The 69,701-nt window shown below is 55.8% G+C and overlaps 1 protein-coding gene across 1 annotated transcript; it reads left to right on the plus strand.

Annotated features, from left to right (window-relative positions):
• Positions 1-5,454: 5,454 nt before the first annotated feature.
• Positions 5,455-54,763, plus strand: CD82 (CD82 molecule). The gene is made up of 9 exons (XM_032840671.1): positions 5,455-5,514; positions 31,834-31,916; positions 36,196-36,268; positions 40,516-40,640; positions 40,779-40,853; positions 49,731-49,832; positions 52,864-53,070; positions 53,501-53,584; positions 53,839-54,763. The coding sequence occupies exons 2-9, from the start codon at positions 31,854-31,856 to the stop codon at positions 53,914-53,916; spliced, it is 807 nt and encodes a 268-aa protein (XP_032696562.1). The 5' UTR covers positions 5,455-5,514; positions 31,834-31,853; the 3' UTR covers positions 53,917-54,763.
• The last annotated feature ends 14,938 nt before the right edge of the window (positions 54,764-69,701 follow it).

Consider the following 69,701-nt stretch of genomic DNA (forward strand, 5'->3'; position numbering starts at 1 on the left):
TTTTTCTTTTTTTTAAAGATTTTATTTATTTATTTGATAGAGAGAGACACCACAAGTAGACAGAGAGGCAGGCAGAGAGAGGAGGGAAGCAGGCTCCCCGCCAAGCAGAGAGCCCGACACAGGACTCCATCCCAGGACCCGGAGATCATGACCCGAGCCGAAGGCAGAGGTGCAACCCACTGAGCCACCCAGGCGCCCATGAAGGTTTTTCTTACTGGTTTCCCCTTGCAGTTCACATTGTAAGCCTACTCTGCACCCCTGTTTATGCCTCAGCTTCCCCACCATGCCCAAAGGCCCTGAGACCAGGGCTGGGTGGCTTTAACCTTCAGACCCTGAGTTGTAGCAGGGGGCCGGAGGTGGGGATCAGAGCAGGGATCTAAATGTTTTTTGTGAAATGGCTGAGCTGGGAAGGAATCTGTGGGTCAGTGTCTCCGGTGGGAAGACAGGCCCTCCCCAGCTACAAACAGCTATCAGGGGCTTGGAGTTCAGATCCTCGCAGAGTCCTTTGGAGAAGCTAGTAAAGGTCCATGGCCCTGCTGAATGCATTCAAATGAGCTCAGGTTTCAGAAACTGCTGTTGACTACTTGTAAGCACAGATATTGGAGCAAGACTTGTGTCAAGCGAGGGCTACAGCCCAGTGTTCTGGGGAGCGGGGACTGGCATCCTTTCTGCTTCTTAGGCAGGAAGCGGGGTCCCTTCAAGGCCCTAGAGGGAGTTGTTGTTGTTGTTTAACTCACTGTGAGCCTTTAGGGTTGGCCTGCGTGGCTCAGGGTTGGGTGCTCAGAATCTGGGTATCTGGGTTCTGCCCAACTTGGGCTTCTCCCCAGGGCTCAGTGTCTGCAACAGCAAACTGGGTTGGTGACAAACTGTCATTTCTCTCTCCTCCATCACTGACTAGCTGTATGACCTTGGGCAAGTTACTTGCCTTCTGAGGGTCTCTATTTCCACATCTTGGAAATGGGCATCCGATCTCTGAAAAGATTGTGGAAGCCATTGTTAAGAGGATCAGATGAATGGTGTTTAAAGAGTGTAGATGGTGAGGAGTCTTAACTCTCTTCTGAGGACTCTCGGAAGAAGGAAGATCCTAAGTAACCCAAGTGCACCAGACTCATCGTCCACCAGCCTTCTTATCCATCTGTGCAAGAGACCTCATATACCTTTCTCTTTAAATCGGCTTAATTCAGACACTCAGTTCCCACGAGAGGAGCTTCTCCACTTATTCTGAGGACCCACTTGGTGCAGACCGTGTTTTCCAAAGATGGCTGTGACAACCTCTTCTCTTCTGCAATCTCTTCTAGAACTTTGCCACCCTGTCCTCAAGAGAGGGAGACTATGTCTCCTCCCCTTGAACCCTGGGGGGTTACCTGCATGAATAGAATACAAAGGAAGTGATGCCACATGGCTTCGGACTGAGGTCCCAAGATACCATGTGCTTCTACCTTGTTCTCTGGTTGCTCTTAAAACCCAGCTGTCTGGCACTGAGGAAGCCCCAGCAGCCTGCAGAGAGTCCTCGTGTAGAGGAAGTGAGGTCTTGGTCCGCAGCTCTCTCTGAGTTCCCAGCTAGCATCTAGCACCTCCCAGCTAGCATCCAGCACCAACTGGCTAGCCATGTGAGTGCACCATCTTATGAAGGATCCTGGACCTCCAACGGAACAGCAGATGTTGCATAGAACAGAGATAAGTCTTCCCTGATGAACCCACCCCAAATTGCAGATTTAAAAGCTACATAAATGATTGGGTGGTTTGCTACATAGCAATAGGAAACATACACCACTCTCCCTCCCTCCCTCCTCCCAGAGTTGTGTCAAAGTCTTAGGGTCTTACCTAGGCCTAGGTACCTAGGTACCAACAAGACTCTGACACCTATGTTTTTGACCATAAGGACCTTCAGGTCTCCTGCTCTGCAGCTCCTGTGCCCCTTTGAGGTGGGGGATTCATCTGAGAGACTGGGAACCCCATAGCCATACCATACCCCCCTTTTTTTAAAAGAGAGAGCACAAGAGGGGGAGAGATGGAGGGCAGGGGGAGAGGGAGAGAGAGAATCTCAAACAGGTTCCATGCTCAGCATGGAGGCTGATGTGGGGCTCGATGTCATGATCAGAGATCATGACCTGGGATAAAATTAAAAGTTGGACACTTGACTGAGCCATGCAGGCGCCCTTAGCCTTTTAAAGTCTTGCCACACCACCATCTCCCCTACTTCCAAGCTTTCCATCTGGCATCTTCTCTCAAGTCTTTCTAGAGTAGTTCTTCCTGTTCCTTTCCCCAGCTCCCAAAATCCAGGCTTCACTTCTGGAATGGCCTGAAGAGTTTCCCGAAAGAAGGAAGTCATCTCTCTCACTAGACGCTGCCCGGCAAAATGCCCAGGGTAAATCATGACAAAACCTGACTTTAGCTGGAAGAGAGTAAACACTGGGGGGAGCCAAGCCAATCTGATATTTTAGTAATACTTCAGACACACATCTCCTCAATGACTTAAGCTTCCGATATGTAGCAGGCAGTGTGCTAGGTGCTGGGAAGACAGGGACAAATATCGGGGCCACTCACAGACCCAGGCAAGAGGGCCACCTGTGTCCACTCAGAACCTACACCTCACTGCCTTTCAGTCATGCTTCAGATAGCCAAAACCCTATACACCTCTGCCTAAATGGTCCACATAAGCAAATTCCCCAGGTCCATCCTTCCGAGGGTACAGGGGCACTCCTAGAGGGGTGAGTGAGGGACAGCTGTAGATAAGAAGTGTGGACAGAGTTTGGGCACATGGGCTAGGGTGTGTATGTGCCCAAGCCCTAGGCCACTTGTGTGCACAGGACAGACAGGGGGCTGGGAAGAGAATCTGAGCAGATGGGCTGAGGTTTGAGAGGTCAGGGCTAACCCACTCCACACTGCGATGTTCCTACAGAGAATTCTAAAGAGTCCAAGAATTCTAAATTCAATCATGACCCTCTTGGTCATGATAAAGAATATTTCTTAAACATTTTATTTGTATGGGCCTCAATTTTCATATGAACATGTTAGGGGAGTTCTGTGGCATAGGATCCATAGACTCTGAGCTCCTCTAGAAGGACCCTTTTCTAGTGGGCTCTAGAGGGTGGTAGGGGAGTACGGCAGAGATTCTAGAATCTGCCTGCGACTGGCCCCTCCGTGTTGCCACAGCTGTCACTATCTCTAATCTGGAGTGACAGACCAGAAGGGGTAGCAGATGGGACTCATGTGACTGAAAGTCTGCCTGGTGGGGAAGGAGGGACTGATGGGATCCAGCTGTTTTGCTAACTGCCAATCGCCATCACACACCCCCAGGCTGAAGGGAGGGGAATGGAACTGGGTAGAAGAGGAGGGTATTTTTATGCCCATTTTGCATGGGTTGGCTAGGAAGTCGGTCCAAGATGGAATAGCACAGTGGTTCTGAAAGTGGCCATGGGACCACCGGCGTCAACATCATCTGAGAGATTACGCTGCTGGCTTCTTGCAGGAAAGATGGCATCCCTCTGTGGGAAGGACAACAGAGTGGACCCTGCTGGGGTTAAAGACCCCCCAGCCCCACTACCCCTACCCCAGCCCCACTCTCCCGACTTGGTGTGGAGATTCTATAAAGGGGACTTTTTACTGGAAAAAGAACATTTACTGAGCGTGCACAGTGTGCAAGAGCGGGCGAACATTTCATGAACATTATCGCACTTAATTCTCAACAGCCACCCTTGAGATTGGTGGTATAATTATTCCCCTTGTATGGGTTTCTCCCAGAGAAGTTCAGTACCTTGCCTTGCCTTGCCTTGGGTCACAAGGCTCCCGGGATGCTCCCTGTTTTCCTGATTCTCAGACCACCCCACCTTCTTTGCCATTATGTCTGACGGTGGTTCTCAGACTTGCTTGTGATTCAGAATCACCTAGAGACCTGGTTAAAACAAATCGCTAGGCTTCTACCCCAGAGTTTCTCATTCAGTCGGTCGGGGATGGGGCTCCAAAACACACTTTCCTAACACGTTCCCAGATGCTGCTGAGGCCGCTGCTGTTCCAAGGCACCACGCTTTGGGAACCATGGTGCTGGGCTGGGATCCAGCTCCCCGCCCTACTCCACCCAGGCACAACGGGCATAATCATACCCTCCCCACAATGGCGTCCTTGTGAGATGCCAATGAGATAATGGGAGTTAGAGAGCTTTGTCAGCTGCAAGGTGAATGGTCCTGGTCAGAGCGAGGAAACCTGCCTGGGGCTGATCCCTGGGCCTGGGAGTGCGTAGGGCTGGGACACAGGTTCAGGCACCACGGTTGTCTGGAGATCTTTGCAGTCCATCTGAGTCACTTCTTAAGGGAGAAAACCAGCTTCTGGGGCTTAGGCCAGCAGCCCCTCCTGCTACCTGCCTCCTCAGCCCTCGCCTCCTCCCTCACCCCTGGCAACCTGCTGAGCACAGCCCCAACAATTGGCTGGCCTGGGTCACTTTTCAGGAGCCAGTCCAGGCAAGCCCGGGTAGCACTGAGCTTATGATTCAGGGCTTGGGGCCGGATCCGGCTCCTCTCCAGCGTGAGACTCAGAGGCCACGACTACCCTTCTCCCAGCCTCAGGCCGTTCACACGTGAAATGGGCGCAACAAGAGTACCATCGCATAGAGTTGTGTGAATTTAAGGGCCAGTCCTTTTAACATGGCTTGGCGTTGAGCTCGGCTCCTGGCAAGGGTCCAATCAGTGGTTGTTAGCATTTTCAAAAAGCGCCTGGGCCCAGGGCGCCTGCTGATAAGGGCTCCAACTTGGAACGCAAACCGCTCCCACGCCGTCCCCGGCCGCACCCGGATACACCCGCTCTGGAATGCCAGCTTGGGGGCCGAGGTCGGCCCGCCCCCGGTTGGGGCTGGCGGGGCAGAACAGGATTAGGGAGGCACTGAGGCAGGGAAGGGCGAGCCTGGGGCTGGGGTTAGCCCGAGGCGGCTGGGCCAGGGGGAAAGGAGAACGTGACCCGGAAGGGGTGGCGGGAGAGTCTGGGGGGAGTCTGGGACCGACAAAGAGGGCTCAGAAGGGGCGGGGCCGCTAGGCAGAGCAGTGAGTAGGGCTTCCCCCCCACCAGCAGGGCTCGAGCGCGACCCGGGTAGGGATAGGAGCCAGGATCCAACCTTGAGGCGCCGGGTGGCGGGAACCGCGCAGAGTACAGATCTGAGGAGGCGTGGCGAGGAGGCGGGCACGGGGGCGGGGCTGGCGGGTGAATTAGGGAGGCCATAACGAGCGGGGCGGGGCAAGAGGAGCCCCTCCCACCCCCAGGCCGGGGGCGGGGCTTACGGGTATCTCCTAGGGAGGCCTGGTGGGCGGAGCCGGGTCCGGCTCGGAGGCAGCAACATTCCCGCAGGGAAGGGGGCGTGTCCAGGGCGTGTCCTCCGGGGGCGGGGCCTGCTTCAGCCCCTGCGTTCCCCGACGGTCGCCGGGAGAACTGCAGAGTGACTGAGACCAGAGCTGTGCAGTCGGACACCGGCGGGCGCGAGCGGGCGACGCCGGGCTTGCAGCGCCGAGGAGAAAGCAAAGCCAGAAGGTGAGAGGGGTGGGGGGAGGCCGGCCGGACCAACAGCAGCAGAGTTAGTTTTCGTCTCCACTTCCAGAGCCCGCCTGGGCAGCTTTCTCGGAGCAAGTGACAGCAGCAGCTGGTGGGTGAAAAGGAGCCTAAGTCCCCGAGTCCTGACCCCCAGTTTTCCGGCTGTGTCGTCTACCAGCTGTGTGGCCCTGGGCCCGACTCCCCCACCCTGCTCTGGGCTTCTTGGGTTCCGTAAACGGAATAGGTTGAACCAGGTGAACTCCATCCTCCGGTTGCTCTTTCTCACGAAAGCCCTGGAAGGCGAGGGCTGGCAGGTGAGAGCGGACTGCAGTTCAGCCGCCGGTGTTCACAGCGCGCTGGCTGGCTCTCCCTGCCCGGTGGCGCTGGGCCAAGGGAACGTTCCCCTAGAGTTAAGCGAAGTACTTTAAAGTTCACACTAGTTTCTCCGATAGGGCTTGAACCCACAAGCCCCGGGGAAGCAGCGTAAAGCAAGGAAATGTCTGTCTCGCCTTCCCCCTAACACTGAGATCCCAGTAATACTTCAGACCACATCCTCAGCAGGGGCTTTTGTCCCCTTCCTGGGGCATTTCCAGGTGACCTGGCCTGGGAGGCCGTGGTTGGAAACCAGGGGACAGGTTCTTGGTGGGGCGGGGAGAGGAGGGGAAAACCCCGACAAACTTTGGGTCCAGAGTCAAGCCTGGGGCCCGGGGCTCTTGCTGCATGCTCAGGGTTAGTTCATTGGCCTGGAGGTTTCTGTTCCTGGTGCCAGTGGGTGCTCTGTGCCAGGGCCATAGCAGCTGGGCGGCCTCATTCAGTGGGCACGATCTGAAGCTCTGGGACCAAACTGATTAGGATTGCACTTCCCTCCAAGCTTCAGTTTCCGCATCTGTAAAATGGGAGTCCTGGCAGAATCCAAGGGCAGTGGCGAGGACTAAACAGAGTAATTCATATACAGTGTTTAGCAAGGCATCAGGCACCCAGTGAGCCCTCGCTATATGACAGCTGCTCTGAGGCAGGCAGGCAGGTGATGGACTGGCTTCCTGCCTGGGAATGAGCCTGTTTTTTGGAGAGCAGGCTGCAACCATTCTTGACCCTGTGAGTGCCAGAAATTGCCACCTGCCACCTGCATTATTTTGTCCATTTCACGTTTGGGGAGTGTGTCATCTGGACCAAAAAGTGGCTGAGTTTTCTGTCATAGCGCTTGGGGCTGATGGTTGTCCAGTTACAATGTTTACTGAGCACCTACTATATATGAAATGGAGCTAGGGGATACAGAGACGACCTAGACAGACCTGGGCTCTGCCCTCATTTGGGGCTGCTGACAGTAAGGCTCCCCCACTCCCACCATGCCCCTGCTGGGGAAGATAACACACACCCAGGGCCTGGAGCCAGATGAGATTTCATGGGTCTGTACTGCTCTGGTGTCTGGAGCCCAGCTATTCCACTGAACACTCGGCTTAGGGTGAAGGTGAGAGTCAGTGTGGGCACTTGTTAACCTGTTCAGTCAAGGCTGGGCACCGAAGGAGACCAGGGGTGCTGCGTGTTGGTTCCCTGAATGTCCAGGGGAGATGAACCCTGGAACTCTCTGGAACCAGCTAAAAAGTAGTATGGGACAGAGTGAAGCCTGCTCTATAGGGAGGAGACAGTGTGTGTGCCTTTCAGAGGGGAGGGTGCTTAGAAGCAGTGAGATCCTAGAGAAACCAGGGCAGAGGGTGAGGGGTTCCTGGGCTCCCAGGAGCCAGTCCCGATTGGGCTTGAATCAGCTTGGGGCCTCAGTCTCCCCTGTCCAAGCATGTGAACAGCCCAAGATTAGAGTATGGTGTTGTGGGGGAGGAAGAGGGTCACTAAGTGGGGCCCATGTTGGGGTTGGGGGGGTAGGGGGTTGGGGAAGAAGATGTTCATTTCAAAGAGTACTTAGGAAGCAAATACTGGAAGTCTTCCCCGCCACCCCTCCAGCCCACATGATGCATGACAAAGGATGACACACTGCCCCCATCCTCAGTTGCTTACTGTCTGGGAAGGGATACCAGTGACCCTGACAGGAGATCAATGAAAAAAGTATTACAGGGAACTTTCATGGAAGAGGTGGAATTTGGGGTGGGTCTTCAGAATTGGGAAGGTTTCCCCTGCTGCAGTGAGAGTTTTGGGCAGAGGAAAATACCTAGGCAAAAGCAGGAGGTTACCGTGTTCAGGGACTTTCTAAGAAACTGCTAGTTTAATCAGTCTGGCCAAAGAACTGGGACTCAGCAGGGCTGTGAAGGGGGGAATGGTAAGTTGGATCAACTCATGGAGGGCCTTCAATGCCAAGATGAGATGTTTGGATCTGATTTGCAGAAAGTGAGAGCCACTGAATGTTGTTGAGCCGGGGAGTGGCGTATGCAGAGGGGCGCTTTAGGCAACCCATTTGCCAGATGTGCTGGGGTGAGGGACTCAGTGGTCAAGGGAGAAGGATCCCAGGGCTGTGATGGTGGGGAAGGAGGAATCTGCGGGCCTTTGGGGTGTCTGCTGCTGGGAATGAAGGAAGAGGTGCCATCAGAGGGGTGGGAGGAGAGCCAGGTGACTTGGGGAGAAGAGGAAGGATCCCCATGTGTGCCCTGTTTTTCTTCGTATTCCCCCACCCAGCCTTGACCCTGGTGCCTAGCAGGGGCTCAGAGGTGCTGGGGAGGGTGAGGCGTGCTGTGGAGTGATAAGGAGGAAGCCGACCAGTAGGCCCAGTATGTTGCCTGTGAGGAGGCCTACCACAGGCTCAGGGCCTCTGTCACAGGCCCTGTGGGGCGAGGGGTTGTGGGGGGGACATCTGGGCAAGTGGTGGGAGCTTGCACCAGCCAGCGGTGGGTTTGAGAGCAGGGTGGATGGGGAGAAGTGCCTGGGGCTCTCCCCTTCCTGGCTACAGTCCAGGGAGGGCTGGGGTGAAAGGTTAGGTGGTGGGGACACAAATTTCCCACGTGTGGGGGTGTGGATTTTGGTTGGCTCTTCTCAAGTTTCTGCAATGTGGGGCAGTCCCGTCTCTCTCTCTTCCCTTCTCTCTCTCTCTCTCTCTCTCTCTCAGCCTCAGACTTTTGAGCCACTGCCTAGCTCTCCCCCCCCCCCATACCTCCCCAGCCTGAGGACCCAACTCTGTTCCACCTGAAGACCAGACAGCCCCCTCCTGGCCTGAGGCTGAGCAGACCCAAGCCTCGAACATTCCCGTGGATTTGGAGCATCTGGGGCCAGCTGGCACCCCCTGGTTTTGGCTTGGCCCTGACCCTTTACTCCAGACCGTTATAACCACTTCTTCCACCCCAGGGGAAGCTGAGAGGGGGCGGTTAGGGTTTAATCAAGAGCATCAAACAGTCAGGAGTTGGCTCATGGAGAGGTGGGAGGGAGGCAAGAGCCTGGGCCCCTCTGTGGGACAGGATGGGGCCAGGGCTGGGGGGCCTGTTTCATCTCAGCAGGAGCTGCCCTGCCCACCAGCTTACCCTCCTCTAAGCCTGGATCCAAGGAGCCAGGAGGGAAGGCCAGAGGTAAACACAATGAGCGCTGTGGTATGTGTTGCTTCCCTCCTCCCCTCACCCCATCCCGATGCTGCCTGTGAGGAGCCCAACCACAGGCTCAGGGCCTCTGTCACAGGCCCAGTTGGTGTCTGGGGGCTGGCTGGTTCCTGACTCACCCCTGGGGTTCCCCCTACACGTTGGTTTTCCTGTCAGCAGCTGATTCACTCTGTGCTGACACAGAGAAGCAGCTGAGAGGGAGAGAAGAGGCCTTGGGTTCTGGTTCTTGGAATTAGTTCTGGCTCCTTTGTTTATAGGTTGTGTGACCTCGGGTAAGTTCCTTCTCCTCTCTGGGCTTCCCTTCTCTGTGGTGCTTCGTTCCTTTCCTTGGCTTTTAGGAAGTTCTGCGGCCTGGAATCTGTTGTTTGTAAAGTAGAGCCCATGTGAGCACACACGTGCACACACACACACACACACACACATCAGGTGAACTGCATGATTCCTCTCACACAGGCAAGAATTGGGAACACCTCCTTACCTTACCCTTGCTTACTCCACCTGAAGCCGCCTTACCTATCTTCTGCCTATCTGCCAGATCAGGGAGATGGTAGAGCATGGCGAGAGCTGGACTCTGGAGCTAGAATCTTGGCTCTGTCCTTCCCAGCTTTGTGACCCTCTCTGAGTCTCAGTTTCTGAATCTGTAAATTGGGTAACGGGAGCAGCCTCATAGGATGACATGAGCATAGAACAAAAAGTGCATTCCCCGGGGCATGTGCCTCCCCAGTGCAACCCCAGGCTTTCTGAGGGCCAGGAGGTCTGAACATGGATGGCAGCTTTTCTCTAAACCCTTCCTTTCCCTCCCCCTTCCTCTGTGCTTGTCTGCACTGAGTACTTTACTCTCCCGCTGCTCTTTGGTGGCATATGGAGTGACTCCATGAACCCTCGCAGGCAGGGATTGCCCTGTCCATCTCTATATCCTTGATTCCTGGCACAAGACCTGGCACACAGCAGGCTCTCAGGAAATGATGGTTGAATGAATAAGTAAGTGTTTCTCCTCAGGTTGTCCCAGCAGGACCCAGCTCGGTGCCAGATCCTTGGCGACTCCTTGGCAAAGGTGGAGCTGGGAAGCCGGGTCTGGATGCCCATGCCTTGCCCTTCGGGCCTGCCCATCCTGCTCCTGGAACCTGGGACCAGGGAGGCGAGAATGGTTTGGCTGGCCTGGGACTGCTTCGGTCAGGGCTTCAGCTTCCCTTGTGAGGCCTGGCCTTTCCCCTCCTGAGAGGGGAACAGCTCAACTTCCTCTGGCTCCAGCCTGGTGAAGGGTCCCTAGCTTGGTTTGTGTTATTTGTGGAAGGTGCTGCTGTCCTGTGAGGGCACAGGTTCCAGGCTGGGGGCATGGGAAAGTGCCCTCTGGGAGGCCCATCCCTGACAGTCTCTTTGCAGGCCACTAGGTAGGTCACTCTGGGAGGCCCCTCACTGTCCCTTCTGCCTTCTTTCCCCACAGTGGGGGCTTCTGACTCTTCTTCGGGCCCTGTGCCTGACTTCCTTTGTTGTGCTGACGGGGGATCCGGGAAAGAAGTGGTTGTTTCTAAACCTAGGCTTCTAGAACCAATGTAGGAAAGTGGATGAAGCACTGGAAGTCTGGGTTCACATCCTGGATCTGATGGGAAGTTGCAGGGTGACTTTGTCTAGGGAGGTGAGCCTCTAGGTTGGTTTTCTTCTTCAGGCAGTCGGTGCTCCAGAAGCCGGCCTGGGGACCAGCTGGGGTTGGCCCAAGTTGGGAAGGAACCACAAGTGATGTCCCAAACCTAACTGCCTAAAAGTGATTCTTGCCTCTGCTACTTGCCTGCTGGGTGAGACCTTGGGCAAGTGTCTTAGCCCGTCTGTTCATCCATTTCAGCATCTACAATGGGGATCATAATAGTATTTACCTCAGAAGGCTATTGAGAATGATGTGATTTTTTTTTAAGATTTTATTTATTTATTTGACAGAGAGAGACCCAGTGAGCGAGGGAACACAAGCAGGGAGAGTGGGAAAGGGACAGGGAGCCCGATGCGGGGCTCGATTCCAGGACCCTGGGATCGTGATCAGAGCTGAAGTCAGACACTTAACGACTGAGTCACCCAGGCGCCCCAAGAATGATGGGAATTAATATATATGAAGCACTTATGACACGTGCTTGGCATGTGGTGAGGGCTACATACATAACGTATTTCAGCTGGTTTTGGCAGTGCTGCTATTATTAAGAGGAAGCAGGATTTCAGTCCTTGGGGGATGAGTCTTTGGGGAAAAGCTTGGTGAGTAGCCCGAGAGTGGGGATCAGGAGACCCTAGCCTGTCCCTTACTTGCCTTGTGACCTTGGACAAGTCACAGCCTTTCTTGGGCTGCAGAACTAGAAACTGTTATCCTGCATTTGCTGCAATTGACTTTTGTAAATGAGGCACCCGTGACGTCCCAGCTGGCAGTCTCAGGGATTTATTCATAGAGGACTCTGGGTGCCCAGTCCATTCTCCTGCACCGAGACAGACAGCCACTGTAGGTGGGCAGATCCTGGTTCCCCCATGGGGGCTCTGTAGACACAGAATAGCAGAGCTCCCCCCACCCCACAACTGTACTCCAGGCTGAAAAGTAGATGAATAAGTACATTTAAATACACAATAATGGGATTATACAGATCAGATTGCAGACCTTTAGTTTTTCCCCTCCTTCCTCAATTTTCTGCATCTCCTGCAATGATTCCATAATCTTATGCTCACGAAAGAAGGAATGGACTTACACAGTAAAGCTGTGGAGAAACTTACTATACATATTTAAACAGAAAGATATTATTTGAACTTGGGATCACAGTCTGGTTTTTATTGTTGATCAATCATATTTGTTCCCAAAGGGATTGGGTGTTGGTTTGATGTTTCAATTGCCAAGCATTTTATCAAAAGACAGAGGGAGTGACTGTGGAAGCAGTGGCTATGTCCACTGGCCTCAGAGCCTGGGAGACAAGAGTCAGATATAGTTGGGAATGTCATCCCAACCCCGGGGAATACACCCTGAGCGCTGCCTGCCTAGAAAGCTTTCAACAGTCCTTGACACCAGAGGGCTTAATTTCCTCTTGTATAGACTAGAGATGATAATAATCTCTAATTCGGGACCGCGCTATAAGGATTGAAGGATCTTAACATATGTTGAGGTTTTAGAGAGACCCCCTCTTCTGAATTTGGAACCAAATGGAAACAGATGACAGAGATGGGGCTCGGACAGGAAGCATCAACACTGAGAAAGCTGGCCGGAGAACACGGCTTTAGATCCGGGGCCCAGAGGGCTCTCCAACCGTCTGCCGTCGAACTGGCAGAGTTACCTGTTCGGTCACAAGCAGCGCTGGACAGGGGCCAGCCTCCCTGCAGGAGCAGGTGGTAGGAGCGGAGGGCAGCCTGGATGGAAGGCTGCATTCCCCACCGAGCATGCCCAGTGTGTCTTCTAGACGAGCCAATCACAGAAGCCTCTGTTGGGGTCCAGGAAGTAAGGGAGGAGGCGGAGCGAGACTAGAGGTGTTCTCCTGGTAGAGGTCCCTCATTAGGGAAACAAGTGGAGAGGGCAATATGCGTTCCACTGATAAGTAGAAGGCACTTTGAATGATGTCAGGTAAGCAGTAAGCACTCAATGTTGATTTGTCATTGCTAATAATAATGGTAACAATGAATAATTCTACTACGGTTGGAAAATCACTTTCACAGTCACTGGTTTAGGAGATGGTTTATTGGAATGTTGTTGCTGTGGGACCCGATGAGATGCTGTGGTGTGTAGAGGAAATAAAAAGTCAGTGGGGCTGCGGGAGGATTGGTTTGTCTGAGGTCCTGCGTGAGTGAGTGGGCGGCTTGTCCTTGGGTCCCTGTGGGTCACGTCGACAGCTCACCTCCCCGACCTTTCCTGACCACACAGCAGGGGAGTAACGGAGGCAGGCAGGATGTGTGAGTCTACTTGCCCTGAACATTTAGAGGCTCTGGGCAAGGCCCCCTGATCCCCTTCCTCTCTGCCCAAGCCCTCTCCTGGCGGGGTGAGCGGCAGGCTCCTCTTCTGCCGTGACACTGTAGAGCGTGCTTTTCAAACCCTGCGGGTCAGAAGTCCCCTGGGGGCAAGTAGGGGACCTAGGTGTGGGCCAGCTCTTCCTCCCAGCATCTGCTCACCTTTGGGCAAGTTTCTCAACCGCCCAGAACCTTGGTTTCCTTATCCGTGAACTGGGGAATGATAGCGGTACCTCTCCCGTGGCTTGCGGGCGGGGGTGTTACATGAGGTAATGGGTATGGGTGAACCGCTTAGCGGCGGCGCAGCACAGGAAGCCCCCTCAGTAAAAGCCAGAGAATGGTACATGAAGGCTGCGCCTGCCACTGCTATGGAGAAATAAAGAGTCCTTCTCCCCTGCACAGATCTGACTTTTTTTTTGTTTTTTTTTTTAAGATTTTACCTATTTATTTGAGAGAGAAAGAAAGCATGAGAAGGGTGGGGGGAGAGTCAGAGGGAGAAGCAGATTCCCTGCTGAGCAGGGAGCCTGATGCGGGACTCGATCCTAGAACTCCAGGATCATGACCTGAGCCAAAGGTAGTCGCTCAACCAACTGAGCCACCCTTTGGGTGCAAGGGACTCCAGGTGCCCCAAATCTGACTCTTAAAAAATATATATGCTATAGAATTTAAGCAAACCTATCCTCCCTCAGCTTCCACTTACGGTCCTGATTATGTGCACTGGGATGATGTCCACATGGAATGTGGACATTCCCTGGGAGAGGCCATGTCCCCCTTGTAGCAGAGGCCACCCAGACCAGTGGTTCTGAGGTAGGAAGGCTATCTCTCTCAACTGTTTAGAAACATCTTCTCCATCCGAACCAAATGGGCGGGCGCGCACACACACACACACACACACGCACAAACTTTATAATTACGAAATTTTTTTTTGTGGAAAACCTTAGAGGTTAAGGGATAGATGTAAAGGAGGCAAGAACCACTCAGAAATAAGTACTGGGAACAGTTTGGTGTACACACAGACACACACACACACACACACACACACACACACACACACACGGTTGGGATTATACCACACGAACCACTTCCTCTGCCACCGCGGTGGGTTAACATAGTAAAGGGAGGATTGTTCCATGTTATTCAATATTCTTCCTCAGCACATTTCCCAGCCCTGTAGTATCACACTGTGTGGATCTACCATGACCCAGTTTCGCATTCTCCTACTGTTGCACGTTTTGGCCATTTTGAATTTTTCATTAGCTCCCACGTCGCTAGAGTGACTGCCTTGTCCATACATATATCTTGTGCTCACATCTAATACTCTCCACGGAGTAGATTCCTAGAAGTGGCTTTCTAGCCAGCTGGTTTTTAAACTTGTGGTCCGAGGGACCAGTTCTCAGGGAAAAATCCTCTCCCCCATACCCACCAGAATGTATCCCCAAACTTAGCTCTAGCCCCACTAGGGAGAGAGGGCACTGTGTCCCTAGGAGCTAGGTAGCGAGCACATAGAAGGAAAGGGGCCAGTGCTTGGGGTCTGTGTTGGGGGTGGTGGCGGGTAAGAGACAGAAGGAAAAAGACAGATACGGGGAGCTGTTCCTCTTCAACTAGAGTCTGAATCTGACTTTTGACCCTTCTCCTGTCTCCCTTCCAGGAGCCTGTGGTGTCATTAACTAATTATGAGATCTCTTTAGTATTTAATGACCTTTCTCCATGGTGACTCCTTCCTTCTCAGCAGCCCTCTGGGAGCCAGGGAATGAGAAGATGAGTCTGTGGGAAGAAGTTTGTCTGGAGTAGGAGGTGGGTCATGGAGGGGGGCGGTAGTTCCCAAACTCTGATATATGGCAGAGTCTCCTGGAGGGTTTGTTAACGCATGGTTCATGCCCCTAAGTCTTCTGATTCCATTGGTCAGAAGGACCAATGGAGTCGTAGGGGGCAGCCCAGGAAAGTGGATGGCTAATAGGTTTCTAGGAGATGCTGTTGCTGCTGGTCTGGGAACTACAATTGGAGAACCAATGGAGTCGTAGAATGGGCCACTGGAGACTGTGTGGTGAATCTTAGCTCCCAGTAGGAACCCTTTGGTCCCATCTGGTAAAGGCTTGCATGAGGCCGAAACTCACCTTTCCCCTGCCTCTACCTCATCAGCTTTTCCAGGATGTGCAATTATATATTTATGTGCAAGAGGATAAGATGCTTATCACCATCCCCATTTTGTAGGAAGGAGAACCGAGGCTCTGACAGGGAACCTAATATGTCCAAGTTAGCCCTGAAAGCCATCAGGAGCACTACAGAAACCCCAGCCTTGATACCTTTCCATACCCCCCTTCAACAACACCCCCTACCCCGAACTATATCGCATACTCTGGGCTTCCGTCATATTGGTCCGGTGCGGGGGCAGAGGTGCATTCTGTGAACCCTGAGGGGGACCCAGAGGACCCCAGGTGAGGGGGCTGGGGAGGCAGGGTCCCCCACCCTATCTCTGAACCAGGGTCTTGCTCTGCTTTTTATCTACCCCCCCCGCCCGCCTACTAGCCATTCAGTAACATGCCCTTCTTCTAAGATCTAATGTTTCCAGCCCATTTATATTCCCAGTTGTTGTTCGGGGCATTTTTCTGGGACTCCGTGGAAACATGTTCCTAAGCCTGGCTGTGGTCAGGCAGTCACAGCAGAGGAAGAGGAGAGAGCCCTCCTCTGTTGGGCAGCCAAGATGTGCCAGGCCCCACCCTGGGCACTTTGCAGCCATGGTGTCCGTGACCGAGTGGCCCCCATTTTACAGATGAGGATGTGGAGGGTCCCAGGGCTGTAGCAACGTGCCCAAAGCCACAGCTGCAGGGCTCAGAGCTGGGCTTCTGTTCCCAGATTCCATGGTCTAGAGTGGCAGCAGGTCCTGGACCAAAGGAGCTAGGGTTGGTGGGGGTGGGCTGCACCCATCAAAGAGGGTCCGCCGGAGGGGTATGGCTACTCTGGGACTCATAGTCTGGCTGGGGGAGGGCCCTGGCCTACCCATCTGGAGACCCAGGTCACACAGTGCTGTGCTGCCACCTGGCTGTGTGACTTTGGGGAAGTCACTCCCCTCCTCGGGGTGTTGGAGTTCTTATTTCTGCTAATGATACCTTACACTTTATAGCTTTTAGCCGTGGACATTTTCTCACGTACTTCTTCCCCACAGGCCTCCCCACACCTTGTGAAGTAGGCAGCAAGGGTGTTATTTCTGAGCCCATTTTACAGATAATGACAGGCTATGGGTGACATGCCTGTGATCTGACAGCTAAGGAGGTGCTGGAGCCAGGACTGGAACCCCTCTTACCTTTTCCCCCTGTCCTGAGCCTAGCCCATCGCTGCCATGCTGCCTCCTTAGAGAGGAAGGGGACCTCTAGCCTCCTCTCTATTCTCAGCCTCTGCTTTGGAGTTCCCAGGGCCTGGTGGATTTTGGGTGCAAGGGACTCGAGAAAAGGACTACACCGGGATCCTTGCTCTGGGCCAGGAACCTGTGGAGGGAAGATAGGGTGTTTCAGGCCATCCCTGTTACGAGCTCCTGCCTGGGCATTTGGGGCCCCTGGTGGTGATGGGCCCCAAATGCCCAGGTAGTGGGGGTCAGGCCCAGCTATGCCTCCTCCCTAGCCCCTGGTCTTCCCCTCTGGATTGTGTCTGCCCTCCTGTACTCCTGAAGAGTACAGAATTTTCCAGACTCCCAGACCGATGTGCCTGGGCCCCGAAGCTCCGTCTGAATGCCCTCACCTCCTCCCCTGTCCCCTGACTTGAGTCTTCCTCATTCTCTGAGGCCCGGCTCTGGCCACCGTCTTCCCTGAGGCCAGCTGTGGCACATTGGCCAAGCCGACTCAGCTGTCTCGGGGTCTGTCCATTGGGTGAGCTAGTTAACTAGCCCCCAGAGCAGAGGCTGTGGCTGCTGTGGGTCTGAGCCCCCCAAGGGTCCGCCAGGCTGGTAGGGCTCCGGGTGCTGGGTCTGTGTGGGCTGGGGGCGCCTGACCCCCTCGGGGTCAGCCTCAGACCTGTGGCTTTCACACTTTGTGACCTCGAGCAAGTCCCCTCTCTTCTCTGTCCTCTGGCTTCCATCTCCTAAAAATAAGAACACAACTTCCCTCACTGACCACTTGCAAGCCTTGCATGAGATAAAGCGTGCAAAACACCAACCCCTAACGTCTGGTGGGTTCGAGGCACTCAGGAAATGCCTGTCCCTCCCTCCCCTGCAATCAGCTCAGGCTTCACTCTGCCTCCACCCACCTGACACCCTAGAGCAGGTGTCTGGCTGGGCTTTGGTCTAAGGCTTGCGTTATATCTGCTCTAGCCTGGGTGGTGGTCTAGACTGATAAAAGGGGACAGACTGGGCAGAAGGACAGAATCAGCTGCAAACAAATGTGTTTAAACAGGCTCTGCTGGTTCCAAGTTGTGACCGCAGGCATAGTACCTCCCTGAGCCTCAGTTTCCCAATCTGTAGAAGGGGGATACCCCTACCTTCTCTGTTCTTGGGATCCCAGTAGAGGTGGAGTAGGGGTGGGAATCCCAGTGGCCTGAAGCCCCAAGGGCTGCCTCCCAGGAGCCTTGAGTCCAGCCTGCCGTGGCTGATTTATTTGTCTGCTTTCCTACTGCATCACAAACAGGCCTTTCTCTCTCTGGCCACCTGGAGGCTCACCAGGCCATTAAGCCCTTGGCTCTGGTGCTGGTGTGCTGGTCGCCTGGGGGAAGCAGCATTCCTTGGGGGGGGGGGCAGGCCTGAGGCCCTGCCTGACTGCCTGAGACCAAGGTGGTGTCACTGCAGGTCCTTATGCTGAGAACTCTTGGAATGCCAGGGGCCCCTAGGGCCCACTGGGGACACCCTCTCCTGTAGTGCCAAGCACCTTTCCTTTCCATGTCTGTCTATCTGTACTGAGATACCCCTCCTCCCAGTTCCCTGTGGCTCGGAACCTTCTCACGGTGATAATAATCACATGCTTCCCTTCATTGTGCTAGAGCATTTTGATTCCTCAACCCTCCTACCTCCCTGTAAGGTAGGAATGAACTGTTGTTAGCCCAGAGAGGGAAGGGGGCTTGCCAAGGCCCACGACTGGGACTCGTGACCTTTCCACCCACGCCCATTCCCCACCTCTTGGCCGTGCTCACATTCTTGGCTAAATTTTGCCTTGCAGCGGCATGCCCCAGCATGGGAGTGGGAAGCAGGTTGAGAGGAGGTGGAAATGGCAGAGCCCTAGGTCTCCAGGGTGAACGGTCCTAGATTCCGGCCCCAGGAGCTCTGGAAGCTGGCATAGGGCCTGTCCCGTTGCACAGATAGGGAAACTAAGGTTTAGGAAAGGGCAGTGATTACGGAATAGAGCAAGCTGGGCTCTGTTGCTCTCTTCTTCTGCCTCCCAAGGGCCCTGGGGACTCAAGTTAGGGGACCCCATGGGGCTGTTTGGGACCTGGGTGCTCATTTGGGCTGAGCTGCTGCTGGCTGAGGTCAAGTCCTCTGCCTCTGTCGGCAATCTGAGGGGTCCATGAGTGGCTGCAGTGCTCCTTTGGGTGATTCAGACCCAGCCTGCTCAGAAGGGGTTATCAGAGGGGGCAGTTTCCACCCAGGGCTCTGCCTGGTGCTCCCAGAATCTGGGGGAGGCCAAGGCTGTGGTGAATGTGCTGGGGAGGGGATGGGCCATTGTTGATGACTGGTGGGAGGACAGTGTGGGTAAGAATGGGAGGGTGCCAGTCTCTCAGGGAGAGCACAGGGAAGGAAGGCTCTCCTGGCCACGGAAGAAGGCGAGGGGTGAGCAAGGGGGAGGTGGAGCTCCCAGGACCAGATCCTGCCTTGGTGAGCAGGGCCTGCATTCCTGGGTGGCTTTTGCCTTAGGCTCCCCTGGGGGCTTCCTGTGCAGACCTGAGAGGGCCAGAGGCCCGTGGGTTGGAGTTGGGGATGCATAGGAGGCTCCCTTCAACCTGGGATCTCTCTCTGTGTTGCCCACCCCTGTCATTCTGTCTCTCTTTCCTTATGTCTGGGTCACTGCCCTTTCCTGCCACTCTTTTTACTCCCCGCCCAACAACAGCCTCCCACCAGTCAACCTTTGCCTTCGCTCCAAGTACCTCTGAAGCCAGAATGTCTCCAGAAGTGCCGAAACCCAAGGGCACCCTGGCTGAGGCTGTCCAGGCCCTGCTCCTGGGCAATCCCAGAGGACCTGATAGACCTGGAACCCTTTTTCCCTGGGGATAGAAACCCATCAGGCTGTGCCCCAGCTGTCAGGTATCTGGGCTGCTTCAGTGTCCCCTACCCTGCCTGAGAATCTAGGCCTTGGATGCCCACAGCCAGCTGTGGGAATGGATTTCTCCAGGCCACTCCTCCCTGGAGCTGGGTGCCGGCCCTGGGGAAGGCTGGCTAGGCTGGAGCCGGGAGCCTGTGTGCTGGCCAGTTGCCGTGGGACATCCTGGATGTCAGAAGCTCTCAGGATGCAAGAGGAGGAGACTTGAGAGCTGGTCTTGGACACAGGGAGGAAGCCACTGGCAGAGACAGGGACGTATACAAAGGGGAAGACACAGGTGGGGGGGAAGGACTGAAGGAGAGAGTATGAGACCCTAGAGAGCCCTGACTCAGAAAAGTCAAGTAACAGGGGCAGACAGAGCCAGATTTTGACCCCACGTTTCTGATGCCCACCCTGTCTGATGCCCACCCTAACTACCCATGCCAAGAGAATTAGGGCCACCAGACAGTGCTCTGAGAGAGTCTGTGCAGAAGAGTCTTCTGGGAAGGCTGCTTGGAGGAGGTGGCCTCTCAGCTGCTCATTCTCTTTCTTCTTGAACCCAGTGCCTCGGAAGAGGATGCTGTGACTGAAGGGCCTGCCTGATGCCATGTGGGGGTCCCTGATTAGAGCCCCCTTCTTCATCCCCAGTTGCCTCCCCGGGGTCCACATTTAGCACCCACCCTCAGTCTTGGAAACCCCAGCCCTGGCCCAGACGTTAACCCTTTATTAACCACCCGCTGCCAGGCTCTGCGATGGGTGTGCAGGCTGGCCGCTGGTGCCCCGTGTGGTTCCAGAGGTCTTCAGTGGGCTGGGCTTAGAGACTGGGCTGTAGAACCCAATAAACACAGGCTGGGCCTTGGTGAAGCTATTTTAGTACCTGACCATTTGTAAACTGGTTTCTGCGGGCCACGTCGCCTGACAGCAGAGGGTCGGACTGTGGGGTTCAGCTCCTAGCTTTACGATCTGTGTGACCTTGGGCAAGTCCCTTTCCCACCCTGACCCTCACTTTCTTCACTCATTCACCCATAAACTGGAGATCAAAGCAGTCGTCCCCTCGTTGGCTCATTGCAAGGATGAACCAAGCCACGTGAAGCACGTACGCGATCTGGCCAGTAGTCATGGCAAAGCGCTGGCTATTGTTCCTGTCCAGTACCGGGGACTGTGTTCTCAAGTGACTGTCTCGTCCCGGAAGGAGGGCGGGAGGCTGGGTGCTACTTGAACATGATGTTGGTGTGTAATTGCTCCCTTGCAGGGCTCTGTCCCTCCAGACGGGGCACTCCCTGAGGGCAGGGACGGGGTGCACTCATCTGTTTCCATGTCCAGCTCAGGGCCCGCCTGGAGTGGGGATTCCACGCACTGCAGTGGGCTTGGCTTGGGGCGGAATCCCTGAATAGGAGTGACCACTTGGGAGCCCCGGGAGGGCAGCCCCTCAGGCTGTCTGAGGTCGCCTGTGCTGATCAGGCCCGAGTCCATGTCCTGGTGTTTCAGCCCGGCCCTGCAGGCTAGCGTGGGGTCTGGGTTCTGAAACACTTGTGCGTGAAACCTGTAGGTGCCTGGCCCCACCCTGGTGGCTCTGATTCCATGAGTTCAGGAGCCAGGAACTGCTGCTCTCACGCCAGGCTTCAGTGACCCCATGTGAGGAGGCTTGGCAGTGGGGAGCAGGGTCACAAAGTAGGTGGGACACTGGGCTCCAGAGTCAGAGGGTCTTGGGGGACACAAGTTGGGCCCCCATCTGCCATGCGACAAGGGCAAGTGCTGCTCTGTTCCTGAGCCCCGGAGATCCTGCTTATAAAACAGGGACGTTGAAGCCCCACTCTCTACCTCACAGAATGGTGTGGGGCTCAATGAGGCCAGATTCGTGAAGCCGTGCTAGTATGGGGATGCTTCCATAAATTTACATAAACTTCCATGAATGCTCCCATTCATCAGTCCTCCCTCTGCCCAACGTCAGTTTCAAGTTCTTGGGGACAGCAACCTTCCAGGGACAGTTTGTAGGTACCTGTGTGTGTCCTGCATCTTAAGGGACCTCCCGTCCTGTGAGTGGGGTCATCGTTTTGCCCAACTCCTCCCCCCACAGTCTCGTGTCTCTGTATGCCTGCCCCCAAGGGCATGGCAAGCTGATTCCACCTTCTTCCTGGCCAAGCCTCCGTATCCCCATTTGATGCTGAGGCTCGGAGTGGGTAGGCAACTTGACAAAAGTCACACAGCTCTGTGAAATGGGATTGGCATTTAGGTCTCTCTCAATCCAAAGGCTGCACAATGACCCAGTTCATCATTGTTTCCCCTGCTGTGGGGCTGGGGAGGGGACTGGGGAAGGGGGCTAAATTCTGAGGGCCCACCTGGGAATCAGGGTCTTCCTGCTAAAGCCCGGGGAATCTGGGGCTCCTGGACAGCCTCTTAGCCAGTTCTAAATATTCCTCTAACTTAGGGCTTCCCAACTGAGATGCTGAATGTGCCCAACACGTTAGGATGGTTGGTTATCTTCTCAGCCCCTGGGGACAGAGAGAGCCCTGGGCTGGTCACTGTAGACCAGGTGGGATTCTGTCTGTCCACCTCCGTACCAAACAAACAGATAGGCTTCTCTACATGTATCTCGAGGTGAAACACGGATGGCTTTAACCAGTCCCCTCCCTGCCCCCACCATACATACTTAGCACATACCTTCCCCAAAAGGGTGGGGCCTCAGTCCCTTCAAAGGAGAAATGGGGATGAAGTCAGTGATGTCAAAAGCATCCTTTTGGTGCTGTGGAGTTTGTAAGCCCTAGAACCGGCGTTGGGAGGGAGTAGGGTCTGCAAGGGGCCATGGAGAGGGAGATGTCTGAGGCTATGGCTCAGCCTTAGTTTGAGTCTTTGGCTGGAAAGCTCAAGGTACCGGCTCTTCCCGACACTGCACCCTCTGTAGGAGTGGCCCCTTCTTCGTGCCGACGGCCTCCCAGGCCTGTTGCTTGGTTTTGGAGCAGAGCCTCCTAGGAAGGGCCCCATGGAAGAACATACTGGCCCGGATTGGTGAGGTTCATCTTTTCTTTCCTGACGTGAAGCCAAGAGTCAGCCTCAGAGCTAGGGCAGGATGAGGAGCAGGCAGGCAGGCAAAAGTGCAGAAGGGTGGGCTGAGCTGTCTCTGCCATCTCCCTCCTTCACTTAGACGGTAGGTGAGGGTGGGGGGAGCTCTGGTCTCAGGTCCCAGCTGAATTTTAATCAGGGCTTAGCCACTTACCTGTGTGACCTTAGGCAAGTCACTGAACCTCTGAGTCTCAGTTTCTTTATCTGTTAAATAGGGATAACGGTATCTTGGGGGGTTGTTAGAGAGATTAGATAAGAGACAGTGGAAATGGTGTGCTCCAAACTATAAAGTCTTGTTATTCCTCTGCCACAGTCAGGCCAGGAGGGGGTCGGCTGCTGCCTATGTTCCTGGGTACCCCTGGCCATCTTCCCTCAAATGCCAGATGTCAGTCCCAACTTCAGGTAGTAGGTAAGGTCTGCAGGAGAACCAGAGTCTCTCACCCTGGCTCGTGGGATCGTGTGGCAGGAGTGTTTCTTACTGGGCCTCGGGTTCTGCATTTGTAAGACAAACAGCAGGACTTGGGGCTTCAAAATCCTACGATTCCTCGGAGAGTCTGATCTGGGTGAATGTTTACTGACCCAGGTTGTCAGAGGTGGTGCCCCTGTGTAAGAGATGAGATTTGGGGGCTCAAAGAGATTCAGTAACTCCCTTGTTCAAGGTCACACAGCTAGTAGGAAGTGGAGCCGGGATTCAAACCTAGGTGTTGAAGAAAACTTGAGCCTAAGCCCATTCTATGGCCTCGTGATCTTCCCGTCACCCAGAGAAACTGCCTTTTACTTTTTCTTTTCTGTTTTAAACAACAGCAGCAAAAGGTAAGAGACGAGAATGGGAAATAAGATCATGATGAGGTCAAAAAGCCAGCCCCCAGAGCTAGCTGAAGGTTCAGGAAACATATCACCTGTCACACGTGAAAACAAACACAGCCACCTGTGACCAGCCTCTTTTTATGGATGACTGGGACAAAGTCCAGAGACCTGGAGAGCTGAGCAGCTAAGAAGGAGCTTGCCCATGCAGAGCCCCCAGATAGGCAGGCTTCCAGAGCAGAACATTTGGGCCAGACTTTCTCATTCTACTTTCTGCCCGAGCAGGCAGACTGAGCCCACGTGGTGAGATCAGTTGTCAACTCACCAAACCGGCTTGATCTCCAGGCCTCAGGCAGGCCCCTGGGGCACAGCCAGAGGCCCAGAGACAGAGGCTCTGCCCATGTGCAGGGCAGAGGCCCTGTTCCTTAGGCCGCCCAGGCCTCGCCCTGCTTAATCCTTACTCTCTGGCCCATCCCTGCCCTGCTTAACCCCTACCCTCTTGCCAGGGAGTGGCAGTCATCACTGTCTGGCATGGAGGCCTCCAGGCCTGGCATTTGTTAGGAGACTAAATTAACACCCCCTGTCCCCGAGGGCTTTAGACTGTTGGTCAGGCAGTCAACAACTTCTGGATAGTAATTGTTGTTCTTATGATTGGAAGCTTATATTTGACACTTCCTGGGTGCCAGGCACTTTGCATAGACAAGCTCATGTGCATGTTGCCGTAATCCATTAGTAAGTCCATTTTACAGGTAGGGAAGCTGAGGCACGGTAAGGAAGTGATTGCTCAAGGCCACACAGCTGGTAAAGATGGGGCAGATTTGGCATCTTCGGGCAGGGAGAGTGGGAGGAGTGGCAAAGGGGCCCAGCGTGGATTGAGCCCTACTCCGCACTATCCTGATCGTGGTTCCTCTTTATACCTGTGCGGGCTGGTTGGGGGTGGGGTGGTTAGTTCCCTCATCTGCTGAGAAAGGCAGCTCCACAGTGTCTCCCCGGGTTATGGGGCAGCTCTGCGGGTGGGAATGAAAGGTTGCTGTGTGATTCTTTTGTATGTCTCTGTGCAGAAGAAAGGCCCGGGGAGCCAGGGCAGGGCAGCAGGTGCACCGGGGATGGCCAAGTCTTCCGCTGTGTGTTCCGCCCTGATCGTACTGTGTGACTTGCAGACTCTTGCTCTCGCCACCCCCTCTGAGAAATGCAGTGATCTCGAAGGTCTTCGGAGTAGATATTGCTCCTGGAGTAAAGAACCCTGGAGGGCATGAGCCTCTGGGAAGCTGAGATTGGAGCAGAGGTGCTGGGAGCTGCATGTGAGATTCTCTCCAGCCGGGCCCGGGGACCCCAAACCCTCCTGCCTTCCCCTTGGAACAGAGGGGCCAGGCCGTGCTGACGACCAGGCCTAAGGCAGTGGGTCTCAACACATTAGAATCCGCTGGAAAACTTTAAAAAGATCCCAATGCTTAGACTGTGCCCCAGACCAACTTACTCAGGATCTCTGGGAGGGGGACCTGGGCATGAGCAGTTGTATAACTCCCAGGGTAATTCTGACATCGCTGAGATTGGGGACCACTACTTGAAGGCAGTTGGGGTGGGAAAAGTAGGGACGTCTTGGCATTCTAGGGTTAGTGATTCCCCTGCAACCCAATGGAGGCATGTGCCTGCCCGTCTGCATCTAGGGAGAGGGCCCACAGCTCCCACCAGCTTTTCTGACACAGAGGAGAACAAAATCCATTCTTGGGAGTAAGCAGCCACCCCTTCCTGTAAACCAGCAAGGTCATTTTAAGGACCAGAAACCCCTAGTTGCGGGATCAAAGTTGGTTTGTTCCATCTCCTCTAAGAATTCCTTCCTGATCTCCCCAGACACCTCCTTCCCAGTCCTTCTTTCTGCAAATACACACCATGTGCTGAGCATGTGCTCGGCACTGCTCTGGGCTCTGGGATCTAGGGTGAATGAGACACAGACAGCCCTTGCCCGATGGAGTCAAGTTCAACCCGGGCTCTAGAGGCACTCATGAACCAGTGAGCTAACTGCAGTGAGTGGACCATGTGGCAGGTACGCCTCCCTGACCCCCACCGCCCCCCATCAAGGGTGCTGTTCTGACAGTCAACAGGGGAACCTCCCCACTACCCCCGAGATTCTGATGGATGACTTGGTCGGGGCAGGGATGGGAGCTGGGTGTTGGTAGGCTTTGATTCTACTGTGCAGCTGGAGGCTGGGCCTGCTGTGTAGATCAGGTATTCGGGGAAGGTCCCTGGGAGGAGAGAACTTGGCCCATGGGCAGGGGACGAGCCAGTGGATGGGTCTGAGGGGACCGCCAGGGCAGAGGCACTGAGCCGGGTCAAGGGCCTGGGATACTGGCACGACACAGAAGTGTGGCCTCGGGAATGAGTGTGCGTACGGGAAGCAGGGGGTGTGCCAGGGACAGAGGAGGGGCAGGGCAATGCAGGCAGGGCTGCATCAGCTCCAGAAGAGCCTGGATTTTGTAGGGACTTGTGTGGCTATATCATGGTTACAGGATTGTATGTAGGGGAGTGACAAGGTCTGGCTTACAGCTTTCAAACCTCTTCCTGCGGTGTGGATAAGGGCTTGGGGAGGATGGAAGGGGAACCCGTGACCAGCAGGGAGCTGTACTGGGCCAGGAAGGAGGTGAGATTTGGGCCGGGTGAGGTGCCGGACTGGAGGAGACACTTTTGGGCTGTGGGATGAGAGGGAGGAAGGAGAGGGGACGTGGGTGAGCAGGTTCTCCTAGATGTCTGGTCTGGGCCAGCCCGGGGGGCAGGAGGGGGAGGGGAAAGACCATCCCCCACCTGTCCCTGTCCCCCGCTGGAAACCCTGCGGCACTGAGACTCCTTAGTACTGGCCCCCAGGTACCCTTGAGAGCCTCTGGTTGGGCTTTTCCTAAGAGGTGCTCCGTGCAGTGCTGAGGGCTGTTAAGGGAACAGTGGCTTCAGCTCGGCCATGCTTGCTGCCCGGCATCTTGGAGAGGTCAATGGCCTGATGTGCAGGTGGCTCTTGGGGAGAAGTGGCCCTCCACAGGGCAGGTGACCGCAAACCCTCCTGTCCTCAACAGCGCGTCTTCTAGGACTTCTGTTCTGAGGAACCACTCCTGAAAACACTGCTCTGGCCCCAGCCCGTCCTTGGCCCGGGGAGGGTGGTCACTGGGCTGGGTCTCATCCCTTGTGTTCTGCCGGAGCAGGGGACTGAGCCTGCATCTCCCTACTCTGGGCCCGCACATTCCAGGCCTTCACGTAGCTCCCTTACCCCAGGCTCAGGGTTAACCCATGCGCGGGTTCTAGGATCAGGCCGGAGGGCTCCTACCCCATTCTCAGGGGAGGGACAGACCAACCCTCCTACCCTGCAGGTGAGAATTCACAGGCACCCGCTGCAGACAAGGGGTTTTCTTGAAGGTCCCAGCTCTTCCCCAGACCCACGTCCTGTACTCAGGCTTCGGGAAAGGTGAAGGAGCCTTGGCAGCGGGTCTGGGCACTTAGAGCTGGCTCGGGGTGCTCACGCCCCAGAACGCCCCTCGCCCCCACCCCTTGGATGAGGACAGAAGAGGCCTGAAAGGGCTCAGTTGTGAGTGTCAGACCCGTTTCAGGTGGCTCGAGCATATGACAGTCCTGGTATTTTATGTGGAAGTCTCTCCTCCCTTCATCCCTCCATCTCTCTGTTCTCCTGTCCATCCATCCCTCCTTCCAGCCTCCCTCCACCCCTCCATTCCTCTATCTCTTCATTCCTCTGCTCATTCCTCCATCTATCTGTCCATCACCCCTCCCTCCCTCCCTCCATCCATCCAGTTATCCCCCCCCCCCCCCCCCCCACCCATTGCTTCATCCAGCCAACCATCCCATCTTTCACTAGGCAACGTTGCTGGGAGCCTTCTTTGTTCTCATAAATAATACATAGTCTTTCCTCTCGAAGTATCACGGTTCACAGGGAAGATGGGACAATTTAAGTAGAGAATTACTGTACAGCATCAGGGACGAGGATAGTAACCTCCATTTATTGAAAGCCTACTACATGCCAGGCATTTTATCCATATTATCTAATTTAATCTCCAGACAGGTCTTCCAAATAGGTTTTCTTTTCCTCCTTTCACAGATAAGTAAGGTGAAGCTCAGAGAGGGTAAGTCATTTGTCCAAGATCACACAGCTAGGAGGTGAGAGAATTACATTCATACCCAGGCAGCCCAAGGCCCTAGCCTGTTCTGAGAACTGATCCAGTATCCAAAGCTACTGTAAGGAAGCAGAGAGGGAGTGTGGCTAACCAGCATGCCTGTGGGCAGGGCCAGGGTGATGGGGATGAGGCTGGCTGGAAAAGGAGGCTTCCTGGAGGTGATCTCTGAAGTCAGTCCCAAGGGATGAGTAGGAGTTAGTAAAATACCAGCGCAGAAATTTCATTGTACGAATTGATTTGGCGTTAAATTATATATTTGGTCAATTTAAATTGTAGCTGCTTAGAAATTATCAATTTCCCTACTGTAAAGTATAACATAAAATCAGGACCTCCTTCCTACTGCTTAGACGGCTGCCAGTGGCTGCTCTGGAATTTTCCACTCAGATATGCATGCGTGTCATTCCCTTGTGTTGTTGGCGGTCTATATAGCTTGCTGGAAAGTACGGGCTGACCCTCTGGTGTTTACAGAAAGTGTATACCCAGAAGCATAACGTTGGGAGACTTTCCTTTTGTTTAATTTCGTCTGCGGATGAAACCCTCAGCCCTTACTGGTTCCACAAGTGCTGAGAAGGGTCTGCCCCGCCCCCTGCCTACTGCACCCTGACTGTACCAGCTACTGACCTTACTCTGTTCATAGCAGCGGGTTCGGTTAGGACCGTCACTCTACAGGTGAGGGGATCAAAGACCTTCAGGGCCCTTTCCTGTCATGTGCTGGCAGAGCCAGCGTTTGGACCCTTATCCGGGGGTCCTTTGTCTTCTCTCTCCCTACTGCAATTCCTTACATTCACTTCTTGCCACTAGATCACTCACCCCCCAAGATCTCAAGCTAACGGTGGTCCTAACCCTTGCTGCCTCTTACAGACGTGCAGGTGTACGTCATTGGATCCCCTGCACTGCAGGCTGGCAGACTTATTCCAGAACGGGCCAGGGAGTAAATGTTCCAGGCTTTGTGGGTCCAGTGGCCTCTATCATGATGTCCACTCTGCCACCTCAATGCCAGAGCAGCCAGGGACAAGACCTAAGCTGGGGGGAGCATGGCTGTGCAACTTCAATTAGGGCCATTAAAATGTGAATTTCTTGTGCTAAAAAATATTTTTTTTCCAACTGTTTAAAAATGTAAAATCTGTTTTTAGCTCACAAGTTGTACAAAAAGTAGGTGGCAGGTTGGATTTGATTTAAAGACCCCGTTGGCCAACCCCTGCCCTACACCAGCCCTTATTGCCACCTCATGGATGAGAAGACAGGCTCAGATCCCCCAGGCCATCTGAATCCAACTTTGGACGGGGGTAGGGTCCCTGAAGTTGACACCACACCCCATCGTGATGCCACCCAGGCATGTTCTCAGCCTGAGCTGACCCCCCAGCCTTCTTGGAACTGCCCATCGTCTTCTCCTTGTTGCTTTGAGGGGGAAACATCTGTACTTGGAGGGAAGAGAGACTGTAAATCCTTGGATGTTGGCCAACATGCCCAGGAGCTGCCACCCCAGGCTCTGGTTCTCAGCACCTTCTCCCCCTGTGGGTGGTTCCCAGGTGGCCTCTGGGCCTGCCCGGATTGGCTGGACTGTCTGCCAGGCATGGGGCTGCCTCGACTCCCGTTCTGGCATTGGAGCTCACCCAGATGCCTCCTGGAGAGGCTCGGGGAGCCCGAGCAGCTAGGCAGCCTGGGTTCTGTCCTCGCTGGTCCATGTACTTACTGGTGACCTGGGGCGAGCTCCTTCAGCCCTCGGTGCCTCAGTTTGCTCGTAGGACACTGAAGGGCTTTGCCCGACGTCTAGGACAGTTTGTGTGAGTGCCCGAGACCAGAGAGGTTGCTCAGAGTCTTGGAGCATCAAGGAATAACCTCTCAGCAGCCTCTGCCTCTTCTTTCCCACTAGGGAATCCCAGCCATCCCCGAAGATCCCTTTATATGGTCAAGATCACTCTCTGGCAGGAGGCATTTCCCAGTGAACAGTCCTTGGGCTCTGGAGCCCACCCCTGCTTGCGAGCTGTGTGGCTTGGATGAGTTATTTCACCTCCTGGGCCTGGGGGGATTGAAGGGGATGACAGACAGATTTTGGTGGCTGCCTGGGGTCCCTCCCGTTCACCAGCAGCTACTCCTCCCTCAGGGGCCCCAACCGAATCTACTTTCGTCCACAAACTGCCCATTTCTGAGCCCCCCCCCCCCCCCGCAACCCTGCAAGGCGGCCCTGGCTGGCCAGCCTGAGCAGAGGATGTGGGAGCGGAACCTGTAGAAACTCCTTCCCGTACTTTCTAGAAGCAGGCAATGGTTGCCAAAGACCGCTTGCGTATTTTTCCAGTTGCACAAGAACCCAGCTCACGCCATCAGGGCCTTGGATGCCCCTAGAGTATAGTCAGTGAGGTTCTTCCCAGTAAAGGGGTGACCTTTGTGTAGACTGGGGTGCAGCCTGGGTCACCCCCTTGGGGCCTCCTGTGTCACTTACTGGGAGGAGACCCAGCGAGGAAAGCCGGTCCAGGTAGGCATGAGAAACGTGCCCCCTCGGTGAGAGGATCTCTCCTCTGCTGCTGTTCTGCTCTGTGCAAGTGTACACAGAGCCTGTGGTCTGTCCAGAGCTGTGTTGGGGGAGACCAGAAACACTCCTTTTTATGCGGACCATTTGCTGCAGGGCTCCCTCAGGCCAGCCTGGGTTCGGGATCTCCTGACACAGCATTGCCCTTGTTTGCCCCACCCTGGGTCTGGGGTCAGCCCCAGGTGGACTTACCGAGGGCAGACTTCCCTGGCTCCCAGAGTCCCTGGTGTCCCTCCGTTTCTTGGACCCAAGCCTTGGACCCTGGTAGACTGGAAGAGCCATTCAGTCTAACGTCCCCAGGTAGCACTTGAATCCCGAAAGTGTTAACTCACACTTTGCTTCCATGCCGCTCGTGACAGGGTGCTCACTACCATCCCAGACAGCCTTTTCCTTCTTTGGACAGCGTTGCTTCATGTTGTGCCCCAGTCTGGCGCCCAGCAAGGCAGCTAGAGAAAATTCTCCCGACTTGAGATGTCAGAACCCCGAAATGGACCCCCTGGGAGTTAGTGAGCCCTCCCCCCTTCAGCCCTCTCTCCTCTCCCTGGAGGTATAGGGAGTCAAAGCTGAGCTCCTCCTGGCAAGGATAATAGAAGGTGGTTACTTTCAGAAAAAGGCAGAGGGGACTTCCTTATGGAGTGGGGAGATTCACAAGGCTTAGGCCTGCCTTCTACCCTTGCAGGAGGAAGAAGGGGTAAAACCAACCCATTAGCTCTCCTTCCCTCTGCTTTGTGCCCTGCCCTCCCCCTCCCCCTGACATAGGGCCTGTGGGAACAGGACTGGGCCCGATGCCTACTTCCCTGCCCCCAAGCCCCGCTCTGCCTGAGCAGCTGTCCCATGCAGCTGTCCCGTCCCCAGCTGCCCCGCACTGGCTCCTGTCACCCCACAGGGCCCGAGAGCTGGCTGCTGTCATTCCAGGATTGTGTGGCTTCGGGGAAGGGATGAGGGCAGCCAGCTTCCCTCTTCCTCCCTGAGTCCTGCCCTGGCCTGGGGTCCGTCAGTGTGGAGAGACACACCAGCGTGCTCCAGCCAGATCTGCGCCGTTTCAAAAGCACGAGTATGTCACCCAGGAGGACAGTGAAAAATGGGCAACAGCCGTGTGTCTAATGTAGAGTACTGACTACATGCTTTGGGACAAATCTGTGTCTGGGACTTGAACCCTGGGATCCTTGGGGGCTCCTGAATGGGCTTAATGGGGCTTCTGAACCCTCAGACATTATATGTAAAATGTGCCCATACCTGAATTTTCTGGAGGAAGCTGACTCTCCAAAATGTGAAATGATCAACAGGATGGAATCCTGCGCAGCAGGTGAAGGGACATTGTGGGGCATTGTACCAGCACACGCAGAGTGTATTGTCGAATGAAAAAAGCAGGTTACGGATCCCTCCATACGCTAAGAGCCCAGTTTTGTTTAAAACCATCTGTGAAACACACATGCTGCAAGTAGAGCTACTAAAATGAGGACAGTTTTTATTTCTGGGGTGAGAGAAAAATTTTTTTTTAAATTTGTGTTAACTCTGTTGAATGTTCTGTTCATTGGATGTTCGACAATGCTCACTTGTGCCCTTTGTGAAGAGATGGTGGAGGGAGCTCTCGGTCCCTTTTCTGAAAGGCTGGAATGCTCATCCTCCCCCAGCAGGTCCCCTGGCCCCAGAGAGGGCTACGGATCTGTGCCACAAGCCACTGTCTCCCCTATGGGTCTCCAGCAGTCACCCGCTAACTTCCTGGCCTCCTGGCTTTGACCAGCATCCATCTGGGTATTTCCAGAGCCCGAGAAGGTCTTATGTCATTTCCCTCCAGGCCCTGCTCAGTCGAGGGGCCTGTCCAGACTCCCAGATGTCAAACATCAAGCAACCGAGATGACCTGTAGGCCTATACTGCCTGGCTGTGTGGCTTTGGGCCAGTCATCTAACCTCTCTGGGACTCAGGGTGCTGTAAAATGGGACCTCATGTTAGTCCCTCCCTCTGGGATGATCTGCGGTCGGCGGGTCCCGGGTGCCTGTCATCTTTGTTCCCCTTCCCTCCTGGCCTTAACCCACCTGCCTTCTCTTCTTCCTGCCAGGGAGCTCCAGGACCATCAGGATGGGGTCAGCCTGTATCAAAGTCACCAAATACTTTCTCTTCCTCTTCAACTTGCTCTTCTTCGTAAGTATGACCTGCACCAGCCCACCGCCTCCCACAGAGACTCTCCCCTGGGGCTGCCCAGGCTCAGACCCCCCAGAGACTCCAGGCCGCAGGGTGGTGGTCAGGGGTGGTGGGTGGGAGCTGAGGACAGACCACAGTGAATGGAACTGGGAGGTGCCAGCCAGGAGATGGCCTGCATTCCAGCTGGTTCTGTGGCAGAATGCTGGATGCCCATCCCCGCTGTCCCCTCTTCTGGGGCGCTGAGGGCTGGGCTGGTCCGGGTTGGAGGTAGGCATGGGTGGGAAAGAGCCCCCCAGGTGTCCCCTAACTCATCAGCAGAGACTTCTCTGTGCCGGCCCCCAACCCTCCTGCACCCCCTCTGAAGATCTTGCTGTTACAGCTGCCACCCCTCCCCCACCCTCATGCGCACTGTGGGGGATGTACCCACACCCCCCAGAGGGTGTGCAAGAGACCCGCAGCCTTGGGGCCAGAGTGGGGACACATACCCCGCCCCCAGACCCACCCTGGCAGGCCCCTCCTTAGGTCCCTGAGCATAGGGCTGCCCAGATGTGTAAGGCCGGTGCACATCAGAAATTGGTTTTCCTGGGACCTCAATTTTCCTCTCAGGCCTGACACTGACTCCTCTTGCTTGGAGTGTGTGTGTGTGTGTGTGTGTGTGTATGTGGGGTTGTGTATGTGAGTGAGTGTATGTGTATGAGTGTGTGCATGATGGGGCAGGGGAAGGGTGTGATGCGTGTGTCAGTGCACGTGTGAAAGTATGTGTGTGCATAAGCGTGTGTACGTGTTGGGGGAGGGGGGAGAATGTGATGTGTGTGCAAGTGTGCATGCGTGTGAATGTGTGTGTGTGATGGGGCAAGGGGAGAGTGGTGCATGTGTGAGTGTGCACATGTGTGAATATGTGTGCATGAGTGTATGTGTGATGGGGCAGGGGGAGTGTGTGATGCATGTGTGAGTGTGCACATGTGTCAATGTATCTGTGGGTGCTTGAGTGTGTGATGGGGCAGGGGGAGCGTGTGATGCATGTGTGAGTGTGCACATGTGTCAATGTATCTGTGGGTGCTTGAGTGTGTGATGGGGCAGGGGGAGTGTGTGATGCATGTATGAGTATGCATGTGCGTGAATGTATGTGTGTGCGTGTGTGATGGGGCAGGGTGTGTGTGCACATGTGTGAATGTGTATGTGCATGAATGTGTGCGTGATGGGGCTGGAGAGCGTGTGATACATGTGTGAGTCTGCATATGTGTGTGTGTGTGTGCATGAGTGTGTGTGTGTATGTGTGAGAGAGACGGGGCGGGGGGAGAGTCCTGAGAGGCCTTCCTGGGTGCAGGGTGCTGCTGGGGGCTATCTCCTCTGGGTGGCCGGTTTACCCCCTACTGTTAGAAAATCAGGCTGAGAAATAGGATGTTTATTATGATTCAGATTTACTCTTAAAAAGTGCACACATCCATGGATATTTTTGAGAGAATAAAGTGCCTCTGAATGTTCATTTTGGGATTCCTGAGAATTTGGATTTTATTCTTTATGCTTTCCTGCCCCTTTTCCAAACTTTCTACAGTGGACATGGATTCCTGGGGAAAAGCTGTTCTACGTTGCAAGTTACATAGGGTCGTAGACAGTTTGGGAAATAATCATTCTCAATTCCCCCTTCTAACTCTGCCCCAACACACAGACATGAGTGTGTTCCCGGCACTCCTATGGACCGCTGAGGTGCCCCTGCCCTGCCGCTGTCCAACTCTGGCTCTAGCCCTGGTACCCTCCTTGAGGACCATGCCAAGGCCTTGCTGCTGCTCTCGTCCTCTGTGGACTGCAGCCGGGTCTGGAAGCTCTGCTGGGGGCAGGGCACCTGGACTTCGCCAGCCAGATAGTCAGGTCCCTCCTGGCTGGACCAGGGCTCTAGAAAACAGTGGCCATACAGCCAGAGCCAAGCCTTTCTTGGCAAGTGCTTGGCTCCTGGGCCTCCACCCGGCTTCCAGGGCCAGCTGGCCAGGACTGGGGAACAGGAGGGTCACAGTGCCGTGCTTCTGTTCCCAGGGACCCTGGGATTGGAGAGAGGTGGCTTTGCAGTCCAGAGGCCCAGACAGCCAGCTCACCGCATGCAGCGGGAGGGAGGGGTGGAGACTTTGTGGAGAAAGGAAACAGGGTTGATGGTTTTGGCCCAGGGGGTCCCTTCTCCTCCGTGGAGCCAGAGATTGGAAAAGCTGGTCCCTGGCCAGAGCTTTGGGGGCTGGCTAGAGTCCGGTGTTAACTCCCTGTGTGCTGGGGCTGGAGATGGCCCACCAGAAAATGGGGAGGGGTGGGCAGGGCGAGGGGGAGCTCTAATCACAGGAGGGTGCAGGGATAGGGGAGCAGGGACAGTGTACCTTGGTTGGTTTGTCTCCTTGTTCACTCACCACCCATCCACCAAGTGGGTATTTGACCACTCTGTGCATGCAGACCCCGGTTGCCGGTGCCAGGCGGATACTCACCAACAGGGGAGTCGTGCTTTCTGCTCTGGGGGCTCTGTGCGGGGCAGGGGATGGGTTCCGGCAGCTGTGCACGGTGCTGGGCATGAAGGTTACGGCCCCCAGGAGAGCGGGTTATAAGGCAGCTGACCTTGTTGGGATGGTCTGCAGAAGCTCCCTGGGGTTAGAGGCAATGGCAGTGGGGGGAGTTCCAGCAGAAGCGTCGAAGTCCAGTGTGGGGGAGTGGGGTGGAGTGTGGGGCTCTGGGGTGCCTGCAGCGCCAGCCTTCCAGGAAGAATCCTGCTCTCTGTTCTACTGCACATCGGGAAGCAGTTACGTGATCAGACTTGTGGTTTGGAAAGTTTGCTCTGGCGGCCGTGTGTGCTGGCGTATGCTCACATGTACACGTGTACATCCTTGCCTGCAAACTCCTGGCCCCAGACGCCCCAGAAAATTACCTCATCAGTTTTTCTGAGGTTCACAGAAATCCAGGAGCTACTGAGGCTCTGCTATGCCAGGGGAAGGGCGCCGGTGCGAGGGTCCCGGCTCCTGGCAGAGCCCTGTCCAGAGATTCCGGGGGAGCTCCGGGGCGGTTTGTGGGCAGTGCGGGGGGGGGCAAGGTGGTGCCCCATAGTTCCAGTCTGGGTTCACAGAGAAAGAGGGGGCCATGTGCCTCCCCAGTTCTGGCTTGCCGCCTGACTGGGCCTCTTCCTGGCTGGCCCATCATGTCCCGGCTGGTCCAGCCACTCCAGATGGCAGTCTCTGGTTGGGAAAACTGCAGAGGTCCCCTGGGTTCTTGCTGGGGACTTCCTTCGTGGGTGCTTGGAGATGAGCTGAGGAGGTTAGCTGGGCAGTCCTGGATTTCGATCTCCTTGGGGTTGTGCTTGTCCAGAGGGAATTTTCTGTCCTGCCCTTGCAGGAGGTGAGCAGGTCAGGCGCTCTGCTGCAGGGCTCTAGGGTCACAGAGCAGACTGTGGGCCCAATGCCTGGCCACTGGCCAGCTGTGCCGTGAGGTGCAGGCTGGGGGTGGGCAGGGCCTCAGGAATCTGGGAACCAAACTCCCCTGTTCTATGAAGTCCCCCTTCATCCCGGCAAGCTGCGTCATCTGAGACACGCCCACCCAAGGGTAGACCCTTCCCCTCAATGGCTCCTGGGTAGCCTCCCTGTCCCCAGAGACTGGCTTTCCAGGTGACGTCCCAGGACGGGTCCAAGTATCCTGCAGCTAGTGTGAGCCACTGTCTGGCCTGGGGTAGTAGTCAGACCCGGCTGCAAGCCCCAGAAGGACGGAATGGGTGACCCTTGGCAAGGTCGGGGCCTCTGTGTCCCCATCTGTAACGTGAGGACGATAATAGGGCCCACCTGGCAAGGAGGGAGGAGGGGACAGGTGGCCTGCTGGGAGACACTAGGGAAGAATGTAGGGTCATCAGCAGCCGCTGTTGTCTTTAAGGGGGTCCGACTAGGGTAGGGTAGGGTGAGTGAGGTCCTCGCTTGGGGATGAGGAACAGCATTGCAATGTGCCTATTAGGGCTTGGCTCCTGGAGTGGAGCGGGTGAGCACAGGACAGGGCCAGGAGGTAAAGTTGTGGGGTACCCCTGGGAGGAGTCTGCCCCGCTCAAAGCTAATAAGTTTGGTCTATGTATGGGGGTGGGGTAGGTGAGATGGGAGGCACAAAGGACTTCCTACACACGGCTTTGCTGTCTGGATGGCTGGGTCTTGGGGTGTGGGGCCTGAGGATGGAGGTGGTGCATCCCCCCACCCTCAGGTCCTCCTGGCCTGGTGCAGGGGCAGCTGGGCAGGGGCCCCCACAGGCCCCCACTGACTGCACCTTCTCTTTCCAGATCCTGGGTGCGGTGATCCTGGGTTTCGGGGTGTGGATCCTGGCTGACAAGAGCAGTTTCATCTCTGTGCTACGTAAGGATCCCTCCCCTGATCCCCCTGCCTGGCTGGCCCTGGAGCAGTGCGCCAGGGCGGCCCTCAGGGCTGCTCACAAGAACTTGAACCTGAAAGCAGGTCGCTTTTCTAGTCGTCCTTGGGGCCTCGCCCAGGTCCTGTGCTGACTTCTCTGCCCCCGGGGCTCCCCCTCTGCAGGGGTTTTTGGGAGGAATTTTCTTTCCCTCCCCACACAAATCTGCTGTTGTCTGGAGAACACTGGGGGTTGAGGGAGGCTTGCTGTCCCAGCCCGGACCCCTTCCCTCAGCCCTGACCTTGAGAAAGCCTCTTAGAGTCTCTGTCCCTCCATTTGCCAGCTCAGCGAGATGTGGGCCACACTCCATCCCCGGTCAGTTTAGAGAAATGTAGGAAAGGCTGGGAAAGACAAATTGTCAGAAGTCCAAGCTGTGTCTGCTCTGTGCCTGGCACCGGCTAGGTTCTTTAGGCCTCTGGACTGAGGAAGAAGACGCCGGACATAGCACCCACAGTCTGGGTTCATTATGGGGCTGGCAAGGGGCCAAGCATTTTGCCCATGAAAATTGCCTTGATCCCTCGGCCGCCCTGTGAGGTAGGAACTGTTCCTGTCCTGCCTGACAAATGAAGAGACGGGGCTCAGAGAAGTGATGTCCCTGGCTCATGTTCCCAGAGCTTCCAGTGATAGTTATGAGACTTAAACCCCCAGACCTTTGGTCCTAAATGCTGCCCTTGGTAAGGGAACCACAGCATGGAAGCCCCTTCTCTCACTCTTGAAGAAGGAGGAAAGAAGCCCAGGGCACTCCTGCACAGATGGTAAGAGCCCTTCCCTATCTACCCCCTGCCTCCCCCAGGAAGCCTGCCAGGCTTGCTGCACTGACCTCATGGATGCCCTGAGGTGGACGGGAGGCACAGCTGAGGGCCCCAAGGAGCACAGTGATGCCACTGCCCTCACTGAGTGTGTCCTTGGCTCAGTTCCCTCCCAGCTGCCGCTGAGGCAGCAGGTTTGGACTCAGGCCCATGACAGCTGCTTGATTTGAATAAAGCGGAATCAGGCTGGGATGGGTGATGGAGAGGCCACACCTGTCACTGTGGCCCCAGGGGGCTAGGCCTCCCCTCGGACCTGAAAGGAAGCAAGGATGAGCCACCCTCCAGCCACATCCGATGCAGCCTGGGGCTCTTGGCCCTGCCTCCTGCTGGGGGTTGGGGGGCTGCAGACTGTTCCCCTGTTCTGGGGTGAGGCTCTGCATTTCCCACCCCAGTGGGATGCCCATGCTCCCCACGCCTTCCCAGCCTGGGATGCACCCTCCTCTGCCCTGATTAGGCCCTGGCTCCCCACTTCCTGTCCTGGGCCACACCCAGCAGGCACTGCGCCAGGGGGCAAAGTCTCGATTCCCAGCTCACCCTCTGCATATCTGTCCCCTGCACCTTGCCTCAGGCTCCAGGAACCTCTTCCTGCTCCTCCTGCCTCCTCCCTGTTCAGTTGGAAGACTATCCAGCTGCCAGAAAGCAGAGGTCCCCTAGATACACTGGTACATGCACCCAGAATGTTTTCATAAATACAAGAGTCCCGGGCCCACCCCAGGGGATCAGACTCCATTGGCGTGCGGGCGGGGGGCCTGGAGCATTGTGGTTTTTAAAAAGCTCCCCGGGTGATTTCCTCAGGCAGCCAGGGTTCTGAAGCACTGATCCAGCAAGAGAGAAGACTTGCTAAGAATCACACAGGGCTGGAACCCAGGGCTCTGACTTACTACGGACGTTCCAGGCCCACATGACACAGCTCTCCCCTCAACCTAACTGGTGAGGACTCCCTAACTGGGAGTCCATGGGGTGAAGTGTGTCTGTCCCCATTTCACAGTGGAGGAAATGGAAGCACAGGAAGGGAAGTTAACTTGTCCCAGGACACTCAGCCAGGAGTGGGAGCTGGGATGTGAACAGGGGCATGGCTCCTGAGCCCCCATACCCCGAGCCCCAATATACTGCAGGGTTTTCACACTCACTACACAGTCCTGCCTTAATCAGATCTTGCTCTGTGGTCAGGAGCACAGACTCTGGAGCCAGGCTGCCGCGGTTCAAATCCTGGCCCTGCTACCTCCTAGCTGAGTGGTCGTGGGCAAGTTACTTCACCTCTCTGGGCCTCTTCATCTGGAAAATGGGGATAATCATCAAATCTATGTTATAAGGTGGTTGTGAGAAATGAAAAGTGTTTTGAACAGCTTCTAGTAACTAGTCAACCCTACGGAAGTGATGGAGTTGGTAAGAACATCTTGAAGATGTAGGATTTAGTTCCATTTCACAGAGAAAGATACAGAAGCCAAAGGATGGGCTGCCCAGGCTCAGATCCTGTTCACAGGAGAGCTGGGATGGGAACCCCTTTCTTGTTGCTTCCGGTCCCTTTCATTTGGGGCCACTTCTGCCTCTCTGGCACCTGCCAGGCCCGGCAAGACCCAGACGTTTCTGCCGTGCACAGTGGAGGGCCTCTCCAGAATGTCCACTTGGCCCCTTCCTAAGTCAGGGTACTCAGATCGGGGCCAGCCTGAGATCCTGGGTGTGGTCAGGGACTGGTGTCCGCTGGATGTTCTGAGAAGCTGAGACCCTGCAGCTGGGCTGGCCTCCTGCGGGAGAAGCTGAGTTGGGGAGGTCTCAGCCCTGGGTCTTGCCTGCTGGGCTTCTGGGTGGCCTCTTAGCCTGGCTGGGCGTCAGGGCCCTTAGGGACAAATCAGGATGTAAATCCACCCTCATGGGCCTGGCGTGGACATGAAGCGATGTGGAAATGAAGGGATGGTCTGGATAGAGAGCCTTGTTCTAGCAGGCACGTAGTGGATTCCAGACTCTGCCAAATTTCTTTTCTCTGGGAGTCATCCCTGGGAGGAACCCAAACCCAGGAAGCTTAGAAAAAGTGGCGTTGGATGGCCTCCTCCTGACTATGCCAGTTGCTGAGAGCAGGGCGCTGAGGACCTAGAATGAAAATGGGAGCTCAGTGCCAGGAGCCCCCCACGCTCACCCCAGCAGGGGCACTGCTTCCCCACTCCCCTCCCTACCCCACCTGCCTGGGGGCTCCTGTGTGGAGCTGGGGGGTAGGCAGCCCTACCCTGCACCCTGAGAGCGGGGTGGGCTGGCCAGGGCTCCTCCCGAGCTCCAGAACATTTCTGTTTGTGACCAGAAAGTGGGGCTGAATCCGGCCCTCCTGTCCATCCACACTTGAGCTTTGTAATGATTGCTTAAGGGTGCTCAGGGCCCTCGGTGGCTGGGGTGGGGATCTCAGCTTCTCTCAGGCCCCCCCAGGGAGCTGGCCCATGTCCTCCCTGCTGACAGCCACTGTGCCAGCTCTGGCCATACCTTGCCTGGCACATTAAAATTGCAGGTCCCTGGTGGCCTCCCAAGAAAGTCTGTCTAGTTGTGATGGACCGAGGAATCTACTTCCCTAACAGGTTCCCCTGATCCAGTAATGCACTCCAGGCTGCTCGCCAGCCTTCTGGAAACATCTTGCCCCCGCCACCTCCCGGAGAGTACAGGGGCTTTTGTCAGGGGAGTCTGCCGCCCCCTGCCAGGGGGAGGCCCATCTGCCCTGGCTCTTCTGCATCTGACAGCCTCTGGGTACAGGGCAACTGGAGGTGGGCGTGAGTTGCGCCCTGTTCTGGCAGGCGATGTGCTGGGCTTCTTGGGAACTGCTGGTCCAGTGCTCTGACGGAACCCAGACCTTTGCCCACAGGGGCGGCCCCAGAGAGGGTCTCTTGTCATCAGGCATCTCTCTATGTCTCAGGCATATCACAGGTCAGACTCACACGGGCTCACTCTGTCTCGCCTTCTTTAAGTACATCCTAGCTCCTTCCTCCTTGCTATTTCCCCCTCCCTGCCCCTCCCTACCCTCCTCCACCCACCTGCAATGCCTTCCCCTCTCAGAGCTTCACTAGGCTGCTTCTAGGTTCTCTGCTCAGACCAGCCTTTCCCAGCCACCCAGTCCACTCCCTGGCCCATGGTTGTCTACTGGAGCTAGCCTCTGTGTCCCTGTGGCTCTCCCCACAACTGGGGGATCTGTGCTGTGTATTGTCCCTACATCCCGCCCCACTGGGTGGCAGCTCCTGGCCTTGGGGACCTCAGTATTCTGACTCCTGTCTCCCCAGCAGCTAACACAGCGTCTGGTGGGGGCTGAGCCCAAGGGGAGCAGTGCTCGACCTTTGACCTTCCCCCTGATGGTGTGCTTAACGAGGGTGAGACAGCTGGGCCCGACTGAATGTCCTTCTCTCCATCCCCAGAGACCTCCTCCAGCTCACTCAAAGTGGGGGCCTGTGTCTTTATCGGCGTGGGGGCCGTCACCATGTTCATGGGCTTCCTGGGCTGCATTGGTGCCATCAAGGAGGTCCGCTGCCTGCTGGGGCTGGTGAGTGCTGCTGGCCAGCTGAGGGGCACCTGCGTGTGCCCTGGTTCCAACTGCAGGAGTGCCTGCAGGGGTGAGCAGGGTGGGTGCACCCCAGGGGACTGGGCGTGCGGCTGACTCCTTGCTCCTCTGTGTCCCCAGTACTTTGCCTTCCTCCTCCTGATCCTTATCGTCCAGGTGGCTGCAGGAGCCCTTTTCTATTTCAACATGGGCAAGGTAAGCACTCCCCTGGCCCCTGACTGGGCTGGGCTGGACTGGGCCTGCAGGGGGATTGGTCCCAGGGGGTAGGGGAGAGACCAGGGGCTCCTCAGCTGTCTCAGACAAACCCAGAAGGTCCGGTCCCTTCGATCTCCTAGTGAGATGCGAGGGGGCAGCATTCTGGGCAGGGTCGCCATGGGCCTAAACGCAGCTCTACCCCAGCACCTTGTAGCTGGGGTACTGTAGGAAAGCCGCTTGCCTCTCAGGGCCTGTCTTCCCTTCTGCTGGTTCTGGTGAGGATTCAGGGGGATTATCTTAGTAAAAACAAAGCACAGTGCTTGGCATGGTCAACGCCCAATAGATGTTGTTCATCTTGTTTTTATTTAAGCAGCTCAGCAAGTACTAAATCCATGCCACTCATCCATAGATGGGGCACAGGGAGGAGACTGTCAATAAAAAAAAAATTAGTTTTGTGCCACAGGGAAGGCACTCAGCTTTAAGGAAGAGAAAGGCTATCAGGCTGACATTCACTATTGACTTAATCAGAAGTCGGGCTGGAATCAGAGACAATGCTTCTGGCTGTCTGTTCAGCATCCTCCCCATGCCACTCACTAGATCACTCCACTCACCTCATGGTTCCAAAATGGCTGCCAGAGCACCATCAGTGCTGCTGTAGCCAGAACAGAGGGAAATGGGCAGTGCCAGCCCTGGGCCATCCCTTTGATCAGAAAAGCAAGTCCTCCAACAGTCTTCTCCAAATTGGGTCACAAAGGTACCCTGGCTTCAAGGGGACTCTAGAGACACAGGCACAAGGGAGAAGGGAAGCCAGGAATAGCTGTTGGGTGAGCCAGTTGATTGTGACTATCAAAGTTAGCACTTATGGAGCACCTACTGTGTGCACACAGTATCTTCTAGAAGCTTTACACACATTGTCTTATCCTTCCGGCAGCTGGGCGCTGGGTTTCATTGACAGACAGGGGAGACAGGTGTTCAGAGAGGTGTCGAACAATACTGTCAGTAATACAGGGACTAGAACCCCCAGCATCCCTGCGGTTGGTTCAGTGCACACCATGTACTACTGTATGATGCTGGCCACTTTGCTTTCATTCTTTCACATGCTCCGCATGCCTTCCCACTCAGGGTAGCATGAGAATCCCCATCCGACAGGTGAGGGGCTGGGGCACCCAGTCAGCCAGTGGCTGGGTCACGTGAGGGCCCAGAGCTCACCCCAGACGCACTGCACATGGCCGTGCCCCGGATGCCCCTGGGGGCCACCGCTTTCCTCCAGTGCTACAGTTTTTACCTAGCGATCGGGGAGGCGGAGCTGGTGGCTTGTGGGCTCCTAATTTTACCACTCGAAGGTCCGGTTGCTTCAGATCACTTCTTAGAAGGGAGGCAAGCAAACATTACACCAAGATCAACAACTAACACTTTGTGAAGCCTAGAATAAGGCTGCCACCCCCTGTGGTGGGCAGACTGTGCTCCCTCAGTTTTTCCCCCCAGCGTCCTGTGTGGTCATGGGCATGACACCCTCATTTTCAGATGTGGAAGTAGAACACAGAAATGAGGCCCCTTGATCAAAGGTCACACGGCGAGTAAGCAGCAGGGCCAGGCTTTGAACCCAGGCGGCTCCTGGTTCATACTGGTGTGATTTTCATTGCAGTGGCTCCTACCTGAGTCTGTTTTCCTCTTTTATAATCCACTCCTAGCCTCTTTCCCAGAAGTAGAGTTGAGTTCCAACACAGGCGCCGGGTAACTAAAGTCAAAACGAGAGGGACTGGAATGCACACTGGAAGAGGAGAAGCAGTGGCCCTGACGCCAGGACACTAGACACAGTAGCTGAGGGCTAACTTGAATACTGAGCTTCCTATAAGCCAAGGCAAAAGGGGAAATAGTGGTTTCAGCAGATGAAAGGGAGCTCACTTGGCTACCAGATGGGGAGGCAGCATTTAAAGGAGGGCAACTCTTTTCTCAGTAAAAGGATTGTAGGATCTGGTCTTTATTTCTGCCCTGTGCCACCTGGGGCTTCTCTGGGACCCAGTTGGTAGGTCATAATCAGGGTGGATAAGAACTGGGCCCTGGTGAGTTGGGTTCCATGACTCAGAAGGTGGTCGGCTCTGTAGGGGTCTCGGGCAGTCTGGCTTCTCACCATCTGATTTCCCCATCTCATAGTAATAATGATGGCCCCCATCTCTGGCCCCTGTTGAATGCCAACCACATGCCAGGAGCTGAGCTAGTAACTTGATACACACTTCAGTTTTACAAGCATTTTCTAGTTTTAAGAAACTGAGGCAGAGAGCAGCAAAATGACTTGGCCACAGCCACGCATAGCTCAGATGCTTCAGAGTGGAGAATTCTACCCCCATCCCTCTGACCCAAGGCCCATGCCTCCCTTTCCAGCACCCTGCCTCCCTGTGGGCTGGTTTGATCTCCGCTTGGCTGACAGCCAGCAGCTACGCCTCAGTGGCGTCCCACGGCCCCAGAGCAAGGCTTGTTTGGAGAATTAGGACTCCTGACTCCAGTCCAAACTGTCCGTCCTACCCCGTGATTCCCTCCCCTGCCTCCCGCTCCTCCTCCCCACCAGGCTCCATACCCCATGCCCCCTGGTCCCAGCCTACCTCGCCTTGGCCCACCTCTCCTGCAAGGCAGAGAGGGACATTTCCTGGCTCTGCTGGGGATGTTCTGGCAGTGCTCTCTCACTCAAGTTAGAATGATTTATTTTTTCTTTCCCAGCACATTGTAAATCCCGGTGGAAGACTAAACATGTCCTTAATGATGTTTATTCCTGCCGATGAGGTCCAGCTGGGGAGGTGGGCCTTGTTGAGCCTAGAGGAAGAGAACTTCTAGAGGCAATGGGCTGTCCTTTCTCTCACTCTCCAGGCCTCCTGGGCAGGTGGAAGGGACCAAGCCACTGGGGTTCCGCCCTGCCCCTGCCCGAAGTGGTCTTTGGGGATGCCGTTTGTCCCTCCTGTCCTGAGTTCCCAGCAGCCACGGTTCCCGGGGCAGCAACGGGAGGCTGGGGGCCTGGGGCAAGGCACATGGCCTCTTGAGCCCAGGCTTCTGTGTCTCTAAATTGAAGGGAAAAGCGGCTGGGGCCCCACTCCCACCCAGAGTTGAAGAGAGCACAGACCGCAACACTTGTATAAGATAGGGAAGGGGCCAAGGCCTCAACTCCAGGACCCAACCGCCCGTGTTGGAATCGCTGCTCTGAGGCCCTCGGCAAGTTACTCAACCTCTTTGTGCTCCACGCATGTCACTGGTCAGACGGAGGTAACAATACAGGTCCGCTCCCCTTAGGCGCAGTTCTGAAATCCGAGAACCACTCGGAAAAGCAAAAATGCCCTTTGCAGCTCGTTCAGTGGCAGAATCAAACCTGAAGAGAAGCCAGGCTATTTGTGGCCTCTGTGTACCCCATTCAGGGGGCCCTCAGGAATTATGAATGGGAACGAGTGTGGGGTGTGACCCAGACCCCAATCCCTTTCTAAAATTGGAACACTGCTCAGTGCCAAAGCACCCGGGCCCCAAGGCCCGTCTCCCCAGGGCCATCTCCTAGCTCTTTGCTGCGGATTTGAGAGCCCCGCCAATGGGAGGGGCCTGAGTAGCGCCTGGCCCGGGGCAGAAACCTCCTGGACAACTTGGGAGGGCTCACCGGTGGTCACCATCACTAACTTCATTAACGCTCAGTAAGGGCTCAGTAAACAGCAGCTGTTCCTGTTGTCTTTGGTGTTAGTCTTAGCGAGAGCTGTGGGCCAGGATTTGGGAGTGGGGATTCCTTTAGCTCTTTCCTCATCTGACCACGTATATCCAGCCCGAGTTCGGTGGGCCCGGCCCAAGTCTGGGCTTCCAGGGCCCTGTGTTCTAGGCTGGGGTCTGCCTCTGGCTGCCCCAGGGGCTTGGACAACTTGCCCAGCCTCTCGGAGTGCCAGCCGACATCTCGGGGGCCTTTCCCAGCTTTTACGCTCTGGGATTCTGGCTTGTCCTCTCCAGGTAGAGGAGAGTGGGAGAGGGTCACGAGGAGGAAAGGGAGCACTCTCTGCTGGGACGTGCCAGGCACTGGCCTTGGCACACTCATGCAGGCCCTGCTGCTCCCCTGCCCAATGGCCCACAGGGGTGAGGCCGCTGAGGCTACAGTGGATAATGTCAGGGGGCTGAGCAGAACAGCGTGGGGCTGAGGGCTTGGAGGGGAAGGAGCTCAAGTGGGGCTGGGTGGGTGCTGGGGATTGGGGTTGGGGGTAGTGACCCAGCCACACTGCTGTGCCTTTCCTCACCCTGGGGGAGGTCAGGAGCGCGGTGATGCCCTCCCCCCTCTTTCCCTTTCCTACTGGAGAAGCTCAGAGGAGCCAGTGTGCATGCGTCCCAGCGCCCTAACCTATAGGTGGTAAGACGGGTTCCCCGAGGACAATGCTGTTCTGTGAGATGCCTGCTCCCTGTGATGGAAACCTCCTGATCCCCTGGCCGGGGTTGCTACCAGCCTTGGGGTGGACAGCTGGAGCTAGGACAGAGACATGTGACCTCTGTCTTCCCTTTGGGGAAGGGGAAGAAGGCCTCCAGGCGTTCCTTCTGGAAGGGGATCATGGAGAGCAGTGGGATGGAGATTCTTTTTTTTTTTTTTTTTTTTAAATATTTTATTTGACAGAGTGAGAGAGGATAAGAGGGGGAGCGGCAGAGGGTGAGGAAGAAGCAGGCTTCTGGCTGAGCAGGGAGCCCGATTTGGGTCTCCATCCCCGGACCCCCAGATTATGACCTGAGCTGAAGGCAGTTGCTTAACCGACTGAGCCACCCAGGTGCCCTGGGATGAAAATTCTTAAGGTGCTGGGTGCCTGTGTGGCTCCTTGGCTCCGTGGCAGTGGAAGGTGGAACCTGACTCAGACCCCGCCCTCAAGGAGCTAACTGGAGCCTGGGGAGTTCTGGGTTGCTGGTTATGTACTTTGCTGCCCGCTTTCAGGAAAGACTCAGGTGCGGTGACTAGGAATAAACACACCACCCCCTCTGCATCCACCACTACCAACAAGGGCCCTCATTTCTTACTGGGATCCCAGGCTGAAGCCTCAGACCCGCTGTGTCTGCATTCTGGCAAAGCACCTGGCAACATGTCCTGTGGGACCCCCGGGAGAGGACAGGAAGATGTGGGTCTGTTTCATTGCTTGGGCACCTCGTTCTCGAGGGCAATTTGATACCCCGAATAAAGAGCATGGAGAGTGGTCAGGACACCATCCCAAGGAGTGGTTGGAGGAGCCAGAGAGGAGAGGGGGTGGAGGGAGACCCAGTCTGGTCTTGAATATCCGAATGGTTTCTCCAAGGAGAGAGTGATCTGATTTGTTTCAACTGGTCCCCTCTGGAACTTAAAACGAATTGCTTGTATCAGGAGCCTCCCAACCCCTGCAATGTGCCATTCTGTGGGGTCCTGAGTTCCCCATACGGGGAGAATTTAAGCAGAGCCCAGGAAGGTATGGGAAGGGCTCTTACTGAGGTCTCTTTTAATCCTGCCTCTTTGTGAAACAGCTGGCTGCAAGGTGGAGTGAGAGCCCAGCCCAGTGGTAGTGGGGAGCCGCCCCAGAGGGGACAGTGGGATCTGGGCGGGGGGGTGGAAACAGTGGGGGTCGGCTGCGGTTAAGATTGCAGGCTTCTGGGACCTCCCGATCAGGGTTAAAGTCCCGTCTCTGCTGCTCGCTAGCTGTGTGATCTTGGCAAGTCATGCCTCTGGATCTCTTCTCTATTCTGGGAAATGGGGAGGAGGGACCAGGCAGCTTTCCAGGACTGGCCTCCTAGGCGTGTGACCTGAGTGGTTACACAGGGCCCTCCGCTTCAAAGGGTCCATGCTTGGTTTACACTCTGATGCTGCTGTGTTGAAATTCGTAATCCTTTTTAAGCAAGGGACCCTGCATTTTCATTTTGCTCCGGGCTGTAATTAATGTTGCTGGTCCTGGGAAGGACTGGTTGTTTTGTTTGTTTGTTTGTTTTAAATCCTGGGCACAACTCTTCATTGCATAGATAGTAACACGAGGGGCCAGAGCTGGCTGGAGGCTCTGTGGGATCTAGATTTCTGAAGGCTGCCTGTGGGACTCTGTCCCTCTCCGTCCCTTGATCTGGCTCCGGCTCTTCTCTGTCAGCTCCCTTCTCAGGCAGGCAGTCCCCGCAGGCCCTCATGTTGCCCAATAAGCAGAAAGAGAAGGTCACCTTGGGTGACATGCCCATCCTTGAAGCACTCCCTGTGCCCAGTGTTGGGGAGGTGGCCAATGGCAGCCTGGGACTTGCCCATGGCAATGAGAGGGGCAGGGCTTCCGGGCTCATGAAGGGATTGGAGGGGTTACCCCTAAGGAAAGGAAGTGCTGTTTCTAGAAGGGAGAATTGGGTACAGCGCAGGGAGAAACCCCGGAGGCGGCCCCTACAGGGACGAAGGAAGAGAGTGGGCATCTTACCCCTTCCCCTCCCTGCTTGCTCTTGTCTCGGGCATGACCTGGTTGCCAGGGTGACCGCCCCTGAGCTCCCGACTTGGCCTCCTGGGCATGGGGATCCCAAGGCATCTGCTGAGAGCTGAACCAGTCCCTGTGGCGGCCGTTGTCCCTGTGGCCTTGCTGGGTCTCTCAGCTCCCTTCTGGGCTGCAGGATGAGGTGGTGTTTCCATGGAAACCACCCAGCCTCAGTGGAAACCACTGGGCTTCCATCACTTTTCTCATGTCAGGGGACCCGAAATAGGGAAGTATGGGCTGGGGTATAAATAAAGACAAGGTCGGTGGTGGGGGGCGGGGAGGGCAGGTAGGACAGCTGTGGGAGAAGCAGCTGTCCATGCAAATGCCCCTGGGGACAGCCCCCTTCTTTCCGGATCATCCACCCCGCCCCCCGGGGAGAGGAAGCGGAGCAGAGAGGCTCAGGGCAGAAAGACCCAAGCCTGCAGGAGCCAGCCCCAGCTGTAGGACGGGGAGCTAGCCGCTTAGCTTCTCCAGGCCACTCCTTCACACGCTCTGACCTCCTTCAAGCTGTGGCCAAGTGGTTTCAGTGCTGATAGAGCTTTACGGGTCAAAACTCGGGCTCCAGGTCCAAATCCCAGCTCTTCACATGTTGGCCATGTGACCCATGTTGCTGTGTAATCACTCTCTCTGAGCCTTATTTCCTGCATCTCTAAAATGAGGGAACGAGGTAAATCTCTAGGTCCGCTCTGAGGATAAAAATGAATTAATGCACAAAAAGTACTTAGCATGGCTGGTTTCTAACAAGTGTTTGATAAAACTTAGCCGCTGTGATTCGTTGCTGGTAGGAAGGCTTTGTAAATTGTAAAGCTCAGTGTGAGTGAAACGAAGAGTACCACACTGGGTGTTCTGTCAAGAGGGAGAGGGGCAGAGAGCGGGCTTGGGGAGTGGGGCTGGTTTCCCAGGGCCGTGAAGGGAGGGGGCGAGGAGCCAGGGCTGCGGGTCCCTCCAGAGGATGTGGGTTTTCTGAGCTGCCTGCGGAGAGCTGAGGCAGCCCACTCACCGCGTTGTGAGCCGGGCTCTGAAAACCCCTGCCAGGAAGTGTCTGTCCTATATCCTAATTCCCCTTTCTCGGGAACCCAGGGACAGGTTTGTGGCCGTCCCCTCGGTACCCTGGCCTCTCACCCTGGGCTTCTGTGGTGATAGCAGGTGGCTGTGACTCGCTTATTTGTGCTGGCGTGCCAAGGGAGGCCCCTGGACAAGGTCCACAGGAGAGGCCAGGCGGGGCCAGGCTTGGTCTGGCTCTCTGGGTGGAGGGGAACGGGGGGCGGGGTGCCTTGTTCCTACCTGGGGCGCGGGGCCCTGTTCTCAGTTCTCAAGGTTGGTTTCGGGTTTGCCTCCCTTTGCACGGCTGACTTGTTCCTGAAAAGCTGCCTGGGTGCGATCCTCTGTTGAGAGCCGCCCCTGGGGGGCCTTTGGGGTTGAGTCCTTTTGTTCCTGGTGCCCCTCATCTGCCTTCTTTGTAAATCATTGTTTCCTTGGTGGCGTTGAGAAAAGCAGATGCTTCTCTCCCTCACCAACGGACCCTGAACTCCCCCACATAGGATTTGGAGTTCTCAGGGCTGCGGGGCAGGCATGAGGACTAATGGGGAGAGTGTGTGAGTACTGCCCTGGGGCGCGGCATTAGGCGGTGAACGTAAAGCCGTCCGTTATTCAAGTACAGCTTACGTCTGACCTGGCCAGGCTTCACCAGGTATGATCCTTGCTCCCATGACTCTGACATTCTAGTAGAGGGGAGACACTGTACACCCTGAAAAGGAATGAGCTCGTAATGACAATGCAATGAAACAGCAGGCCCAGCCTTCCAGGTTGAGGAGGGCCTGGGAGGGGATGCTGGAGGGGACAGGGAAGGGATATATTCTGTAGGATGGTCCAGGAGGGCCTTTCTGAGGAGGTGACCTTTAAACAGAGCCCTGGAGGAAGTGGACTGGTGAGCAATGTTAATATGTGGGGGAAGAGGATGACAAGTGGAAGAGGAAGTACAAAGGCCCTGAGGCACGAGCATGCCTAGCAGAAAGACCGCAAAGGAGATCTGGGTAATTGAAGCAGAAGGTGGTAAAAAACAGACAATGGTTTGAGAAGAGCGGGGGCCAAACAAGGCTGGGCCTTGTGGGCCACTGACAGGATGGCGGCTTTCTTCCTGAGAGGGATGACAGGCCACCGGAGGGCTCTGAGTGCCAAACAGACTACAGCACAGCTGTGGTAGGCCCCGACTGCCCCGGGCTTCCTGTGATGGCCAGCAGGGGCCTGGCACCCTAGAAGCTCTAGAAAAACAGCTTAGCATGAACAGTAGGATGCTTTTGAGTGTGAGCATGTCCCCAGGGCTGGGGTGGGTGAGGAGAGAGGCCGTTTAAGTAGATGTGACCAAAGGTGGGGAATGGGTTTCAGGAAATCTGACCTTGACCCTTATTCTCCCCTCTGTCTGCAGCTAAAGCAGGAGATGGGCAACATCGTGACCGACCTCATTCAGAACTACAAGGACAGTCACGAGGACAGACTGCAGGAGGCCTGGGACTACGTGCAGGCCCAGGTAAGGCGACGGTGGCAGGGGTCGGGGTGGCGTGAGGGTCCTGGCCCAGTGTGTCTGAGTCTGGGTGTCGTCTGCCTGACTGGATATTCCAGAGAGTTTGTATATGAGTGTGTATCTGTTGCGGGCAAGGTCCGTCTGAGTCGTACCCCTGCCTAGCACCCCAGCTACCACCACAGTCTCTCAGGGGGCCCAGGGTCTTGGAGGCTGCCCGGGGCTCCCGGTGCCCCCAGTCTATGGTCAGAGCGGAAGGGCCCTCCTCTCAAGCCAGGCTGGGGAGTATCAGGAGTCCCTCCGAGGGGTTAAGGAACTGGGTGCCAAAGCTGACGTGCTGACACGAGTCTGAGTGGAGGCTACCTCTGGGCGGGTATTGGCATGGGATGTGCCCGTGGGAACCTTCTGGAGTGAAAGGAATGTTCTATCCCAATCCCGATCCAACTGGCAGTCATGTCAGTCTATGTGTAAAATTTCGTCAAGCTGTGCGTGTGCGTGTGTGTGTGTGTGTGTGTGTGTTCCACCTCAGGTAAGTGAGAGAGGCAGACTGACTGAATGAAGGAATAAGAGAATGACTGATGACAGATTCTGTGACTGACAGGCTGAATGAATGAATGCATGAATGAATGATGGACTGGCGACAAAATGACTGGCTGACTGACTGAACGAACGATGGACTGACTGGCAGACAGAATGACTGACTGTATGAATGAATGAATGACAGAATGAATGAATGAATGACTGGCGGGCCGGCTGACTGACTGACAGAATAACTGACTGGCCCACTGAGTTCCCAGCATGCCCTGATGGCGAGCCAGTCACCACACACATGAACGGACCTCGGGGATCAGGTCCCAGAGGCTGTATGCCCTTGGTGGGGACCCAGCATCTCTGGGCTGCCGCAGCGGCCTCCTGTCTCCCAAGGAGGCACTGGCCATAGCAGTCACTCAGGGCCTGCCTGCAGCTCTGACTGCTGCCTGGCAGGGGGCTGTGGGGTGTGAGGGGCAGGGGTGGGGGCAGCGGGAGTAGGCCGGACTCCACAGCACCAGGAGAGCAGGGTGTCTGGAGACGGGACTCTGTCCAAACCACATGGGTGCATCCCTTTTCTGGGCCGTGAAGAGGGGAGGGTAGCGTTTCCTGCCTCACAGTGTTTGGTGAGGAGGACCAGATAGAGCCGGGACGGGAGGCCTGTGTCCGCTGTGGGGCTCAGTGCCTGTGGGAAGATGTTTTCCTCACACGTTCAGTTTGACCCACAGTTGCTGAGGTTGGGGGGACCCTCATGTCCCAGGATGAACACGTCCCTCCTTCGAGGAGCCTGGGGGAGAGGTGGGTCTCTTGAGAGATGGTGCCCACCCTGCCGTGGGAAGCACTTGACTGGTTGGGGGATTTCAGCAGCCGGTGAGGCCTCTAGATCATTCTGATGTCTGTCAGATGCCGCTTGGCACGGTGGTTAAGAAAGCTGACTGAGTCAGGCCCCTGAGGCTGGGACTACCAGCTCTGCTGCTTGCGGAGCCTGGGTCCCCTCTGGCAAACAGGGCCTTGGACCCGTGCTCGTGTGAGAGGAGTGTGTGAAGCCCGTGGCGCTTACACAGCGCTTTGGTGACCTGTTGGTGATGAGGGTTTATTGGTCCCGCGCAACCCCTAGGACGCAGGGCACGTGGTGGCCGGGGACAGATCTCGGCAAGAGGCAGGGTCGGGGACTCTGCCTGGTGTGGTGGCCAAGGAGTGCTGTCGCCTTCTGATGAGGGTATGAGGGCCTGGGTGCGTCCCTCAGCGGTGCTGGCCTCTGGCCCAGGCTGGAAGCTGCCAAGCATCTGTATGAGAGGACAGAAGGAAGGAAGCTGTCCCAGCCACTGCCTGAGCTTGGCTCGCCCCCTGCTGGTCACTGGGCTGCTGGTCAGGGACCCACCACCCTGAGCTGGGAGGGAAGCAGGGGGGACCACCCACGCACCCAGCGGGGGGACATGAAACTTACCCTGCGAGTCCACTTAATCCTCCCAGGGACCCTGGCAGAGTGGCTCTCGCTAACCCTTTTCCACGAGGAAGCTGGGGCTGGCAGCTGGCCCAGGCCCTCCCCGACTCGGTTCCACCTTCCCATGGGCCTTTCTAGCACAGGCCTAGCTCCTCACATCCCAGCCCTGTCAGGAATTCAAGTCCAGATGTGATCCACAGCCCCTCAGGGTCCCTTCGCGAGCCCCACGGAGGCCCCTTCTGGCCCAGGGAGCCTCAAAAGGCCTTCTTCCCCTCTGGAGCTAGAACATTTTCTCTTCCAAAACACAGAATTGGCCATATCTCCTTTTTCACCTTGACAACCAGGAAGCTCACAGCCAGATCTCAATTCTAACATGTACACAGCAGCTAAAAGTGGAGCTGGCCTTTCCCGAGCCGTCCAGATCAGAGCTGGACCCTTGGCCTGCCTCGTCCTGGGGAGTCCTCCCAGCAGCCCTTTGACTTAGGAACTTAGAACTTAGAACTTAGAACCATTTCTCAGATGAGGAGACTGAGGAAAGCACTTTAACCAAAGTTAAGCTGCTGGTACATGGCAAAGCTGGGATTTGGACTCTAGACCCCACGCTCTTTTTAAAAAAATTATTTATTTCAAGTAGGCTCCATACACAATGTGGGGCTCGAACTCATGACCCAGAGATCAAGAGTTGCGTGCTGTATGGACTGAGCCTGCCAAGCTCCCCGAGAGCCCCCACTCTTAACTGTGTGTTGTTTGCCCTGCTCTGTCCCACTTATCTGTGTCCTGTCTTTCAACTTGAATGTCCCTCCTGTGCTGCTTTGTATTTCTACTGCCCCTGACTTTTTGTCTCTTGCTGTTTTAATGTTTATGATGTATGTTTCCTGGAAGCCCCTTTAAATTCCCTGCGGCTCCCAGAAGCCAGAGTGAAACCTAAACTCTGATCCTGGTGGTTTGCCAGGCCCAGGGTGGGGCCTGAAAGTGGTTGATCTGAGCCTCCGTCCTGGGAGATGCCCCCTCCCCCTGGAGGGCCGCCTGCCTGAGAGCTGTGGGCGTGAGCAGCCGGTCTCCCCGCAGGTGAAGTGCTGCGGCTGGGTCAGCTTCTACAACTGGACAGAAAACGCGGAGCTCATGAACCGCACCAACATCACCTACCCCTGCTCCTGCGAGGCCAGGAGGGAGGAGGAGGACAACTTCGTGGTGAGGAAGGGCTTCTGTGAGGCTTTCGACAGCAACAGGACTGAGAGCAGGAACAGCCCCGAGTACTGGCCCGTGTACCATGAGGTGTGTGGACGGCTGTGGGGCCCGGGTTGGACTTGGGGCACCCTGGGGTCTGGGTACTCAGGCCACTCAGGCTTGCCTGGGCTGCTCCTTAGCTCCCATTTCTTTCCAGCCTCCCTCACTCCCTTCCTTCCCTCTTCCCTTCCTTCCTTCCCTCCCTCCTCCTTCCCTCCTTCTTTCTTTCCCTCCCTCCTCCTCCCTCCCTCCTTCCCTCTCCCCTCCCTTCCTTCACTTAGCTGTTCCCGCCTTTGATTCACCTGTTTTCTTGTCATTTGTACCTGCATCAACATATTTGTTAATTTACGCAGTCAGGGAACACACAGGCCCCGCTCTGCCAGCCCTCTGGGCCAGCAAGCGGGGGGCCTCCCAGCCATTGTGCATGGCGGGGTGAGGCTGCGTGGTGGGTTGACATGGTCGTGTTTTCCCCTCGTAGGGCTGCATGAAGAAGGTACAGGCCTGGCTGCAGGAGAATGTGGGCATCATCCTAGGCATCTGTGTGGGCGTCGCTGTCATCGAGGTCTGAATCCCTTCCCCTCCAGCACCCCCGCCCCACCCCCAGCCCTACCATCCGCGCTGATGGCCTCAGGGAGGCCAGGCCAGCCTGACCGCTGTCCCCTCCCTGGGCGCCTCTGCCGCTGGAGCCACAGGCTGGTCCTGAGGCTTTAGTTGTGGGTCCGGTCCATCCTGCTCAAGCCCCGGGACCCTCGCCGGCCTGCACAGTGAGATGTTGCCCTGGGTCCTCCCTCTGACTCCTGCCCTCTGCCCCCACAGCTCCTGGGGATGCTCCTGTCCATCTGCTTGTGCCGGCACGTCCACTCTGAAGACTACAGCAAGGTCCCCAAGTACTGAGGCGGCTGCTGTCCCCCACCTCCCTGCCAGTCCCCCAGCCTCCTGGCTCCTCAGGGTCTCCAGGCTCTGCTCTAGGCTCACCGCCCACCTCACTCCCTGTGCCCGTCCTGTGCTGGCTGGAGAGGGGAGGCTTTCTGGGGCCTGGACCCGTCTCCCTACCTTTCTGCCTCCAGACTTGAGCCCCAGTGGCTCCGTGGCTGCTTCGCTTCTTGCCTGCCAGGATCCGCGTAGGTCCCCGGAGAGAACGCTCCTGTGGTGTCCCTGCACAGGGGCACGGGGTCTCTGCCCATCTTGGGAGCTGTGTACATGGTGTGGAGAAAGGTGTATTCAACATTGGGGATGGGGGTGGGATTTGGAGAAGGCACCGGGGCTGCCCACTGCGTGGGTAAACTTTTTTTTTCCACTATAAGTCTTCTATCTTTGGTTTTCACATTTTCATCGAAGGTAGTGGGAGAAGGTGGGCTTTACCTCACATTCTTAGGAGCAGCAGCCCATCCTCAGACCAGCTCAGATCAACGGAGGATGAGGCTCTGAGCTGGGCCAAAGAAGGGGCCCCCTGGGCCGGGGAATCTGGACTGGTTCTGGGCTGCTTAGGGAATCAGGGGGATGAATCCCGGGGGCCTGACACAGAGCTGGTCCTGCATTTGCCAGGATCCTGAGTTGTCCAGGGAAGGGTGGGGGGAGGACGCTTTCCCCGGAGAAGCTAGGCAGGCCTGTCCTTTGTCCCCGAGGGAATGGGTGGGTGAGACTGTGCCTTGTAAGGGAGTAGGAAGGGGCTCTGTGCACAGTTCTATAAAACACGTCCAAGATTTGACAAGTAACATTAAAGAGGATTTGTAACGATCCAGCTTGCCGCCTGGAGATGCTGCTTTTGGAGTCCGGAGGACAAACTAGTAAGAGGGGGTCTACCCTCAAGTGGGGCTGGGAGGGGCACTGGTTGGGAGGTGTTTCCGCAGGGCCCACCAGGTGGCGCTGCTGCCCAGCCTTGGAGCCTGGCAGAGCCCAAAGTCACTGGCTTCTCCAGGCTCCTCACCAGCCCCAGCCCTGAGGGTCTCTCACTCCAATGGGAGCGCTGGTGAAAATGCAGGTTCCGGGCCCCGGGGGATTCTGATACAGCAGATCTGGGCTGGGGACAAAGAATCTGCATTTTCAGCAGCTCCCCCAAGTGACTCCTGAATTGTGTTGCTTTTACATTCTCTGGTCCCACTAAGTTGTAGCTACAGAGGCTCCCCCAAGAGAGATGGGCAGGGCAGAGGAGGGGCACGCAAGCCAGACAGCCTTGACTTCACTGAGGAGGTGCATCTTAGGGACAGTGCAACTGTTGATTTGAACCTAATTAATTTCTTGCAAGAGACTTTCTGTGGCTGATACTCTGGCCTGTGGAGGACACGGGGTCAGCCCCAGGGGGCTGAAGAACCCTTAAGCTCCACAGAGCCTGGTCTCTGCTGCAATCAGAGGCTCTCCCCGGGGCTCTCAGCCTGCACAGAGGGCTGAGGGCTCGGAGGGAAGCCATCCCAGCTTATTTCCTTTATAACCTGCCTCATTCTGTAGGCAAGTACATGTAATAAAACATGAACTGTAACAGGGAAAATATGAGCTTATGAGGAAGTGCAGACACGGGTGAAATGAGGCCAGCCGACTTGGCCAACCTGGTGATGGCGAATCCACGCTGTGCACATCCTGTGTTCTTCACTGTTGTAGTCGCAGCAGACATCACTAGTTGATCACCGTTCTCATTTCGTTAGCCCAGAGGCACCCTGGCCATGCTCCAAGTAGCCTCGGGATCCTTACCAGTTCAGTACTGTCCATCAATCCAGTTGGCCTGGGACATGAAAGCAGTTGCCATCTTTGAGCTCTAGTTGTTCAGTTGAATCGAAGTAATTTTCTCTCTGAACTTCCTGGAGGCCAAAGCAAAAAGGGAAACTTTGTCAGTTCTATAGCTCTCATTTCCCAGTGCTTCCATAGCTTAGCTACTAGGAAGATTGTGGCTGGCTGGAATCTAGCATTCAAGCCCACCCTCAAACACACAAACTTTGATAATCCCTTCATGACTGGAGCAGAAAGCATAAACAAGCCCCCTGTGCCTGACCTTGTGCTGGTTAAGGGCAGTGAGGACAGAAGCTATGCATCTGCCAATGAGGAAGCAGGAAGACCCAGCAAATGCCTGCAAAGTGATTGGATGACAATTGTACATAGTAATTGGGGCCTGAATAGCATTTGCTCAGTTCTAGTGCCCTTGACTGTCAACTGACCGACTCCCTATAATCCTGGGATAATATAATATAATATAATCCCCAATTTAACAGATGAGGACAATGAAGAACACATGGTTAAGTAATTTCCTCCACATTCTGCTGCTGCCTGGGGAGTTGGGAGCCGTCCCACGTTTACTGTCTGCCTCCTCTTGCACAGGGAAGGGACCCACACGCCACCCTTGCACCAGTGATGGCCTTCCAGAGGGAGAAAGGCTGAATTAAGAGACAAGCCTTGGTCCCTGGCTGTAGGCCAGGGTCCCCAGTCAGATAAGGAGACTCTGGGGCTTCAGCTAGATAAGGACCTGCGTAGGGTGGGGACACAGTCCAGTTCAGCTTGGAGGTCCCTCGGTGCCCACGTAACCATTCCCCATTAGCAGGTCTCGGGGAGGGCTTCCCTGAGAAGGGCTTGGGCCGTGATGGGGCAGGAGAGTGTAGGCTACCAGATGGTGGGGTTTTCCTGTTGCTCCGTGATGCCTGCTGTGGGGAGCTCCAGGCATGAGACCTGGGGAGAAGCAGGCACCAGGGGGCTTGTGTGTTCCAAACGGTGGTCTCCAGCAGGCCCCTGGTGTTGGGGACAGTACCCAGGGTGGGGCTAGCAATCATGAACACAGAAAAACTGGGGGCCCCTTCCCCCATGTGTGTCTCCCCTCCTTACTCCCTCTAGGCCGGTGTGGGGGGAAGAAGGGGCTTCTGGGATGGCCCAGAAAGCTGAGAGCTGCACCCAAAGAGCAGGGGCGGGTGGGTGTCGGCTGGCCAAGATGCCCAGGGGTTTGGGGCTGAGGCTGGGAGTCTCAAGGATGGGTGTGGGGCAGCAGGCAGGAGGCAAGGGGGGACCATTGTCCCAGGCTACCTGCTGGCCCCCAAGTTAAATGGGACCAGCTGTGGGTGTCAGCGGCAGATCCCCTCTGTGGCCTTGGGTTGCCTCCCTCCAGGTGGGCAGGTGGGAGAGAAGGTAGAAGGTTCTACCCAGCCTTTGGTTGAGGTTCCTGCCATCTTAGTGGTGGCCTCGCATCTCCACCCTTGGGGAGGGTCCATGTTGCTTCTCAGGTTGGATCTTCAGAAGAGCAGGGAGTCCAGGGACCTGGGTCGGATCTAGCTCTTCCTCAGTCTTCCCGTGTGACCCTGGGCCACAGAGCAGGGGTGAGCTCAAATCTGTGTTTGCAAACTACTTTAAAGAAGGCTGAGAAAATGTCAGAAGTTATTAAGAAGATGGGCTAAACCCCCAGCCAGCTTCCTCCTGAGGCTTCTCCACTGTGCCTTGCAGCTGGAAAGTACCAGAGCCTGCCCTGGGACTCCATGGACATGACTTTAGACTTCCTCCTGCCTCCACCGCCTCCCAGGCTTCCTGGGACCACCCCCAGGCTGGGCTGTGTTGTCAGACCCAGACCGCGGCATGACTTCAGTGACATCTGGTCATTGGGAGCACTGAGTCTGCCGGGACCCTCACTCCTACCTCCCGGGCGGGGGGGTGGGCAGTTTCCACCACCTTCCTTTCCACCACCCCCTACTCCACCACTCCTTTCCACCACCCCCTACCATTGCCCCCAGGCCTGTGAGATTCTGTAGGGAAGGAGCAGAGTCCGGCTTCCCAATTCCCAAGTTGGCTCCTCCATCCTGACCCCACCTGGGGCTTCCATCCTTCTTGCCTCCCTCCATGGGCTGCTGGACCAGCTGAGAGGCTGTGAGGCCTTCTGTGGGGGTGGGGGGCACCCCCAGGCTGTCATCTCTGCCATGAATGTCCTAGCCAAGAGACATGTGGCTCAGATGATGGCCACAGGGGCCCCATGATGGCCTGGTTGCTGGGACAGAGGGCGGGAAGGTGCGAGGGTGCCCCTAGGTAGAGCCCACCCATGGCTCCCTGGGACCAGGCAGGAAGCATGGGGGCAGGGTACTGCTTGCTCTCTGGGTCCTTTGGGAAGTCAATGGCAGTGTCCAGGAAGGGGCTTGGTCTGGTATGGACACGGACTATGGGCATGGGAGCCAGACTGGCACCGGAATAAGTTCCTTCTCTATGGATAGGCAGGAGGTGTGGGGGAGACTGAAATATTCCAGTATTTTTGTAACTGTTATGGCTGTATAGGCAAGTACTGCCGGATGTCAGCCCAGTGTGTGCATACACACACACACACACACACACACACACACACACACACACACAACCACAGGCCCTGCCACCCCCTGAGGGCTCAGTCCATTCCTAGCTGTGAGGGAACCCAGATCATCTCCTCCGACTAAGCTGTGGCCAGCGTTGGGCAGGCAGAAAAGGTCAAATGTCTGCCAGCCTGGAATGTTCCAGACCTGCCCTGGCAGAGTCTCCTCCAGTCCCGTCCCTGGGGTCTTCCAAGTGAGCAGGTTTCCCGGGCCGAGGAGCCAGGTGCTGAGGGTGGCTAGTGTCCCTAGTGACAGTCCAGCCCCCAGGGCCTCTCCCAGGCCAGGACTGCCACCACTTCCTCCCCAACTTGCCACACTGCCTCTGGTCCGGTATCTGGCTGCTCTCTGGAATTTCTGGAACCTGTGGGCTAAGGTCTGTTCGTTCATTCGTTCAGTCATTTGTTTGTTCATTCATTAGTTCATTCATTCGTTTGTTCATTCATTCATTCATTCCTTCATTCATTCCATGAATACTTAAATGGGCACCTCGTCTGTGCCAGGTACTGTTCTAGTCTCCCAAGAACACAGCAGTGAAGAAAAGCAGATCCTGGACTGTATGGCCCCTGTGTTCTGGTGAATATAAGGGATCTCATACACCTATACCCCTAGATGTGTACACACATGCCGCTCGCACAAGGAGCCACCATCACTGCCCCCAGCTTGGTCAGTGCTGACTGCTGCTGAGGGACCCCCTGGGGCCCATCCAGAGGCTCTGTCGTCCTGTGGAAGGAAGTAGCATAATGAACAGCGAGTGGACAAACAGGAAAGGGTGCGGAAGTTCTCACATTCAGCCCCCTTCCCCTCTGGCCACACTCCCGCAGGAATCACACCCTCGCCCCCCGCCACCCCCAGGCAGCCCCTTCCCCATGGAAACAAACTGGGCAGCTCCTGCTCCTGGGCAAGCAACCTCTTGGACTCATCCGTGACACGGAGGCTGTCATGCCAAACTCCCGGTGTTACTGTAGTGGTCACATGAGGTAGCAGACACAGTGATCTGCTTTCCTGGGCAGCCTCTTCCCGTGACGGCTCTGAGCTTCAGCAGAACCCCGCATCCCTCGGCACTGGCCCTCCCTGGACAAACAGGCCAGTGGAGAATGTCGGTGCCGCCAAGGCAGGAACTGTGGTTGGGTCCAAGAGGCTGGGACTGGGGCAGGAAGCAATCTGCGGCCAGCTGGAGCACCACGGCGGGGCGGGGAAGGCGGGGGGACCTCCTTGCTTCTGGGGAGGGTGCGGGGCGTGGGAGGTGGGAGGGGCCGTTTGAGGCCATCTGAGCTGGAAGTACCCACCCCCACTCCCAGCTGCCCCCTCTGAAGTCATTTCCCACCTCTCCCACCCACCCCCCCACACACACCTGCCTTCAGGGCTGGGGCGATGTCAGTCCCAGAAGCAAATTCTTCCCCTCCAATGTCACCTCAGATGCCTCAAGCAGGTCCTCTGGGAACGGGAGTGGGCTTCCTGCAGGATGCTGGGGGTGTGGAGCTCAGCAGAAACAGCAGAAAATGCATAGAGGCTGCAGGGGAGAGAAGGATGGAATGTGGGGTTGAGAGAGGCCCCCAGCAGTCTCTTGGAGGAGGGTCAGGCCTGGAGGGTGCTGGTGGCAGCTGACCGAAATGAAGAGGTTTAGCCTCTGCCCTTGTGTCACACACCTGGGTGAGCCCAGCTTGGGGTTTCCAGGGTGACAACGACCCTCTATTCCTACTAGTCAATCCTCCAGGTGTTGGTTTACAGAGGACTCTGGGCCTTGGGGCCAGGAAGCATCCTGAGTTTGCTGGGATGGGAGGAGAGAGCCCCTTCCCCAGAGGGGCCCAGCTCCAAGCCTGAGGGAGCCCACAAGGAGGAGGGAGGGGGTGCTGGGGGTGAGATGGATGCTGTGAACAAGACCCCAGCCAGAGGAGGAGCTGGGAGCAGGAGGCAGGTCCGCTCTGCAGGGTGAGGCTTGCCTTGGGGAGCAGACAGTGGCGGTGGGAGGGCAGTGGAGGAGAGAGGGTGGGAAACCAGCGGGCACAGGCCGGTACCTCTCTCTGGACCCTGTCCCCTTCCCAGTCAGCAACATCATCATCCTCTCAGCAGCCATCATGTCCATAGTGCTAACTTTTAACCCCCACCCCCAGCAGAGAAGACACAATTGCTACCCCCTGGCCCCCATCAGGTGTGGAAACCAAGGCTTGGAAAAGCTACATGGTGTGCTGCAGGCTGCCCCTCTGCGCCAGTCGAGGAGGAGGAATGGTTCACGCTGTGGTCTGAAGCAGCTGCCCTGGAGTTGTCAGTGAACAACCGGAATGACTGTACTTGACGACCACCCAGGGGAGATGCTGGGATTGGCAGTTGGAGCCCGTGGCTCTGCGTCCTGTGCCGCCTCCACCAGGGAGGCCAATGGGAATAAAGACACCTGGTTCTAAAGGGAGCCCTCGAGGAGGTGGCCCTTTTTGAAGAGGCTCGACTCAATGACATCTGACATTTCATCCATTGATCTGCGCAGTAACTATTGGGCGCCCACTGAATGCCAGGCTCTGTGGAGGGAATCCGGGCTCAGCCAGGTGAATGAAATCCCTGGTGTCACGGAGCCGGCAAGCTAGAGGGGGAACATAGGCAAGACCCACAAACTTAAACGGAAGAGGTACCCTGTGTCAGAGATAAACACTCACGTCAGTCCCTACCCACCAGTCAAAGCACAGGAGATGATGGAAGAAGCCTGTCCCCAGTCTGGCCGTTGTCACCTGCTGTCCTCACTGCCAGGGGTACTCTGAAGGCTGCCACTCCACCAGGAGGCTGGCCAGCCCAGGGTTCAAGAGGAGGCACAGGAACAATCAAACCATAGATGTGAATGTCACGGCCTCGCGTGGATTCCATGTGGACAGAAAACCTTTTCCCAGGTGGCCGAGGGACATTGTCCGGAGCTTGTGATGGTATAAAGACCACCTCGTTGGGATAGTTTAATGACTGACTTAGTGGACGTCTGGGGCAGCCCTGTTGGGGGGGTTGCGGTGTCTGGGTGTGTCGTGTGTGTGTGTTTCCTTCCTACGAGGACCGAGGGGGCGCGGTCATGAGTTCCCCTTGACTCCATGTGTGGTGTGCGTGCGGCTGGCCGTGTTTTGACTCTGGTCTCGATCTCCTGAGGCTCAGAGAGTTTGCAGGTGCCAACCTGCCTCTGACTGAGGGTGGAAAATGGAGCAGCGAAGCCATCGGGAGAGCGACAGTCTTTGCTGCTGGTGTCACAGGACAGAGAGCGCTACTGACGTAGGATCACTGCCCTGGACATCCGCAGACTGGTTCCTGTCCCAGCTGTCCCCTGTGGTCACTTGGTTAGTCGTTGGCAGAAATGGTTGTTCTCTTCCCCTCCTCGTGTTGATGCCCTTGGCAATGTGACTGTGTAGTCAGCTCTTTCCTGAATCGTGGCTGGCCTTGTGGCTTGCCGTGGCCAATAGGATGTGGGGAGGGGACCGTGGGCCAATCTTGAGCCCAAGCCTCAAGAGGTTTCCTAAGTTTCCGCTCTCTCTGTCTCAAAATTCTGCCACTGCCCGTGAGGAAGCCCAGGTGAGTCTGCTGGAGGATGAGAGGCAAGTGGCCCCCATCACCACATGACCCCAGCTGGCAGCCAGCCCCCCTCAGACACAGAGCCACCCAGCTCACCCACGGCCAGCTGCAGATGCGAGAGAGGACCCAAGGACCACCCTGCTGAGCCCAACCTACATATTTGACATGCAGAATCATGAGCTAAATAGATGGTGGTTGGGGCCCCTACATCGGGGGCTGGTGTTACGCAGCAGTAGCTAGCTGATACAGTGTCGGCCTTAGGGAATGATGGCGAAAATGACAGCCATCTTTTGCTAGGCCCAGTTCTGAGCTCTGCAGAGGTCACCTCACTTAATCCTCCCAGTGGCTCTGAGAGCCCCTTTATAGGCGAGAAAACGGAGAGCCAGGGAAGACCATCCTCCTCTCTGGCCCCCTGAGCAGTCAGGGGCAGAGACAAGATTGAAACCCAATCCGTCTTCAGGAGCTCAGCCCTGAGTCACCTTTGCAGACGAGCCTCAATGTCAGCGCGAGTCAGCAGCAAAGAGAGGGTGTAATGTATTCTGCACACAGAGGCTGACGTCACTGAGAATGTTCTCAGCCTTTCGTTCCCCAAGAGTTATGCCGCATCCCGCCCTGCTCTTGTCTCTCCCCCAGCCCATGGCTCTAATTCCAGTGTGCTTTTAGAAAGAGAGACAAAAGCACAGATGTGGGGATCATTTATCTCTTTTTTCATTCAACCTCCTATTTAATCAGCAAATATTTCTTGAGCACCCGTCATGAACCCCTTTCCATAATGTTCTTTCTCCCATGACATATCCTGGGCCTGTGACATGTGCCAGGCCCTCACTCAGCACAGGTTCTCCTGCTGTGGTCGTTGGGATCACCTCCCCACCCACTTCACAGATGGAAAAGCTGAGCTTCCCCACCCCGTGGTCAGCTGAGGCCACCTAATCGCTACGTGGCCAGGGCAGGATCCCACTCTGGGTTTGACTGACTTCGGCAGGCCCTCTGCTTTCTCCATCACCACAGCTGTGGCTTTTTATAAAGGGATTTCGAAATCTCCACTGGGATCTCTGTATGGAGGATAGTGGCATGGAGGGCCCGGAGGAGAAAGGGTAGTGGGGTGTTGGCAAATGTTCCCTGACTCCGAGAGCTGGCCTGTGGACCGCCATGGGCACAGCAGGTCTGGGAAGAGGGGTCGAGTGCTGGGGATGGAGGGAGAACCTGCTTCCCCTGTGTCTAGCAGACAAGTCCCTGCCATCCTTGGTCCCCGCCCGCCGGCCTACCCTTCCGCTTCGCTGCTGGACCATGGCCATCTGTCTGCACCAGGCGCTGGGCTCGGTGCCCTGCCCCTTCTGGCTGACCTGTTTACAAATGGGGAATTCAGGCACAGTCTGGGCTGGAAGGAGGGCAATCCCTGGGGTAGGGACTTAGCTGTAGGCCTCCCCAGTTTCTCAGAGCCCAGCCGCTGTGGAGGCTGCCTCCTCCAGGCTGGCAGCCAGCCCCACCCAGATGTCCTGGTCAATCAGAATCCACCTACAAGGAGCCTTCTTGCGGTCTGGGAGCTGTAGCAGGTGTGTGGGGGGGAGCGGGAGGGCTATAGAGGTGATAGGCTAGGAGGCCCGAGGGTCTTCTAGGCAATGGGGGGAGAATCTAATCCCCTGGGGATCCCCTGCGCCATTAAGGAGCTCCCCAGGGTCACGCAGCTGGTGTGTGGCCACAGGCTGTTTGAACCCAGCCCAGGGGCTCATATGCACAGCTGCTAGCCTCCCTGCTTGGGGAACTCACGGTGACAGGTGCCTGCACGCCCTGCCCAGTGCCCCAGCTGCTGGTGGATCCTGATGTCGTAGAGCAAGTTGCCAGCCTGTGTGCCAGGCTCCCTTCATGCCCTGAACTCCTCTGCTGTGCTGTCCCGCTTGGAAATGAGTCTTTCCCTATTCTCCTGGCTAACCCCATTTCTCCCTCCCATCAGCCTTCAGGGAGCTTGCCTGTCACATCCCATAATGACATGGTGGCCTCGCTGGGCCCTCCCATGGCCTTCTTCCGAAGCAGCAAGAAAGCATGCCACCTTGCTGTCTACACATGGGCCACAGGTTCGAATCCAGATTCTGCCCGCCCGAGCTGTGCAAGCCTCAGCAAGTGGGTCGTTTTTGGTTCCTCCTCTCAGAAACGGGCACAATCATAGTTTCACCCTCGAGGTTGCTGCAAAGGCCAAGTAAGTTAGCACACGAGCAGGCTTAGCCAGCTGCCTGGTGTGGAACGAGCTCTCAGCGCCAGGCTCCCTGCTTCCTTTCCCTGTTGGGGTGACCTTTGGTGACCATGAATTGTGACTGCTGGTTAGGGTTTCCGTCTTCTCCCCAGACTCTGAGTCCCTCGGGGTACACAGAGCTTCTGGCTTGTTCCTCACCTTGACCCCAGATTGAGCACAATGTCTGGCCCAGAAAGGGCACTTAAGATGTATTTGTTGAATGAACGAATGAATGAGTAAATGGTTAGGTGGATGGATGAATATAATGGATCCCGTTCTCAGTGCCAGAATGAAATCAGGCAATGGAAAAAGAACTCAGGCAATAGTGCTTAGAGTGCTGGTCCACAGTTGTCTGATTTAACCACCACCTGAACCCTAATTTAGAGATCTGGATTCGGGGTCCCATCCCTGGGCTGTGAGGGGCTCCGGGAGCCTGGACTTCATGTACACAGGCAATTTGAGAAACGTTGGCTTAGAATCAAGCTCAGAGAGGAAATCCACAGAAGAGGGGGGCAGATACACCATTAACATGGCCCAGAAGCCTGGGGCCAGCGTCGTCCTGCTGTCTGAGAGGATGGGTGAGGGAAAGGAGTGTGGAGGGCTTCCTGAAAGAGGTGACACTGGGGCCAAGGTTGAGGACTGGGAATGAAAATACAAGGGTCAGGGATGTCCAGCTTCCTCCCCACAATGACCCCATCTAGAAGATAGAAGAAGGTATCAGTAGCACCCCCCTGTGGGCCAAGTCTGGGGTTCTATGAATTGAGATGCCCCAGGGGAGTATCCAAGTGTGATGTCCCGTCTGCCCTGTTTGAGAGGGAAGGGGGTCAGGGGCAGCTCTTTCTTTCTTTCTTTCTTTCTTTCTTCCTTCCTTCCTTCCTTCCTTCCTTCCTTCCTTCCTTTCTTTCTTTCTTTCTTTAAAGATTTTATTTATTTCTTTGCCAGACAGAGATCACAAGTAGGCAGAGAGGTGGGCAGGGGCGGGCAGGGGCGGGGGGTGGGGCGGGAAGCAGGCTCCCTGAGCCATACAGGGCTTAATCCCAGGACCCTGGGATCATGACCGGAGCTGAAGGCAGAGGCTTTAACCCACTGAGCCACCCGGGCAGCACTTTCTAAAGGAAGTTCAATTAGGAAAAAGCCTCAGGCCGATGGGCCTTGCCCGGAGAAGGTGCCACGGGCTCTGGAAGGACTGGGGGGGAGGGTGCGAGTGGGTCATGGTCGATAGTCCCCATTTTTATCATGGTCATCTAGAGCTATATAGCAGGCACTAACGCCAGAAGTTGGTGAAGGGGCTGGGATCATGTCCTGGACACAGGCAGGGTGAAGAGAACACCTGCATTGGGAAGGCAGTGGGAAGGGCATTAAAAAAAAACAACAACAATTTTATTTATTTATTTATTTGACAGAGAGAGAGAGAGAGCATGCCCAAGCAGGGTGGAGGGGGGAGGGACAGAGCTGGAGGGAGAAGCAGGCTCCCCACTGAGCAGGGAACCCGACATGGGGCTGGGTTCGATCCTGGGACCCTAGGATCACGACTTGAGCAGAAGGCAGACACTTAACGGGCTGAGCCACACATGTACCCCCCGGGAGGGGCATTTTATTGTTGGATGTTGGCCATGAACTTGGGCATCCTGAAATCCAACCCCTGGAAAGCCATTGTACACCGAGGTCTCTACCCAGGTCTGAGTCTGCACGCATGTGTGTGCAAGCGCGCACGTGTGTGTGCACGTGTGTGTGTTTCCGCAGGTGCACTGTAGGGCTCCTGAACATGTATAAGGCTCTCATAGATTCTTCACTGCTGTATCCCGAGTGCCGACCACAGTGGCTGCACGTGCTGGGTGAACGAGTGACCCATCGTCTCCGCAGACGTGTCATCAGCACAGTCCAGGGTCAGACGGAAGTCCGGGCTGTAGGACTCACTGAAACCTGAGCACTCCAGGCAGGACAAGACCTGCTCGGATCTTTATAGAGTTTGGCTGTTTGGAGAGACAGGGAAGGACACAGGGGCAGGAGACAGGGACCCTCCTCGACGGCCCAGGGTTTCATGGGAATGAGCAGCAGCTGCCAGGCGCTGGGGGTAGAGAAGGCAGGGGGCACAGGCTGAGGTCTAGGGGTGTGAGACCATCCTCTGGGAACCGGGGCCCGGAGGGCACAGGTGTGGAGACTTCTCTTTGAGAAGTCACACCGGTTGCTGTGAGAAGGGGCTGGAGGGGCTTGAGTTGGGGCACGAGACTGCTGTCAGAGCGAGGGGTGCCTCGAGCTGGACCAGTTGCTGCAGGGGAGGTGAGGACGGGGACCAGGCCGCTGCTCTGCTGGGGACTGAGGGATTCCCTGTGACACGGCGCTGTCGGCTTGGACACCTGGAAAGTCCCTGGCAAATCTGATGGGGTGGTTCCCCCGAGGGTGGGTAGATCCTCAGAGCAAGGGTCCGACTGGGATCAGCAGGGCTTAGAGAAAGCTCGCAGGTTCAGCATGGGCAGTTGAGGAAAGCCCCATTTCCTGGGCCTGGAGACCCGGGGCCCAGAGGCAGGGTGTGACCGGGGGCGGACAGCGGGTCACGACAGGAGGACAGCCACTGTGGGCGGTTCACAACATGCCTGAAGAATGGGTTCACAACATGCCTGTGCTGAGGGAATAAGAGAGTCGGGGGCTAGAGAGTTGGAAAGATCTTATCAAGAGGATTTCTTTGGAGGGAGATGTGAAGGCATTTGGATTTCTGCCCCTGTGAAGGGTGCCCCTCCCTTGGGCTTGGTCAGAAGCCTCGCCTGGGTCACCCGTCTCCAGCGGGTGGGGCACAGGGTGGCCTGGATAGAGCTAGTTCCCACCAGGAAGATCTAAAAGGACTGGAGAGGGGCTGCTGTGTGCTAGGGATGAGCGGGAGGAGGCAAGTCTGAGGTGGTGGTGGGGTGGCTGGGATGCCCAGACCTCGGCAGAGTTTAGGACCCATGTGTTTCCTGTGGACCAGACCAGGTCTGCCAAAGCAGTCCACACAAGACACAAAACTCATCATCATCATCATCATCGTCGTCATCATCATCATGAGAGTTCTGTGGTCTAGCAAATTTGGGGAACAATGAGCAGAGAGTCTGTGGACTTGGAAAGCCAGGGAAGACTTGGGGGGCAGCCTGTGCAGGAGGCCCATGGCCCATGTGTGGGAGGCTCAGGCGAATGTTCTCCGGGGGATGGAGGATTGGGGAGGGGCCTGAGGACCTTCGAGTCAGTCCTACCTCTGCAAGGCCCTGTGAGCAGAACCAGCTCACAACACGCCCAGGAAGTAAACCTTTCCTTCCCTGCATCTCTCCCTCTCCCTCTCTAAGCAGCCTGACAACCTCTGAGATGGCCAAGAGCAGTCAGGACAAGAAAGGGGGCAGAGGAGCAAGGATGTCTGCAGGGGGAAGGAGGGCCAGAGCCCTTTCAGGGCTCGCTGCCTGCGGAGGACAGCAAGGGCAAAATTATAAACTTCAAACTAAGTTCAAGGCCGGGTGACTATTACCATGGACCACATGCTTTTCATTGTTCACCTGACTCTGGGGGTAGCTTCAAGGGACTGAAGAGTTTTTGTCACCTTACAGAGGTCAGAAAGCTTGTGGCACTACCTGAGCCTTCCTCCAGGAACAGAGGAAGGACTTACCCCCAAGAACAAATCCTAAAGAGCCATCAGGAGGCTACAATACAGTTGCTATCTACTTCCAGCCCACAAGTTCAGATAAGGCAAGGCATGGGTTTCAGTCATCACGGGTATGATTCTGTCTCCCCTCCTAGAATGGGAGCTCTTGGAGGACAGGCCTTATCTGAGTCTGCTCCATCCCTCTGGTACCTAGCTACCTGGGGAGGCCTTCCTTTTGCCTGACCCTGTGTATTCAGAAGGGGGACGTCAGGCACCTGTGGGAGGGTAGCCCAAGTTCTCATGGAAGTGGACAGAGATTTGGGCCATCCCTGCTGGCTTTTCCAGCTGTTAGTCTCATAAGTCAGACAGCCAATCCACCAGTGAGAAGACAAACAGGCCATCAGACAGTCGAACACCCATCAGGGGACGGCTGGACACCAGCCTGGCCAGTCAGACACATAGACCAACCATTGAGCACTCTGTATTTGATCTGATGTAGACACCGCTTTCCAGAGTCCCCTCCCAGGACTCTGAAAATGGCTCTCCTCTCCCCGAGCCCCCCTGCTCAGGATGCCTGGTCTCAGATGCTCCTGGCATGGTGCCCAGTCCTGATCAGCAACTTGGCAGCCTCTGAGCTGCTGGTTCCAGCTCTCCCCCTCCTTCCTCTCCTTCCCAAGGTGGGAGCTTCAGGCTCTGCCAAAGCATTACGAAGTATGGGGGTGACATCATCCTCCTGGTCCCACCCCATCCCTGGCCCTGCTTACCCTTCACCCTTGGCTGCCCCTGAGAATATGACACATCCTGGGTGGGGGAGGAGGATGTCCCCTGGGACAGACCCCTGAAGGTCCTCAGCCCCAGGCTCAATGCACTTTCTCCCTCCAGCTGGAGGCTGTTCTGTCTTGCTGGAGCAGTCTTGGTCCCAGAGACCAAGCCAGACAGATCCAAATGCATACTCAGAATCTTCCAGCTGGGTGGTCCTGGATGAGGGCCTTTATCTCTTTGGACTTCATCTCTAAAGCAAGGATGACAATTAGCCCTGCCCCAGAGCAGAGAGGCAAACGCCTGAGGCTTAAATGAGGTCCTGTCCATCAGGGTTCTGACCCAGGGAAAGGAACTTCGGTCTATCTTGATTGCCTGTGGGATAGTCATTCCCAAGATGCACACCTGCACACACCACCACTACCAAAAATAAAATAACAGTAGTAAGGGTATGTGTAGAGTAAATTTGGGAAATGATGTGAAAACCCTCTCCTCTTACCCACCATGGGCCCAACCCTACCTCAGCTTTTCTCAATGAACACAAATTTTTATTGGCCTTCTTACTATAAAAAATCTATGATGACTGTAAAAAGGCATAACAGAGGCAAAGGTAAAGCTAAAATATGAAGGTCCTCAGCCTACTCCAACATAAGGATGAGTAACAAGAACCCATACATACAGACAGACATTCGGACATTAGTCAAACACAACTGCTAGAAATGAAAAATGTCATCCTTGAAATTGCAGAATTCAAGGTATGAGCCAAATGGAATAGGTATAGCTGAAGACAGAATTAGTAAAATGTAAGAGAGAGCTGTTGAAATTTATCCTGAGTGCAGCCCCAAGAGGAAAAGAGTTGAATATAAAGGAAAAGTGAAAAGACGTGGAGGATTGAGTACAAAAATCTAACGTGTACTAGACAGAAAGGAGAGAGAACAGGGAAGAGGCAATATCTGAAGACATCATTGCTGGAAAATTCCAAGAGCTGTTGAAAGACAACAAACCTTACATCCAGAATATCCAGTAATTCCTAAGCACTAAAAGTTAAAAGAAATCCACAGCTACACACCTTAAAGTAAATAAGCAAAGTTGCAGGAGAGAGAAGGAGGGAGATATTAGGAAAGCAGCCAGAGAGACAAAAAATTGCCTCTGATAGAATGGCATTCAAGCAGATGGGACTGACTTCTCAACAGCAAAAATTTAACCCAGAAGATAGCAGAATGGTATTTCTAGTGTATTTGAAATTTATATTGCT

Source organism: Lontra canadensis, unplaced genomic scaffold (assembly GCF_010015895.1).
Source record: "Lontra canadensis isolate GAN:19392208 unplaced genomic scaffold, GSC_riverotter_1.0 scaffold115, whole genome shotgun sequence".
Classification (NCBI taxonomy): domain Eukaryota; kingdom Metazoa; phylum Chordata; class Mammalia; order Carnivora; family Mustelidae; genus Lontra; species Lontra canadensis.

What these genes read in the sequence shown, in the direction of transcription:
- CD82 (XM_032840671.1), top strand. Translation starts at nt 31,854, where the DNA reads ATGGGGTCAGCCTGTATCAAAGTCACCAAATACTTTCTCTTCCTCTTC. An exon ending in TCTTCAACTTGCTCTTCTTC is followed by an intron (nt 31,917 to 36,195) that starts GTAAGTATGACC and finishes TTCTCTTTCCAG; the next exon opens with ATCCTGGGTGCGGTGATCCT. An exon ending in GGGACTACGTGCAGGCCCAG is followed by an intron (nt 49,833 to 52,863) that starts GTAAGGCGACGG and finishes GTCTCCCCGCAG; the next exon opens with GTGAAGTGCTGCGGCTGGGT.